Source organism: Terrapene carolina, unplaced genomic scaffold, assembly GCF_002925995.2.
Source record: "Terrapene carolina triunguis isolate 2854851 unplaced genomic scaffold, T_m_triunguis-2.0 Scaffold69, whole genome shotgun sequence".
Lineage (NCBI taxonomy): Eukaryota > Metazoa > Chordata > Testudines > Emydidae > Terrapene > Terrapene triunguis.
Window position 1 is genome coordinate 16,697,941 of NW_020664420.1, and position 72,089 is coordinate 16,770,029.

At 42.8% G+C, this 72,089-nt stretch overlaps 1 protein-coding gene across 1 annotated transcript; it reads left to right on the plus strand.

Moving 5' to 3' along the window:
- The first annotated feature begins 18,267 nt into the window (after positions 1-18,267).
- On the plus strand, positions 18,268-42,403 carry TARS (threonyl-tRNA synthetase). The gene is made up of 19 exons (XM_024203070.3): positions 18,268-18,427; positions 19,541-19,618; positions 21,526-21,716; positions 23,344-23,467; positions 26,071-26,192; positions 26,504-26,621; positions 28,886-28,950; positions 29,064-29,142; positions 29,859-30,005; positions 31,154-31,252; positions 31,958-32,124; positions 35,888-36,050; positions 36,134-36,271; positions 36,843-36,920; positions 39,656-39,756; positions 39,860-39,964; positions 40,092-40,164; positions 40,993-41,107; positions 41,877-42,403. Exons 1-19 carry the CDS (start codon positions 18,407-18,409, stop codon positions 42,023-42,025), a joined length of 2,133 nt encoding a protein of 710 aa, XP_024058838.1. The 5' UTR covers positions 18,268-18,406; the 3' UTR covers positions 42,026-42,403.
- Positions 42,404-72,089: the final 29,686 nt, after the last annotated feature.

Below are 72,089 nucleotides of genomic sequence, written 5' to 3' on the forward strand. Positions count from 1 at the left end.
TATGGAATCTCTAATGCGTATGCTAATGGAAAATTGTGCAGAACTAATAACCCCTTATAAAAATACAGGAATGGATAGGTAATGAACTCCTGTACATTTTGTTACTTTAAGGATACACAGATGTTTTCCAATAAACAAATTTTCTTCCAATTCTATTTTTTAATTTATTTTTTAACTTTAAGCATTTTGGAAAACATAAATGTTTTTGTTGGAACAAAAATATATTAAATGCGGTGGCAGGCAATATTTTAAGGTGGAAGGAAGTGGGGGTAAGAAATTATAGCTGGTATGTCTTGCAAGAGGGCTGTGGTCTTCTGCTAGTGGATTTGTCACCAGCTCTGATGTGGGTGAGACAGTCTGGATTTTCTTGTGGCTGTCCCACATCCCAAAGATATGTTTGCCCTGTTTTCCTCCCTCTGGATCAAGTGTGTCATACTTGAACAGAGAAGCCAACATTTGATGTGACCCAGTTGGCTAATCCCACATACAGAAGACAATTGTCTGATTATATCAAGGGATCTTCACAATGGCTTCTGAACAATGTGCTTGAGTGAGATTTCAAGCACTAGCCTTACCAAATGGGAGGAGACAGGTCTTTAGGAGGTGACCTCCTTTACAAAGAGAGGAGAGAGAGGCTTTAAGGCCGTGACTCCTAATTATTTATCATTTCTATAGCGCCAAAAAGTCAAACAGCAAGTTTATATATGGAGAATGCAAAAAATGTTATCCCTGCTTTGTGAGAGGGGGGCTATAGTACAGTGCAACATCAATAATGCCAAGTTAATCAGAGGTTGGTGTGATCAGTGTAGTTTGAAGGCTTCCCAGAATAGGTATGTTTGTAGGAATATCTTGAGGCAGGAGCCTTGTCCTGTAGTAATGGAAAACTATTCAAGACATATTGTAGTAAAATTGTAATGAGAAAGAAGTTACAAAGACATGAGAGAGGGAAAGAATAAATGGGAATGATCAGAGAGAGACTTGGGTGGGCCTAAGGACAAGAGAAGGGGTATAGGAGTAGACAGTATGATATGTAGGCAGGCACAAGTGCTCTGAAGGTTAAGATGTTTAAGCCGGTTTTTGAAGAATGGAAGCCAGTGCAGAGACTCAACAAGGGGCAAGACATACCATAGAATAACGGGAGAAGCTCGTGATCTTAGCAGCATTCTGAATGGCTTAGATCCTGGGGAAGCAGGACTCCAAAGAGCAGGAAGATGCAAAAGTCAAGTCAGGAGATAAGAGTTTGGGTTAAAATATTGGCAGGTAGCAATAGAAGAGAGGGAGATGGACAAGAGACACTGGGTGAAAAAATGCATTTGATTTCACATTGTAAAAGTGAGATGGGAATGAATACGCTTACCTTGAGAGACAGCATTGACGGAGAGAAGGGGGCTGAGGATTGCGCTGTCAAGAAAACCAACAGATGGATGGAGCAGGAACCAAAGGGAATCAAGACAGAAGTCGGGAGAGCAATGAATGAAAAGGGCGTGGTCAGCAATGGCCCAGACACCACAATGACCTAAAAAGATGAGGACAGAGAAGAGGCCATTAGATTTGACTAGGAGGAGGCCATTTGATACTTTAATAAAACCATTTTCTGTAGTGTGTGGTGGGCAAAAGGTCAAAAAGACAAAAGCGACAGAGGATCATAGAGCTGGAAGGCAGGACCTTGCAGGCACAGGAACAGAATACTTGCTTGAGCAGTTTAAAAGCCTAGGGGAAGAAGGGGAGAGGGTGGCCTCCTTTACACATCAAAGATAGAGAGGCCTTAGAGGGTGTGGCTTTATTTACATATCAAAGGAATAAAGGCCTTTAGCAGGGGATGTCTTATTTACATGCTGCTTACTCTGAACTTTCTAAAAGCACGCTTGACTTTTTATTCTTTCCTTTAGTAGTAAATTTCATTTCAGCTGATAGCAGGAGTAAATGCTTTTATGGCAAATAAAACTTATTGCTTTAAAAGGTTGTCAGTCTTCCTGTATGTGTGCTTACAGACCAAGGTTAAAAGGAGGGGAAAATTCTTGGTGTGTGGGGGGAGTTTTTGTTTGTTTGTTTGTTTTTTTAATTTAAATGTAAATTTCTGGTGCCAAAGCAGACAGAATAAATGTGCTACTGTAGCAAGGTAAAGGGGAGCTAAGGCTCTTTCTGAGGGAATAAGCATCTTGTTTCCTTCCTTTTCCTTTTTATAGTTATTGCTATTAAACTTTTCTGGCCTTTTTCAGGTAAAGGGGAAAAGGGCATCAAGATTATTGTGGGGGTTTTTTGGGGGCGGGGGGAGTCAAGCAGTTTTATTGCTCTGTCTTAAAACCAATTAAATCTGCTTCAGAGAGAGTTCAATTGCCTTTGCTTTGAAAGACCAGCAGGAGCTAGTCCACGTGCACACAAAAAAGCATCATAGCATTTCCCATAAGGAGCAGACTTCACCGCTGCTTCTTACCTTCATCCTCCTGCTGTTATTGGGAGAAGAACGAAGTACAAACCTGAGTCCAGCATTGGGCTGCTCAATCTTTTTCCAAGTAGGCTGCACTTAGTATAACTCCAGCAGTTCTGACAAAAACAAATAGGAAAGCACTGAAATATTCCCAAGCACCTCGCATGCACTGTCAATTATTCTAGATTACTTTTTAAGTGAACATAAGTATTCTGGGTACCTTGCAAAAACAATTAAACCCCCTTCTTCAAAGAGCATATATTTGCTGTTGAAGAACTTCCTTTGTATTCAGAACATAAGGTATTACAACCCCAATGTACATGAAACAGCTTAACTTAGTGGTCTGCTGAGCAGACCAGAAGGCAGAAACTTCTGAGTTTTAATCCCAGTTTGCTAATGCCTCACTAGATGGTCTTGAACAAGTCTTTTAATTTCTCTATGCCTCAGCCTCCCCTTCAGTACAAAGGGGAATAGTATTTCCTTAGTGCCCTAAGTGGAGGGTGGTATGATGATTGATTTGCAAAGGTTTGTTAAAATGCTTTGCAGATAATACTTATTGCTCACATAGAATTTACTATCAGACAGTGCCAGTTTGTGTAGCCTTCTGGAGTGTGGAGAAGCCATCCTGCAGTGAGAGAATGAAGACTTTGAACCTTGGACTCCTCTGAGACAACACTATTTGCATGATAGGCAGGAAGGAGGACTGTAGCGAGAATAAATACAGCCAGAAAGCAAAGCATTTTTTTTCCAAACTAGACTACAGCCTCTCTGTTGAGGTCATCTATGGTGAGCTATGGAAGTAGAATTAGAAAAGTAAACTAGAAGGCATCATTATCCCTCAAGGTCAAGCATCAAGATTAGACCGCCGTAGGAGGGAGCCCTAGGAGGTTAAATCCTTTGAGGAAAAGGATAACCTAAGGTGCAGTGGTGAAATTCCTAAAATGGGGACGGTGCCTGAGCATGGCTACCAGCCAGTATGAGGCTCATGGACAAAACCTCAAAATTACCCAAGTCCGCCCACAGTGTGGATAACTGGCCTCCCCCCTTAGCCCACATAAAGAATGCAGGGTCAGCATAATATGATTGTGGCAGAAGTGGAGCTGCTCTGTAGTAACACGGCTACCTCTCTGATACTCTGTAGTAATTTATTAATTCTGTATGTTGACCTGGTTATCAGGATGTCTACTGTATGACTACTGGGTTAAATCAATAGGACTGTCGGGAAGCAAACAAGAAGGCTAAACAAATGGCTCAAGATGTCCACACTGAAGCAACAATGCAAGAGCCTCTGTCCCTCTGCTGAGCTCCCTGGACTAGTTTGTCAAAGGAGGATCCAAGCTTGTGAACACCTGAGAACAAAGACCCTGTCTAGATTTAAAAGGTCACACTCCCTCAAACAGAAGGAGAGATAGGGGAAATAGACTGACAACCAGACCCCAGGGATGAGGGGTCGCTGGAAAAGTGAGGCCCGTGTAGGGTCTCTATCCAAGGATGGTAGGACTCGAGGTAAGCTAGAGACATGTGTAGACCACTTGCTGTATTAATATCCATTCTCTCTTTAAAAATCCTTATGCTTTTGTGATGTTATATGATTGTTGCTACCACTGTTATACGATTGCAACAAATCTTGTATGAAGTATGTCCTGTAAGGTGTCAATGGAAAAGTTATGGTTTGCTGAATATGATTATCCTATTTGCATACATTATTTTTGTATCAGGAGTTATGAATATTGACTATGTACCTTTATTTCAAATGTTTGCTCCTGGGTAACACCCAGAAGGTACCTACATCTAGTTTAGCCAGCACAGTGTGAAGGGACTATTCAAGTTGAATGGCCCATTGAAAAACACTTAACTCGCAGTGCACCATAGATCATAGAATGTCAGGGTTGGAAGGGACCTCAGGAGGTCCATAGAAGAGGCTTATCTCTACCTGATGGGCCTTCCTATGGATGTTCTAGCTAGAATATGGGTAACGGCCTCTGCTATGACTCATCGAAGCATGCAAGAGCATGTGACTAGACTGAACTCCATCTTGTGTGCCTGAAACTGAGATCTTTCCCTCCATGTGGCAGAAGCTATAAAAGGCCCTGGAAACATCTCCATTTTGCCTCTTTCCTGCTCTAACCTCTGGACTATGGACTTATACTAATGGAAGCATTCTAAGCAGGAGACTGAGGACCTTCCAATTATTTGGAAGCAACCAGAGACTTGACTTAAGCTAGCAGTTTATTCCATCACTGCTCCAAACCTGATGCAAGAACTCCGCAATTGTTGTATGTATTTGATTCCTTTAATCAATTTTAACTCTCAGCACTTTTTTTATTTTATATAAATAAACCTTTAGATATTAGATACTAAAGGATTGGCAACAGCAGGAATATAGGGTAAGCTCTGAGTTGTATATTGGGATCAATATTGTATATTGGGCTGTTCCTTTGGGATCAGAAGAATCCTTTGCTTGATTAAATTGATTTTAAATAACCACTCATCATTAAATCTTGGTGTTGAATCCAGAACTGGAATACCTAAGGAGGCTTCATTTCTGACCTCTTGTTAGCCAATGTGGTGAGACAGAAGTTTACTTTTGTTGTGGTTTGGTATATGTTATGGAAGAATAACCACCAGTTTTGGAGTGTGTCTATTTCTCAGCAGTTTGTCCTGAATTTGGTATTCTCAGTTGTGACCCACTGAGTCACGGTGACAGCTTTAGTCCTACTTTCAAGATTAGACTATACTTTGGTTTAAGAAGGCTGTCTGGAAACTCTGCTCACCACTGGTCACAGGCTACCAAGCATAATAATCACAGGTAGCGTATCCAGCCAGATCTGCTGGGTAACCATGGTCAACATACAAAGTACTGTTAGCCCAGGGCCTGGTCTAAGAGTGGGAGAATCGAGTGATCCCACCCCAGGAGAGGTAAAGGCATGGGGGCTGACATCCAAAGGGATGCACTCAGAGGGGGTAGACGTGCAGCTATCCCTGTAACTGTGACAGTGATCACTGTGGAATTTAAAAACAAAAAACAGGTGTGTGTGTGCATTCTCAGTTAGCTTTTCTGAAAGCCTTGCTAAGAAGGCATTAAAATAGTCAGGCCTTGTGGTCACAAGGACATGTGGGGGTCTTGTAGGCAGATTTAGTCCTTGGGATTTGTTAATAGTGAGGGTGCAAATTGCAGCCCCTTGTAGACCAGAGTTCTGAGGCTGGAAGTGGCAACAATAAAGTAAGTATTTCTTCCCCCCCACACACACCTTTTTCCCCTTTTCTAAACAGGAAGAAGATGGAAAGGGGGAGACCAGTGGGAGCTTCATACCGAGAAGTGTGTGTGTAAATGCAGAAGCCACTTGGCAGGGGAGGTGAGGAGAAATATTAAAGATGATGAACAAATTGCCCATATTATTGCAAACTGTGAAAGAGCTGGGGAAGGAGTGATTGTGCAGGAGAACAAATAAGTCGTGTTTTTATTTTCCCCATGAGAAAGTAGGAGTCCATCCATTTGCCCCTCGTTACAGGCTGTGAATCATGGTAATCCTTTTATTGACCTGGGAAAGTTGAACATAGCTCCCTCTGATATCCTCCTACCCTAGTCCATATACAGGAAAAGCTGTGTTATCTGGCACTCACAAACCAGAAAGCTCTATAAACTGGCATTTTGTGAGGGGGTGCAGGGCACGGGCTTTGGGAGGGAGTTTGGGGACAGGATGGGGTAGGGGGTTGGGGCACAGGAGGGGTTTCGTTGTGCCAGATCTGGGTGGTGCTCACCTCGGGCGGCTCCCCGCAAGCCGCGACATGTCCAGAGACGTGTGGCCAGGCTGCGCTGCCTCTGCCCGCAGGCGCCACCCCCACAGCTCCCATTGGCCATGGTCAATGCTCCTAGGCAGAGGAATGGCCACAGGGTCTCCATGTGCTGCCCCCGCCCTGAGCGCTGGCTCCGCAGCTCCCATTGGCTGGGGACCGCGGCCAATGGCAGTACGGGGGCGGCACCTGCGGGTGGGGGCGGCGCGCAAAGCCGCCTGGCCGCGCCTCTCTATACATGTCGCTGCTTGCAGGGAGCTGCCTGACGTGAGCACTGCCTGGATCTGGCACCCTGAAACCCCTCCTGCACCCAAACTCCCCCCCTCTTAGTTAACTGGAATTTTTGACTTACTGGCACCCCCCATTCTCTCAACATGCTGGATAACAAAGCTTTTACTGTAGTAGCTAATGGTAAAGTCACTCAAAATCCCATTTTAGGGCTTCCTAGAACTAGATATGGGCAAATTCCTTACATATGACCTATAGGATCTTGCAATAACTTTCAACTTCAGTATTTTTTTAAGTTTTAGTTCAAATATTTCCATATAAAGAGGACACAAATTAAAAAAAAACCTTTTTACATAACTGGCAGTGAGCATTTAGACAAAATTCACGGAGCAAACTGTTATATATTGCTCTGATGCTGTTTGCTCAGATGCAGCTTTCTCCCCCAAAAAACATTATTGGAATGCTTCCATCAAACATCATCATAAAGCCTGTTCATGAGATGATCACCAGAACATTTGAGTCATGGCTAAGAAATAATCCAAGAACATGCATTGCAAACAAAATATATTTAATTGGAAATGTCTGGAACAACAACAACATGAATACAATAAAAAAAAAAGGTTAAAAGACCCTAATTCCTAGAATACAATATCTTTCTTTGCTGTTTAAAGTGATGTTTTCCCTAAAAATACTAAGTGCGTATGCGCCTGAGAGAGAGAGGACTCTTTGTTCTCAGTGCCTGGAATTCATTTCTAACCCTAGTGAGCATAATAAAGAAAGAGAATTTTGGAAAAGTCGTGCCCATGGCAGGTGCCAAAGTGACAGCTCTGGAGGCTAAAGTCTGTATTTATCCACATAATGTGTTCAGTTTCCCTATATTACCATGCCACTGTGCCTCAACCCTGATCTGGATGGATTTCCTTGAAAGGAAGCCCTGTGCAAGGGAGGTTCGGTGGCCTGTGTTATACACAGGGCCGGCTCCAGGGTTTTTGCCGCCCCAAGCGGCGGAAAAAAAAAAGCCACAATCCGCAGCAGCTCCATCGTGCCGCTTTCTTCTTCGGCGGCAATTTGGCAGCAGGTCCTTCCCTCCAAGAGGGACCAAGGGACCCTCCGCCGAATTGCCACCGAAGAGCCCGACGTGCCGCCCCTTCCCCTTGGCCGCCCCAAGCACCTGCTTGCTCAGCTGGTGCCTGGAGCCGGCCCTGGTTATACAGAAGGTCAGATTAGATGATCACAATGGCCCCTTCTGGCTTTGGAATCTGTGACTCCATGCCATGTCAGTCACCTGTCTTTCTGTGAAGACTGGCAAAAAGGCTGTCAGCTAGTGCCTGTTATGATGGGGGTTTTATGATGTGAATGCTTGTCCACTTGGAACTGAATTGAGGTCACAAACTTGCTATCAGATAGGCCCCATATACTAGACTGTTTGAAACAAATGTTGAGAAGTGGAAATTGTGAATATTATCTTATTTTTCTACTGGTGTCTAAAGTTACATTTTTTGATTTTTCCACTGGTTATAACTCTTAGTCTACTTCACGATAGCCAGCTAACAAGATGTAGAATTGTAAGAGTGTGGGAGGCAGAAGTTCTATACATACAAGTTTCTCCTATTCTTTCCTCAATGTGTGAGCACAACTCCCATTAACCCATCTGACACCCCATGTATGTTCTACCTTTGACCATTCAAATGAGGTAATAGTCTATGGTGGTTTAGCATACATTGTCATGCAGCAAGGCCATACTTGAAAACCAAAGGATTAATAGGCCCCACTGAATGACAGTGCTTTCAGTACAGGACTGGTAATAAAGAATTAGATGTGGATTAAATGTGAACCCCTATTTCCTTGTGGAACAAGACTTTCCTTTTTATTGGTGTTGTTTAAACATTTCCACTGTGGTCCTTTTGTGGGGCTCAGAAAAGAGATCTGTTTACAGCCCATCCCAGAAAAAAAGAATATCTCTGGGGAGGGGGAGAAATGGTCATCAGAAATCAATAACGTTCCATTACTACAAAATCAGTAATAAAACCACACTTCTTAACTTTAAACACTGAGTTACACAGTATGAAGAAGCATAAAGAGCCAAATACTGTGGTCAGAAAAAAATCTCTCAGTTTGGGGATAAAAAAAAATTACTAAATGTAATTGGTTGCACCCCATTTATGTGCAGGGAAGCTTTGTTTTTGTAGAATGATTGGTGATGCTGAAAAGTGTACAGTTTGCACTAGAAGTTAGGCAGTTTTAAGTGAGGTAAGAAATACTAGGGTGTGCCACAGAGACAGAGAGGTCGGGAGTGGGAGGATGAGAAGAGAGAAAATTTAAATTACATGTTTGGAATTGTTTTGTTTTAATACTCTAACAGGATTAATAACATAGTTAAGGACCTTTATAAAAAAATATACCAACTTTTTAACCTGAGTGTCATTTTAAGTGATTTGCCTAGGTCACAGTGAGTCAGTAAAATATAGAGGAAATCCAGAAGTCCTAAATCTCACTCCCCATAGTCTAAACATAAGATTCAAAGTGCATAATGACAACACAATGAGAGCCACAAACAGGGGGTTTATTTCTGAGACCAATCTCCAAAAGTGATTTTTTTTTAATGAAAAACAGAAATAAAACCTCCATCTGGTGTTTCTGGGTGTAAATTTTAATAGAAAACTATAGTAATTTGTTTCAATACCTTTAGGACTGGATTCTATAATCATCCTGCCCACGAAGCTGCAATTGATGTAAAAACAAAACTGGATCCTTTACTAATATACAAGATTACCCATTTATCTAATGCCCCTAAGGGATCATTGCATTAATGATACAGAGGACTAAAAAAGGTGAATTAAGAATAAAAGATTAGACTTCATCTCTCAATATTCCTAATGTAAACCAGTTTAAACTAGACCCTTGGCGTTATTTTCACACAGGTGCTTAAAGGTCAGTTTCCTATGGTGTTTTTGTACTTCATGTATTGCTAAAGCTCCTTCTATGTTTATTCTTTCTCTTCTGCCTTACTGGCATCATTCAGAGAGGCCTTTCACCTTACCAAACCAGCCCAACCAAAGATAATTCACCAAAAACTGGAGAAAAGAAACAGTCCCTTTGGATTAGTTCACTCCTGCTTTGGACTCTGCTCTTTCATATGTGGGCATTTGTCAATTGTCTCTGGGGGAAAAGGGCACGTTATATATGCCACTTTACCGAACAGAGCAATAAAAATAAATAATAGTATAAGAGTTATATGAAGTAGATGGTTTAGGTGTCTATAGTTCCTGGCTATTTGCAGACTCCAGAGCACAACACTGCATCAGATTCCATTTAGAAGGTTCACAACCATAAAGGCAAGAAGCCATAATTAAAAACTCTATATTTTAAAGACGAAAACCTAGATTTTTGACACTAAATTCAATGGCAGGGTGGATTCTGCAGACAGTCCAGCAGTGAAGGGCTCATGGAAAAGACCAACTTCCTGCCTGAAGTTACGTACTGTTAACACTAGGTAGGGATGGATGAATTTCATGGAGTTCAGCTTTTTGCAAACTTTTCAAATATGTTTTTGTTTGCAAAACTAGTGAGAGTTTGTGGACCTTTTCTTCCTTGAATCCTTATTCCTCCTACAAGGGTACTTCAGTTTAAACCAAACATGAAAAAGTTAAAATATATTTTTCTACCTACAGGGAAGCTGTGCTACACAGATTAGGCTAAAAGGATCCCCCAAAAGAGGCTAGTACAAGTGGGTGGCCTGGGTATGTGGTATTTTTTTTTTATTAAAATGTTTACCTCTTCCCCATTTCATCACTCCCACTTCCCTTGCCCCAGTCTCTCTGTTTCATAGTCTCATTGCAATTTTTCTCCCTATTATTTCACTGGCCTTTTTTTGTTTCTTGGCTCCTTTTTTCAGTCTCTCCTAAGCAGAATGTGAACCCAATAACATTCTAATTCCAGTCAGTCTTTCCAACCACAACTTTCAAGTGAGTTTGACATTAGGCAAAACAGGCCAGACACTCAGCTGGTAATAATCATCATAACTCCATTGAAATCAATAGTTACAACTATTTACACCAACTGAGGTGCTGGCTCAATTAATTCTCCCATCGGTAATTAAACTGCCTGAGCGTGAGGTGAGAAACGTAATCATACAAGAGCTCAATAGTTTTTGTTTTTTTATCTCAGAAATAGCGTTCTCTGAATCCAATGTCATAAACAGGTCGCCCCCTTGCAACTAGTTTTATACACTGAAGAAACTTGCATCTTTGCTGCCATCTTCTGACAAAATAATAGTACATTTTTTGTTAAACATCTGCCAGTGTTAACATTTAATTATCTTTTATCCATTTTTTACTGACCATTCCACAGTTTTTCTTTTCCTTACTTGTCAACATAATTTTTTGGGGTATTACACTAATTTTTTTTTTATCTTTTAAACCAACTGTACTGATTAGTTTGATGGTGACCTTTCAGACTAAAAACAAACATCAGCATTTTAAAAACTTCATTTCTTTTCACCATTTATGCTCTATATCTAGCGTTTGGTCAGTGATAAAGTGAAGGGGTTGATTTTTTTTGGTTCACATGCTCTACTCAGTGAAACAATTTTGGGGTTGTAAACACTGAAGAGAATGTTTAAATCCAAGCCAACTTCTCCCCCCACCCCATTTTTAATTAAAAAAAAAAAAAGCAAAAATATTTGTATTTTTCTTAGGTTCCTACATTTATGGCTAAACTATTGGATAGTAGTCTTATTAATTGCCTTTTCTTTTTGTCTGTGTATAGATTAGTATAATTTTACTAATGTTAATCCTCTTGGCTTGTCTTTTAGCATTTCATTGGGTCTGTAATGTCCAGCATGGTCTACTGCCTAGCACAGTAAACTTTACTATCTGAATGAAACACCAAAAAATCTAGAACCCCAAATCACTGCTGCAAGGGGCCAGAAAGCAGCCAACACAATAAGGATTCTCTGTGCAATGTAGGACTTGCATAACAGCCCTATCCCTATCGTATGGTTCCAGGGTGAGCTGTATGTTTGAGACCTCAAGGCCTGGTCTACACACTACAAAGTTAGGCTGATGTACGTTATCTTGCATTGACCTTATTTGTGCATATGTCTACACTAAAGCCTGTCGTAAATGCCCCATTACAACAATGTAATAAAACCACTTCCCTGAAGGGGTTAGAGCCATAGTCAACCTACTAATACGGTGCAAGTGTATAGACTCCATGACCTGGTTCAACCCTAACAGTTTTCTAGCTGTTGTCCTACAACACCCTATTCCTTGTAATAGTGACTGCTCTGGTCACAATTGTAAACTCCACTGTCCAGGAGTCATAGAGATGAGAAGCCATGCCCCTTTAAAATTTCCCATGCATTTTTGAAATGTCTTTTCTTGATTGCCCATCTTGGCAAGTACACCTAGCAGTTCTCCCTTGTTGTGTGCAACTGCCCAGCCGACCATGCCAGCTCCACACACTAGCAGTGCTCCTGCCTGGAGAACACAGGCGATATATTGACCTGTGAGGAGAAGAGGCTGTGGAAGCACAGTTATGGACCAGCTGTAGAAAGGTGGACATCTAGGGAAAGATTGCACAGGGGATGTACATGAAGGGTGACAACAGGGATTATCAGCAGTGCCGCATGAAAGTGAAGGAATTGCAGCAGGCATTCCACAAGGCCAGGGAGGTCAACAATTGATCTGATGCTGAGCACAGATCTACTACCTTTACCACAAGCTGCATACTATTCTTGGCAGAGACCACACCAGCACCCCCCAAACTACTGTGGATACCCTGGCGGACCACAAGACAGAAACTCCTGCTAAACAGCAAGGAGGAGGAGGGGAGGTGGCAGACATGGGGACTCCAGCCATGCCATGAGCCAGGACCTGTTTGATAGCCCTCAACAGTCCAGCCAGCCAAACATGGATGAGACCAATGAAGGGGAAGGGACTTTTGGTAAGTGCGTACATACAATTTTCCTTAGCAAATTTAAATTTAAAGATGGTGCCTGGCCCACCCCCAAGTTCACAAGCAGTGGTATCAGCTTTTAATTGTTTTGCTCATACAAGAAGAGGTAGAATAGGTATCTACTTCCCTATTGGGTAAGGCAGGGGGAAGGGGAATAAGGAGCAGTTTGTTTATGTACATAGTGATGCCCCTTTTATCTTCCTGAGAGATCTCAGTGAAACTTTCATGGCGATACTCTGCAAATTCTCTTAAAGGTTTCTAGGCATGGTTGCCTTATTTCTTCCTCTGCCACAGGACACTTTACAATATCTTCAGCAGGCACCATTGCAGTAAACAAGCTAGTGGCACGTGGACACACGTGGCTTCGGGAGGCCAGTAGCAGCTATGCTCTCTGTTCCTCTAGTACCCTTGGGAGTAAGATATCATTAGTGATCCTAGTTTACAAGGATAAAAAAAAATCAAAATTCTAAAAAAACCACCCCAACCATAAAAATCCATGTTTTTCCATGATTAAAATGGAACGCTGAATTTTAGTTTCCCTAGCCACAATATATATAGGTATCAATTGAACACAATGCGTTATTGATATATTTACAATTTTTAAGCAAGTTCAAAGCCTACCAGTGCCATCAATTATTATAATCAAATTAATAGAATTGCAATTGTCTGCCTTCAAACATAATCTACAGCCTTGCTGCATACAGTACAGAACCTTGCCAAACTCAGTGACATGGTCTTTAGGGGTGATTTTAAGTTTTTGGCACCTTTTCATAACTTTAATAACATCTGGAGGCTGAAGTGAACTTTGAGATGCATTAAAATACAAAAACCCCTATACGCCGGAAGCAGTTTATTGGAATATGTTTAGCTATGTAAATTTAAAACATATTCAAAAATCAACCACAAAAGGAGGAGGTTGCACGCATTGCAATAAGTGACACTGGTACTTTCAGTAAAATTTAGTTAATATATGTTTATTTTTCAATAAATTTAGTAAAATTTAGTTAAAATATGTTTTTATTTTTCAAAAAATATAAAAACTAAAGATTCTCCATAAAAATGCAAATTCCACACTTTTCCGTGGCAAACAAATTTCTAGGATGCCTGGATATCAGTTAAAACCAGCGCTGACTGTGGAAAATAGTTTAAATATTCAGTGCCGTTGCCCTACACTTGCACCCGTGGAAAAGGGACTGCAATTTTATTGTTTCATGCAGCCAAAATTTCTTTCTGCCCCCTCAGGTGGGCACCATGGCTGGAACTAGAGAGCGATGCTGTGCTGAGGTGCTCCAAAGCTGAAGTGTCAACAAGCATGTCTTATTAGAAGTTGTTATGGGAATAAGGGAAGGGAGTTTTGAAACTTATCTTTCTCTTTCCATTGTGACTATAAATCCAATGATCCATCTGTCTATTTTTATCAGCAGCTGCTGCCTTTGCAGTCTTGAAGGGTGCCTCCTCCACATCTGTAGAATGCAAGACCCTGGTGAGGCAAAGAAAGAAGATGACAAAGGAGGGCATGTTCTGCGAGATCCTGCAAGCCAGTGCTGCATCAGACCTTGAATAAAGGACCTGGAGGACCAATATGACTGACAGCATTGAGAAAGGCTCAGGGGTTCCAGTAGGAAAAGGACAGGGAGATGTACCAGGACATAATGGGTCTTCTCAGGCACCAAGCCCAAATGCTGCAGACCCTGGTTGACCTATTGGTTTAAAAATCAGACTCTCCACCCTTTACAGTCCTCGGAGAACTCCATGGTAGCAGTTCATTACCCCTCCCAACATACCAGGTGACATCACAGTGCACATAAATATCCCTAACACTCCACACCAGGGGACAGCAAGGAAAACCATCACTTCATAAACACTGACCTGTGAGAACCATGGCAGGTGTATGTGTAGCTACAAGGGACTACATTTGTGGACTGATATGGACAGAAATGTTTGCTGCCTTTCCAATTTTTAAGTTCTGTAACTCTGTTAAAAGTTTGTGTTGCATTGCCTTTTGCACGTTGTTCTTTTGCCCTGGTTTTGCCACTTGATAAATTTCTATTGTTAAAAAATAAAATTATTTTTATTAGTTTGCAACACAGTCGAATGCATAGCGGTACTCAAAGCACACAATGCTTGTGCAGAAATAAAAAGGTCAGGAAAACACCCAGTCATATTTATAAATGTACAGAAAGCACCACATAATTCATAGCTTCACTAAAACACACAGTAATAGTTATAACTGTAAGCACCCGAAGTTCTGGTGCTCTTTTAAAGCTTCCCTCAAACGCATAGCTCCAGAGCCCTTGTGTTTTGTTGTTCAATGTCAGCAGACAGACTCTCCACCATCATCCATCCTGGTGGCAGCTTTCCCCCCTTTGCCTCACACATATTATGCAGCACAACACAGGCAGCTATAACCATTAGCATATTTTTCTCACTGAAATCCTATCTAGTGATAAAGAGTTAGTGTCCCTTCAACCTACCAAAAGCACATTAAACTGTCATTCTGTACCTGCAGAGCCAGTACTCAAACCAGTGTATGGTTTCATGAATGAGGGACACAAGGGGTAGGCTGGGTCCCCCAGGACTATTGGCTTTTCAATTTCAAGTGGTAAATGATCAGAAAAGATGTCCCTTGCTTGCAGCTTTCTGAACAGTCTGGTGATCTTAAAGCTGTGACTGTCCTATACTTTCCCTGACCAGCCCATATTAATATTAGTGAAGTGTCCCCAGTGATCCACCAGTGTTTGCATAGCGATAGAAAAGTAGCCCTTTCAGTTGAGGTACTCGGTGGTAAGGTGGGCTGGTGCCCAAATAGGGAGGTGCCTGCTCTCTATCGCCACATGCAGTTCAGGAACTCCATTGCTGCAAATCCATCCACTATGTCCTGCACATGGTTGAGAGTCACACTCCTGCAGAAGATGATTGCCTTGCAAATTTGCATGAGAATGGCCACCAGTGTGGATTTTCCAACGTCAAAATAATTTCCCACACTTTCAGCGTGTGATCACCGCTTGCTTCTTCACTGTCAATGCAGCTCTCATTACATTTTCCCCGCGCTGGAGGGTTGGGGCAAGCTTGGCACAAAGATCCAGAAATGTGGCGTTTCACAACTGAAAGTTCTGCAGCCAGTACTTATCGTCCCAAACCTGTATTACAATGCAATCCCCCTGTTAGTGCTTGTTTCGCAGGCCCAGAAGCAGCACTCTACTGTCTGCAGCTGCTCTGTGAATGCCACTAACAAGCTTGAATTTTTTGCTATGTCCCTCAGCAAACTGTTCTTGAAGAAATTGTCATGTCCCCTATTCTTATGTTATTACTAGTGGAATCGTGCGTCTTGTATTTGCAATGTTCATGTCATGATAATAGTGTAGTATATACTCTAGGCTCCATGATTCTGTCAGGGATGGCATCCAGCAAAAAGTGCCACCTAGATTTGTGGGATTTTTTTAAAAAAAGGTACATAAATTATGGGATATGGATGGCATTATGAGATGGAGAAAGTTGCATGCTGGGAAATTGATTCCTAGGTTCCACAGATGCCTGAGCAAGTCCATTTCTATCCCACATTGCACTGCAAAAAGTTCCCACAAGGCACTGCACCAGATGATGGCACATTGCACACTGGGATACCTACTCATTGTATACTGCACTTTGCATCAACCCAAGCATTCCAGGTGAGTACACGTAATACCAATGCAAGCAGCCATGTATGTACACGCCTGAACGATACACATACTTTGGCTGCTGTATGCTGACGTAACTTACATCGACCAAAATTTTAGTGTATCTCCATGAGCACTCCTCCCGAGTGACAAGCCCATGCCTGTACTTCTCAGGGTAGAATCCTGCAAGTCACCCCCACTCTTAGACCAGTTCACCAGGTATCAGGTTACAGTACCCCCATTTACAAACCATGTCCTCAGCATGTCCAACTCAGTTTGCCCCCTGCTATAGACTTCCCTCCATGAGCCTATGACCTATACAAAAATTCAGTGACCAAGATTTATTTAGACATAGGAACTAGGGGTGACCAGACAGCAAGTGTGAAAAATCGGGACAGGGGGTGGGAGGTAATAGGAGCCTATATAAGAAAAAGACCCAAAAATGGGAACTGTCCCTATAAAATCAGGACATCTGGTCACCCTAATAGGAACATAGTCAACAGAGAACAAAAGCATTAAAACAAGTAAGGGTCAACACACATAGTATTTTACCTAAAACCATTCCTTGCAAGTATACACAGATACCCCTTTGTCAGTCATCCCCCAGCGTCGTGAAGGAGTGCAATCTTCCATGCTCAGCCGCTCAGTCTCCCCCCTGAATTCAAAGGCAGTCTTTTATCCATTCTAAAGTTTTGCATGTCCTGGGACACTAGAACCTAGTTAATCTGGTTTATGCATCTCCCCAGGTGGGATAGAAGCAAACTCCAGAAGTGGATTCAGTGAAGTCTCCATCTGAGCCACAGCAATTAAATTAGTCATTGCCTGGTTCCTGCGGTACATATGGAGAATACCAGTGGGAATTAACCCTTACTGTTTCATAGAGCCAGCCACACCACAGTGCTCAAGCAAACAGAGATACACAAAAATATTTATAAAATATAATGCAGAATTCTCCCATGTGCTTCACAGCCTTCTTTCCTCAGAGTCTCCAGCCCCAGGGTGTGCCCAGGGCTAGCAAGGCATATTGGTGGAGGGCTGTGGTGGGTTGGAGTGCTCTAGCTATGCTGCTGGATGGTTCTGTGTGGACTTTTGCAGCTCAGGTGTACATTAGAACAGCCCCTCGGGCGACTCTAGTTTATGCCACTGGCCATACTGGCAGACCCAGTATCGTAGTGGTGTAAACCACCTTTGTCCCCCATCCTCTGGGCTCGGAATCAGGGCCCATGATCATGGTAGTTCAAAATGGAACAGTCCTAGTACAATAGAGTAGTTGTAGCTATGTCAGTCTCAGGATATTATAAAGACAAAGTGGCGGAGGTAATATCTTTTATTGGACCAACTTCTGCTGGTGAGAGAAACAAGCTTTCAGGAGCTCTTCTTCAGGTCTTCAGCACAGAGCCAGGTTCCAGGGCAAGGTCACACACAGGTGTAGCCAGCTCAGGCAACTGATGCAACAGAGGCACGACTGCTCCCATCCCCAGGAGGTGGGCCGGGTGGGCTGTGGCTAGACACGAAGAGCTCTGTGTGGCTCAGAAGCTTGTCTCTCTCACCAACCGAAGTTGGGCCAATAAAACTATTACCTCACCCACCCTATCTCTGAGTACAATAGAGTCCATCCCCCCTGCCAAAATGGGTCCAAAAGAGGCCATGCCAAGACAGATCTTTTAGTAACCCGAGTTTGGTTTGGAGATCAGCTCTGGAATCCCACAATAGCAAGATTGGGTGGGAACAAGGGAGAGGAAGGGGACTCTTGGCAAGAGCTCGGCAAGGATCTCTGGATAGCCGAGTGATTATGGAGCCTGCTATGGCCTAGTCAATCCTCTGCTCCCACAGCCGCCCGGCTGCCTCGTTTATCATCTCCTAGCCCAGAGGGTGGGGTCTTTACGCCGATGGCTGCCGAGGCCTACACACCGCAGGGCAGCCGAGAGAGGCTGTGGCCGGTAGGGTAGGAAACACAGGGCCGGGCGCTAGGCCGGCGAGGGGCTTGCCCTGCACAGATCTCCGGGCTGGCCGCCCCGCAGAGCCCCGGGGCCGAGCAGTTCTCACGTGAGGCCAGGCGGAGCGATGGCGCCGGGCCAGGCCCGGCCCTTTGCCAGGCCAGACGCGGCCGGGGGGTGCCGGGCAGCGCCGGCCCGTGCTGTCCCCTAGCGCTGGCCTAGGTTGCCCGGCGGCAGCCGCTACAGCGCCCCGGCGCAGGCTCGGGCTCCGGCCCCAACCCGCTTCCTGCTGCCGGGGGCGGGACCAGCCGCGCCTCCAGTTGCATCAGCTGCCAGAGCCGGCTGGGCCTGCGCGTGGCCTCGCTCCGACCGGCATCCGGGCCCGGCTGCGTGCGGAGAGCGGCATGGCGGGGGCAGGGAGCCAGGTGAGTGCCGCGCCCGTTTCAGGGGCCGCTGAGTGGGTCCCTCCCCGCAGCGCTCTGGACTCGCGGACCCTCTGGCCCCGGGCCGGGCTGGGTTTGAACCGGGGTTCACCCCGGCCCCTGAGCCGGCTCGTCCCTGGGGGCCGGCTCACCTCAGGCAGCCCCGGCCCTGTGGCGGGCTCCCCTCTCGCCCGACCCGGCTGTCCTAGCCCGGCCCGGCGGCGGGCTCCCCTCTCGCCCGAGCCGGCTGTCCTAGCCCGGCCCGGCCCTGTGGGCGGTTGTGGTCTGGCAGGTCCCGCCCGCCCGTCCGCAGCACGGTGCTGTTCCTGCCCCGCAGAGCGCGCAGGATAAGGGGCTCCCCTGGTCCTGCCATCGGGACCCCTGCGCCACCGTGGATCCCTGGTAAAATCAGCGGGGCTCTGTGCGGGCACAAGGGCTGCGCAGGATCCGGCCCTAGGAAGCCAATTGAAACCCTGCAAAACAACACGTATAGGGAATGGCCAGCGCATAGCGAAACCTCCAAAAACAGCGAGGAGTCCTTGTGGCACCTTAGAGATTAGTGCTGATACAAATATTTCCCATTCCACTTTAAATTGTCATCTCTTAACCAGTGATTTAAAAGTGATGTGATCTTGGGACTCTTCAGATTGGACTTTAAGCTCTAGAGGGCACTCTTTTAAAAATGCAGAGAACCATACCCGTGCAAGGTGTTTTTACAGGTGGATAGAAAAAGGAAGTCCCTGCCCTGTGCAGCTTGCTGCCAATTATAGTGTCACGTTGCATATTTAGTAAAAGATAAAGCAAAACACAGAAAAGTATATAGAGCAGAAAGTGTGTTCCTTAGAAATGGGGAGTTACTGACTGTTCTTCACAACAAGTTGGTAAGTCTTATGTGCCCAGTTAGAACTGGGGAAGCTGAGGTAGTGACTTGTCTAAGGATATGAAGAATCCTTGTCAGAGCTGGTGTTAGGATTCAAGACTTCCTGAAGCCCTGTGCTGTGCTGTGCTTAAACCAATGGGCACCTTCTCCATCACCTATAGAGTTAGATACAGTTATAAACTAACTTGACATTGAGAAAGGAGAGAATCTAATCTTACTTTAATTTCTCTTTTTAGATAGCTGCTGGGGAAGAAAAGAAGGAATGGGGAAAGAAGAAAACGAAAGAAGGATCTGGTGATGGGGGTTGCACAGAGGTAAATTTCCAGTTCATGTATATGCTTTTAAACAATGTAATTTTATTGCTGAATATCGTACCAAGGACATCAATGCATTACACCCGGGGTTGTCAAACTTCATTGCACTACAACCCCCTTCTGACAACAAAAATTATTACACGACCCCAGGATGAGGGGACCGAAGCCTGAGCCCAGATGCCCCAGATGGCAGAGCCAAAGCCCGAGCCCCACCATCCTGGGCAGGGTGGCCAAAACCGAAGCCCAAGGGCTTCAGCACCAGGCAGGGGGCCTGTAACTTGAGTCCCACTGCCCAGGGCTGAAGCCGTTGGGCTTTGGCTTTGGTCCTGGGCAGTGGGGCTCAGGCTTTGGCCCCCGTCCCAAAAAATCTGAGCCAGCCCTGGTGATCCCATTAAAATGGGGTTGCGACTCACTTTGGGGTCCCAACCCACAGTTTGAGAACCGCTTCATTACAGGTACTATTGTGGGTGCTCTTATGCTCCAGCTGATTTATAGTAATGACATGCAGCAGTGAAATAGTTACAAAATAGTTTTTGTAATAATCTGGGCTTGAATAGGGACTGGGAGTGGCTGGCTCATTACAGAAGCAGTTTTTCCTCTCCTGGAATTGACACCTCCTCATCTATTATTGGGAGTGGACTACATCCATCCTGATTGAATTGGCCCTGTCAACACTGGTTCTCCACTTGCAAAGTAACTCCCTGCTCTCCATGTGTCAGTATATAATGCCTGCATCTGTAACTTTCACTCTATGCATCCGAAGAAGTGAGGTTTTTACTCACGAAAGCTTATGCCCAAATAAATCTGTTAGTCTTTAAGGTGCCACCAGACTCCTTGTTGTTTTTGTAGATACAGACTAACATGGCTACCCCCTGATACTTGAAAATAGTTTTTGTTTCTTTGATGCTATTACAACAGGTTACATTGGATTTGTAGAGCGGTCTGTAGTCATTCCCTTTTTACTATTAGTCCTCTGCTTTGCACCAGGATGAGGGATGCATTTGTAATGATGATGTAACCTTTGTCTTTCTAGTGGCTAAGTTTTCTAATTTTGAGCAAATGAGAATACATAGTAGTATAGACATGAAAAGCATATTTTTTTCTTAACTATGTACTTTCTGACATTTTTATTATTTGGCATATTAGAATTTTAAGCAATTTACTATAAACCAGGTACAAGCCAATGTTTGTTTAATTAAAATCATCTTAATCTTAATTTAGCTAAAGTTTTTTTGTCTTTAAATTAGAAATTAATTATGATTACTTAGTGTTTAAACTGCTTTAGCAACACTTCTGGATGCAGACTATTAAAGGAGTAAATGGGAAGAGTGGAAGAGTAGCAGGTTAAAGTGGGAATGGAAGAAGGAAGTGGAGATGGATAGGGAAGGTAGAGCATCAATACAGGTTAGCTGGGATGTTAGTAGGATTTGATTCATTAGAATAAGGTTGAGTCAGAGTTTGTATACCTCTAGGAGGTGGAAGTAGGAGATCTTGAGATGCATAAGATCTAAAAAATTTTTTGCTTGTAATTGAAACAATGTGCTGTTAGATTTTTCTTTTTTCCCCCACTCCCATTTATTATTGTGATGATAACGTCAGCAGCTTGCTTTTTCCAGTGTGTATTAAGCTACAGTAGAATTTGTGCTTCTCAAATTCTTGTTGCATCGCATTAGCTGCTTGTTTTGCTAAGAAACTAGCCTGGCCCCTCTCTATCTTTTGAAAAAGGATACTGACTAAAACTTTCATAAGGACCCAAATAACTTGAAGATCAATGAGATTCAGATTGCTAAGTCTCTTAGACACTTCAGAAGAATTTACCTTCTTTGCTTAATTTTTAAAGTTATTTGTCATTAGAACTGGAAGTCTTTGCTAAATACTTCTCCTTTCCTCCATTCTTTTATATGTAGCTGAATCCCTGGCCTGAATATATCAATGAGCGTCTAGAGAGGTATCATAAACTTAAAGCAGAACATGATGCGCTTCTAGCAGAAAGAGCTGCAAAAGACAGCAAACCCATTAAAGTCACATTACCTGATGGCAAGCAGGTTGATGCTGAATCCTGGAAGACCACTCCTTATCAAGTTGCTTGTGGAATTAGGTATGACTGACTTCTGTGACCTATGCTATCAGTTTCAGACACAACTACTGCAAATTGCATCTGTGATCTTTTATAGTCCTTAGCATGATGGGTTATTTATTTCTTAGCATAACTTAATTTTCTTCAAGGCATTATTTTTAGCAATCTTGCTTTTGCTATAAATTCAAACTAAACAGCTTTCTCGTTTCAAAACATAATTCTTTGCCTTATGAAGATGCTGTTTCTAAAATTAAATCATTATTTATGGGCTGGATCCTGTAAATACATAAACATGTGAGTAACTTTTACTAAATAACTACTCCTGTTGAGTTGGGAACTAATCAACCATGCAAATAATGTTACAAACATGCTTGAAGTGTTTGCAGGATTGGGTGCTATTGCATCACATAACTTAATCTGTTCTGCATTGACATGTGGAAGACTGGTGGGTGACATGTGAGAGTCACCCATAAAAATATCTTAATTAAACCATTTTCCTACATATGTGTGGTACACGTCAAAAAGAGCACTACCCTAACTTTGGATGTATATCAAATGGTTAAACTTTTATTGTAGTTTTGGGCAATGTAGTAAGCATCTTGGAAAACTTCATGGTCATGTTTTATGATGCTCAAAATTAAAATGAGAAGACCTTAAACTTCAAAATGGAAACACTAACCCTATTGTGGCTAGGTTATTCATTGTACTTAAAAGCTTGTCTCTTTACTTTCTTGGTACATATGTTTAAGGCTGGCAGTTCATGCACATGCTGTTTGCATGTTCATTCATCTGTCAAAACAGTCTCTGAAAATTTGGCCTCAAACTTTAATTTAGTGTCCTTTATCATAAAAATAAAGATTGAACCTATGTTCATTTAGTGTTTCCGTTAAGGTCAGGGTGAGTTCAGTATCAGTGGATGTTTCTGAACAATATTGGTACGGTTCTTAGACATCAAATAATCTCCAGTAGAATTGATTTCTTCTAGGTTGAGGTGAAATAAACTTAGAAGGAAAGACTAGGTCTTTCTTGGAGACTTGTTCAGCTCTAAATTAAGTACTTTAGAAACACTCATGGTGTACTTCTCTCTTGCGGTCAATCCATCTGAACTACTGATCTGCTCAAACATTTAATAATTTCAGTTTAAAGTTCAAATGACTGCCAAACTTATCATCTTTAAGAATTGTTGGGTTTTTTTGTTAGTGAAGACAAATGTAAAAGTAATAGTATCTACTTGAAGTTTTCAAAAAGAAAAATCTGATCTCATTCAGGTACTTGCTTAAAAGAGGCTGCATCTTCTATTGCAGAAGGGTCATATTAGCAGCAAGTACTGCCCTAAATAAGTCAAATATGTTAGTAAGAGTGCGCCACAGTGGGAAATTTGCTAAATAAACTACCTTTAGTTTCTTCCTGTTCTTCATCCAAAAAAAAAAAAAATTGTGTGTGGGATTTTCTTAAGTGCTTAGTGTTGGTCTAACTTTGCTTCCATTGCCATCCGTGGGTGTTCTACCACTGACTTCAGTGGAAGCAGACTTAAGTCAACACTAAGCACTCTTGAAAATCCCATCCTGACTGTGCAGGGGAAAGGTTATGGGGGAGTGTCTCCATTTGTTGATTCCAATAGCTGACATACAAATTATTTATTGTATAGTCAAGGTTTAGCTGACAACACCGTTATTGCTAAAGTGAACAAAGTGGTTTGGGATCTAGACCGTCCCTTGGAGGAAGACTGTACCCTGGAACTGCTCAAGTTTGAAGATGAAGATGCTCAAGCAGTAAGTATCTTCCACTAAACTGGTTCTCCCCTCCCTTGGATGAGAAACTTCAAAACCTGAACTTAGTCCTCAGTGAGCATAACTACCTTTAACATTTGTGGAATAAAGAATGAAAATTGCTGTGCAATGCATACCTTATTTTCTACTAACTACTTCTTAAGAAAGATGTGTGCTACTGCAGATATATGTATGCTGGCATGTATTAACAGCAATTGCTTTGCTAGCAGTTGTGGTAATTAAGCCTATGTTAGGACTCTTGTGGTGAGAATAAGCCTCTAAATCTGCAATCTTAATCTTAATATTACGTTAATGTGGGTTTTTTGTATTAGTGTCTTTTTGTACGCCATAAACATGTAGCTCTTTATTTTAATGGTTGCTTATTCAGATTAATGTAAATATGGAAAGTAGTATTAAGTACACTTTAAAAATGATATTCAGTGCAAGCAGCACTCAACTGTATAGCTGAGATCTTAAATTCATACTTATTGTTCCCATATCAACTAACTCTGCCATGTTGCACATATGATATAGTTTAAGGCATACAAAATAATTCTATTTATGTGCAACGTGGACAAGTTACAGTTATGGTAAGATGCATAATTTTGCATTTTCAGATATGTACATTTAAAAACATGCTGCAGTCATATAGATTTGGTTTTAATTTATCAACAAAACTAAAAATAGTAGTTTTGTAAAATTAATGTTCAAGTGTAATTTTTGTCTTCATTTGATTTTTAATTGAAAACACAAACTAATAAAAAAATCCTATCATGTGGAAAGACAGACTATTTGCTATGTATCCCATGTTGTATGTGTAAGACTTATTAACAACTTAGGCCCTGATGTTGCAAACTCCTGCACAGGTGCAGGATCAAGACCTTATGTTCCAATTGTATCTTTCAGACTAAGTATTGTGTGGGTTCAATACACAAAGTAATGTAGGTGCCTAAACTCCAATTTAAGCACTTAAGTCCCTGTGCGCAGCACCACTGTGATCCATGAAACTCCCACTTGCCTGCTGCCTAACCCACTAGGCACCTAAACTCACTCAGCGTTTAACTTTCAACTGTAGAAGTTCCCTAAGTTTTAGATCCTGTGGCATGAGCACTGCTGCCCCACTCTAAGCCCTGGCTGGGATGATTTAGTTGGGGATTGGTCCTGCTTTGAGCAGGGGGTTGGACTAGATGACCTCCTGAGGTCCCTTCCAACCCTCATATTCTATGATTCTATGATAAGGGTCCAGACAACTGTCTCCTGCCTTAGCCCCAGAGCAATTCATGAACCTGGGAGGCGTGGGGGGAAGCTTAGTTTTTGGCTTCCTAAGTCATATGCGGGGCCCAATCCATTAGGTGCCCCTTGAGCATGCTTACTGGATTGGGTCCTATTTGAAATCTGGGATGGAGTGGGAGGGGGGAGAAAGAGAGAGAAATAATGAAAGAGGGATTGGAACGGAGAGACTAGACTCAGGGTCTCCCATTTCCCAGGTGGGTGCCCTAACCACCGGACTACAGAGAGTGTGTGTCTCTCACCCACCTAGTCACACTTTCAGTATTTATCCTCAGCGGAATAGCTTCAACGGGCGAGACGGAAGGTGCCCCACATCAGAATCTCCCATTGCTCAGTGGTCACAGCACATTCCTGAGAGGTGTGGGAGACCCCTGTTCAAATCCTTTCTCCCCTTCAGGCAGAGAGGGGGGAACTGAACCTGGGTCTCCCATATCCCAGGTGAGTGCTCTAATCACTGGGCTAAAAGGTATATCACAGATGGTGGCTCTTCCTCCTCCGTCCATTTTGTGTACAGGGAGGCAGGCACTTAACTCATTTCTACAAGATGCAGCATAGGTGTCTAAACCACCTGATTCTCTAGGCGGCAGGTTCCCGTTTGTGGATGGCAAACAAAGATAGGTGCCTCCCTGCCGCAGGGACTTTGGTGCCTATCTCTGAGAGAGGGGCGGGACTTGGCACACTCCCTGTCATTGGCATCTCCTGTTAGCTGGCTTGGGTGGCTCAGTGCCAAGTGTGCTGAATTTTTGTGGATCACATTCTAAGGTGCCTGTCTCTCCCCACTCATCGTATAGGAGCCTAGACACCTAACTGGGCTATGTGGATCGCAGTGTAGTTCTCTGATTCTCTAGGCCCCTAAAAGTTAGGTGCTGCAATGCTGTATCACAGCACGTAAGTCCCTTCATGGATCCCAGCCTGTATTACTGCTCCATTGCTGCTATTTTAAAGTAGATAGATGATATATGACTATAGTAAATGAGGCTAGTCAATTAACATTTGTGCAACTTACTAAGTGAATTTTTTCTCCTTCCCCAATCATTTGAGAGAACGTTTATGAAATAATTTTTTCCAATACTTTAACGGATGTAAAGATGAGCAAGTACAATTTGTCAGCTAATTACTCATGATTTTTGGGGGGTAAATTGGCAAATTGATAAGCGAATCATTTCCCACAGTGCAACAGGCTCTAATATTAGATCTCTTCCTTCAAGTATCTGTAAAAACAAATCATCAAAAGACTTCTGTATGGATTTCAGAGGATCTTGAAATGCTTTGTACATAAATACTCAAGCTGATCCCCTTTTTATCCCTCTCATTAGGTATACTGGCACTCAAGTGCTCACATAATGGGTGAAGCTATGGAGCGAATCTATGGTGGATGTTTATGCTATGGCCCACCAATAGAAAATGGATTTTATTATGACATGTACCTCGAGGATGGGTAGGTTCTTTCATTTCACTTCCAGAAGGTTGGATTGTAACCCTACATTCCAGACCAAGAAAAAGGCAGAATGCGTAGCTGTGCTACCCAAGGAGCAGGAGTGGAGTCACAATCTGGGGAGTCTGAGTCACAGTCTAGTTCCTGCTTCCCCTTGCTCCTGAGGCAAAGTACTTTGACCAGCCCTTTTTCTGATAAAAAATTATTTCCCTCATTGCAATGACTCTAGTGCATGAGCTGATACGTTGTGGGGGCAGAACTACGGCAGAGATTACTAGTAAGAGATAATGCAAATTTATTTTTGTCTGTTGTAGAGGTGTGTCCAGTAATGATTTCTCTGCTTTGGAGACCTTATGCAAGAAGATCATGAAGGAAAAACAACCATTTGAAAGACTGGAAATTAAGAAGGAAACTCTACTTGAAATGTTTAAGGTAGGTTGTTCTAGACTGTTTCATATTTACTGTACCTGCACAATAATGTTAGGTGTGGAACGTTAGTGGTGCATCTCCTATTAGTATTAGTGGAAAATGCACCGTTGATGATGTGTGCAGCAAATTGACAATATATTTCCAAAGGTATAGGTTTTTATATGGGTTTACTTGGAATATTTAATATTTAAAGGTGAGCACATATACCAATTCTTAGTTTTTTAAATGGAGGGAATGAGGGTGAATCATGGGACTGTGTTCCCGAAACACCAGATTTCTAATCTGATTCTTCCACTGACTCACATCATGGCACTGGGCAAGTTGTCTTGCTGTTACTTCGTTTCCTTGTCTGCAAAATTGGAATAATAGCTTACATGGATGTTGTGAACATGAATGGGATGGGATTATAACTCTGAGAATGTAAAACACTAGTGATAGTAAGTGCTGGCTTTGCAGATGTCTGAAGCTGTATTCAGCGAGCTCTTAAAATCAATTTTTAGATGACAGCACTAAGTCTGAGTATGAAATAATTTCTGTACTACTTTAAGCAACAAGGACTCTTTTGTTATCCTGTAATGTCCACTAGATGAACATACATTAAATCACCATGATGGCTACTAGTGCTGAAGTAGACACGAGCATTTTCCAGTATTGTAGCATTTTTGCTTGAACTCCATTTGCTCAGTATTAACAGAGTGAACAGACCTTAGAAGAAATGAAAATCATAGAATTGTAGGACTGTAAGAGACCTTGAGAGGTCATCTAGTCCAGTCCCGTGCACTCAGGACTAAGTATTGTCCAGACAGTGGTTCTCAACTAGGGGGTTGGGGCCCCTTGGGGGGCTGCGAGCAGGCTTCAGGGGGTTCACTAAGCAGGGCTGGCATTAAACTTGCTGGGTCCCAGGGTAGAAAGCTGAAGCCCTGCTGCATGGGGCTCAAGCTGAAGCCTGAGCAATTTAGCTTCACTGGGCCCCCTGTGGCATGGGGCCTCATGCAATTGCCCTGCTTGCTACCCCGTAATGCTGGCCCTAGCTTTAATATGCAAAAAAAAAAAAAAATAGTGGGTGGGGCACGCATGGACCATGGAGTTTTTATGGCATGTTGGGGGGGGGGGGCGCAGAGAAAGAAAAAAGGTTGAGAACCCCTGATCACATCCCTGGCAGGTGTTTGTCTAACATGCGCTTAAAAATCTCCAGTGATTGAGATTCCACAACCTCCCTAGTCAATTTATTTCAGTGCTTAACTACCCTGACAGGAAGTTTTTCCTAATGTCTAACCTAAACCACTCTTGCTGCAATTTATGCCCATTGCTTCTTGTCCTATCCTCAGAGGTTAAGAAGAACAATTTTTCTCCCTCCTCCTTATAACAACCTTTTATGTACTTGAAAACAGTTATCATGTCCCCTCTCAGTCTTTTCTTCTCCAGACTGAAAAAATTGGGGTTGTTTAATCTTTCCTCATAGGTCCATGTTTTCTAGACTTCTGTTGGCTCTTAAGTTAATTGCTTGTCAGCCGAATTACTTTTCTTTCAGAGATCAGCAGCAGTAATACTGGTGTTTACACAAGGATTACGGGGGGGGGGAGGAGCAATTTTATAAGCTTCGAAGGAAACAACATAAATATAGTTGGTTGCCCTATTTTTAAAAGAAACACTGCAATCCCCCTTGTGAATAGAGCTCTGAGTGTTTTGTCTAAATCCTCATATATACTGTACAAGTTATTAAATTCCAAATGATTTGAATGAACTTTGCCACTCCTCAGAAGTGTGTCCATGCAAAACTGATGCTGATAAAAGCTTCATACCACACTGTCATATATTCCTTGCTGATGAGTGAAAGAATAATATGGGAGTTGCATGTGTTCAAGACCTCTCAGAATTTAGCATCAGAAAGGCTTTTTCAGAAGAGTGCCCTCAGCTGTGGAACCCAATGGCCAGAGATCAAGATGAACCTACGTTGTTCCGTATAGACCAAAATGGATTTCTTTGTGAAGGTCTACCCTGAATAGGAGGCCACACAAATGCTACAAAAAGCTGTTCCCCATCCTTTAATCTCTATATCTAGCCCATTCCGTAGGATACTCTCCCATCTGTGGGATTGGAGGAGAGGAATTAGTTTGTTCATGAACACACATTGAAGGGTTCTTTTAAATTAGTAGAATAGATTCTTTCATTCAGTGGCAATAGCACATAACAAATACTTGAGATTTGAATTGCAGTTTCGAGTCGTGAAGAATTAACATGGACTCTACCATTCTATTCCCTCCCAGTATAATAAGTTCAAGTGTCGGATCTTGAATGAAAAAGTCAACACTCCAACTACTACAGTGTACAGGTAAAAAAAAAATATATATATATATACACACACACACTGTAATGCCAGTGTCTGTAGTATTTACTAACATAATGTGGGCTAACTGAGCATTGTCTTTGTTTGCATTTTCACAGGTGTGGTCCCTTGATAGATCTGTGCAGGGGCCCTCATGTCAGACATACCGGCAAAATAAAGGCATTAAAAATCCATAAGGTAAGAATTGAGATTCTATGCCTAATTTTAAACAAAGATATTTATCTATTGACATCATGGGCCAAATCTCTGGGAGAATGGGGGGGTCTGGCCCTTTGTGCCACACTGCTAGTATAATCTGATCATAAACTTAGTTTAGCCCAGCTGAGGGAGGAGCGTCCTGATGTCAGTGACCTTCCAGTGGTGCAGTCAGATTATGGGGGCCTAGGCCTACGCTCATTGCTGATAGCATAGCAAGAGAGGGGACATGGCTCAAGAAAAGGGGTGTAGCTAGGTACACCGTATGCTATGCCGATCCTGGCTTGTAATTTTTGCCCCTTGTAGCTGCTCCTTGTAGTTTATTGTAAATTGGAGCAGCCAGAGGGGACTGACCATGCACAGAGCAGCACCAGGAGTAGAGGGCAGTGAAGGAAATCTTTAAACCACCTTTTCACACAGCCAGCCGACTTGTGTTTGTGCATCTTTGCTACAGTCCGGGATCTTTATTTTGTAATGTGTAGATTTAGCTTTCATCATGATTAAAAATCTAAGAGCTCTGTTTTCATGCTTGTGTTCTTTTTACATGGTGCCTTTATCAGTTTCATTTTTTAACTATGGCTGTTCAGTTTTTAATTATTGCATGCCTTTAAAGAACATATCACAGAGCTTGTACAGTGGCAGTCAGAATGGCGGGTGCTGTTGTCCTTGTTATACTACACCGTTTTGTCTGTCTTCAGAATTCCTCAACATACTGGGAAGGCAAGTCTGATATGGAAACCCTCCAAAGGCTTTATGGAATTTCATTCCCAGATGTAAAAATGTTAAAGGAATGGGAGAAGTTCCAGGAGGAGGCTAAAAATCGAGATCACAGAAAGATTGGACGGGTAAGACAAACTTTTTAGTGTATTTTTAAAATTCTGACCAGAGACTACTCAGTGATTTAAAAGGGCATGTGAAAGACAGCACCTATCTGCTAATGCTTCAGAATTCAGATGTGATGTGATTCACAGAAAATACCTAACAAGTTGCATAATTAAGTGATTGTCCTCTTCAGAGTGGAGCCCCAAAACCACTACAATGGACTGTAGACAAATAAGCATCTTTCTAGAGAGTTTTTGGTTATTTTACACGAATAATCAAAAACCTAAACAGGATGGTAACTGTCCTACACAGAGTAACTGTGCACAAAACATGAAAACTCCAATCTTGGGTAAAGCAGGAGATCTATAGCCTGCAACGGGGTTTATTTTAGTGCTATGTTGAAGCCCAAGAGGAAGCTTGTTCCTAGAGGGGGCTCCTATAGCTTGTCATTGCTTAGAATTTTTTCTTTGTACATCTCTAGAATCCATTCTATACTCTTACTTTTTTCTTTTTGATTATTGCTGACATGTATTTCTAGTGTTCACAGTTACGCTACATTTTTTTTATTCTTTGTCCTCCAATAAAATAAAATCATCTTAATGAAAATGCATTGTTTTAGACAAGGTGATTAATAGTTAGAGTCCTGAATAAACTGTTAGAGTCTGCTGTTTCTATTTCAAGAAAGGAGACAGCAATGCGCTAAAATATCTCCTGCCCTAAAGCAGGAACACAATCTAGCGAAGTATCCGCTTACTGATTAATTATTTGAACTGCGCTTTGGAGATGTAAAATGTCACAGCAGGACTAGTTATTGTTAGCAGTAATAGCAGATAAGATGAACCTTGAGGGGTGTAGTTAAGAAGACATTGCACACAGATACGTGAAATGACAGATATATGTAAGAACATCAATATTAAAATAGGAAACCTTAACCTTAAGCTATTGCTCATGACGGGGGATATTTACACAGGGAAGCATATCAGATCTACTGCACCTTGCTACTTTACAGTATGTTAAGTTTAAAAAACTAAACAATACTGTAGTCTGGATAGTGATGTGTAGTAAGAACATTGCAGGCCTGACTTTAGCTGTAACATTGGGAGAGGAAAAGCGTATGATCAGAATCTAAACATATCAGATAAAACTAAGATGTACCAATGTTTTCCTACAGGACCAAGAACTATATTTCTTCCATGAGCTCAGTCCTGGCAGTTGTTTTTTCTTGCCAAAGGGAGCTTACATCTATAACACATTAATTGAATTCATTAGGGTAAGTAATATCTTTGGATTTTTTATCTCCTGTGTTTTATAATAAGATTTCTAGACAAAGAGCTAAAAAGGTGTTAGAAGACCATATAGCAATACAATTGGGATTAATTTTAAATGTTTATGGGATCTGGTTTAAAAAAAGTATATAGTAGTATACAGTACGCGGGTGGTTTAATGCATGTTTGTTTAATAAGTTATTGAATTTAGCCTGGCAGAGTTGGAGAGCTACTTTTTGGAGAATGGCATGTAAGAAAACAAAAGAGATGGGGAAAACATGCTGACATTCTGCTGTGATACTGTATTTATATCATCACTGCACCATGTTATGCATTTGTGCTACAATACAGTGCAAACATTGCAATGCAATATCACGAGGCGCATTCAATTATTTTGTGACTAACAAATGGAGACTGATTCTCAATTGCTTCTATGGTTGCTGGGATGGAGAAATATGTTTCTTCTCTTATTCCCGACCCCTTCACCTTCTCTGGCTGCTGCAAAGAATGGGAAGGAATCTTGGCAGTCCCTGCCTGTTTAGCTCATTATTGCCTTGCATGTTTCAGGGGAGCAACTTTGCTCGTTTTTATTGAGTCATACACTGCAAACGCTGTCTTAAAGAGACAAATGTGGCTTTAAGCCACAGGTTGAGCATTGCTATTCTAGCCTGCCTTATTAATTCTTCTATTTCTTGGGTCTATTCTTTCAGAGCGAGTATCGGAAGCGAGGATTCCAGGAGGTTGTCACTCCAAACATCTACAACAGCAAAGTCTGGATTACATCAGGGCACTGGCAGCATTACAGTGAAAACATGTTTTCATTTGAGGTGGAGAAGGAAATCTTTGCTCTGAAGCCCATGAACTGCCCAGGACACTGGTATTTATATAGCACCTGTTTCATCAAATATTGCCAATTTATTTGGACTAGCTCTAGCTTTCATATTTTCCACCCGATTTGTGAAAAAATCCAAGCCAGGTGCACTCTGGTATTTTTTTAAATAATTTATTTTAATACTATTGCTTAATTTGATGCAAGATCACCTATGAATTTCTAGCTGTTCCAGTGCACAGACACATTCTTAATTGATATCTTCAGTTCAGCTCTGTAGCTTTCTCTTTCTCATGTTTTCTCAGGTTGATTTTAGTTGATGCCAAGATGTATACATTTCTGCTTTAGTGGTGGTTTTGAGTAGTCTGCACCTCTGACATACAGACCTGTTGCTTAGGCATCCACATTTGAAACACTATCAAGGGTGTTATAATCTGATAATTAAGGACCATATAGTCTACAGTGCCTAAGTTCAGTGAGATACAGTTATGAATGCTATTAATCAATCATTGCAAGGGCTAGATTTTCAAAACTGGCTGCCTCCTTTGATCCCCAAAACATTGTATGCCTGATATAGGTATTTGTGCATAGGTGCAGTGCCAGTTTTTAGTGTATGCAATGGGTGAACTTTATGGGAAGAATATGACTGGCATTGGTTAGAACCGTAAGGAAGCCCATGTCCTGAGAAGTCCTATGCTGAAGACCAGATCAATGATGAAAATTGGATTTTGGAGTATGAGAACAGTGTAAGAAGCTACTAAAGCTGCTCAAGTAATTAAGGAAATGGATAGGTACCATCTTGATGTCAGTGAGTGTAGATGGACAGGTTTGAACAAACTACACTTTTAGAGAAACAAATATGGCCATCATCTACTGCAGGAATGTGGATGGTAGACATGAAGCTGACATAGCAATCCTAATGTCAAACGAAGTAGAGTAGGCACTGACTGAGCGGGAATCAGTCAATGAAAGAATTATCCCCGTTCGCTTTCAGACTAAATTCGTTGTCATACAATGCTATGAGCCAACTGATGAAATGCCAGATGAGGGAAAAGATGCTTTTTATGATTTGTTACAGAATGTGTTAACCAAGGTCCCAGAACATAACATGACATAGTGACTATGGGCGATTTTTAACACAAAGGTTGGAAGTAGCAATGATGGATTGGATACAATTATGGGCAGCAGGGGTTTGAACATGAACCAGAATGGTGAACAATTGGTAGAAATTTTCAGCATGAACAAGGTAGTGATAGGTAGAACAAAATGTTCTCATAAAGAAATCCATAAAGTGACATGGAACTCTCCAGATGGTATTAAAAAGAACCAAATAAATCACTTCTGCATTTCAGGAATGTTTTGCAGCTTGCTGGAAGAGATATGTACAGGGGAGCAGATGTGGGCAGTGACCATAACTTTTGTATCACTACATTGAAGATCAAGTTAAAGAGGATGAAGAAGGTTAAAGAAGACCGCACATCAATAGCGCACAATTAAAAGTCCCAAGCACAAAAAGTGCTTTTCAGTTTGAACTAAATAACCGGTTCAGTGTTCTAATGGAGTTAAATGAAGAAGACCAAGACATTGATACTCTGAGGGAAAACTTCAGAGTGGTTTCTACAAAGTGCAAAGAGTTCTAATAAGAATGAAATCTAAAAGGGAAGAATGAATTAGCGATGCTACTTGGGCAGCAGTAGAAAAGAGAATAAGTGTAAAGCAAAAGCTCATGTGAAGAGACAAGCAAATGGCAAGAAGAATACAGAGCTCTAGACAAAGGTAAAAAGGAGTGATAGAAGAGATAAAAGGGCGTATATTAATGTGAAGAGACTGAATATGGTAGCCAAAGAGGTGACCTTAGAACCTTGTATAAGACAATCAAACAGCAAACAGGAAACTTTAGCAGTCCTGGAGGGCCTATTAAAGGTGCAAATGGAAAGATTCTTATTACAGAAAAAGAGGAAAGGAAAAGATGGGGAGAACATTTTCAGGCTGTTTTAAATAGACTAAGCCCAAGTGAACTACTAAAAATACATGATGAAGACCTACCACTAGAGCTTGATATTGATTTAGGAGCATTACAGTGGAAGAAGTTAGAAAAGCCATCAGTAAACTCAAAAATGAGAGAGCAGCTGGAAGGGATAACATTACTGGAGAGATGCCTAAAGGAAGTGACAAAATAACTGTCCAGACTTTCCTTCTATTTTTGGGTAGAATATGGAATGAAGAAAAGAACCCAACCCAGTTGAAGAGAGGCCTTATAGTAATATTGCCAAAGAAGGGTGACCTTACCGACTACAATAACCAGAGAGAAATCACATGACTCTCAGTACCTGGCAAAATCATGTGCAACATCATCCTGGACCTTCAATTTAGAGAGGGAACAAGTGGGTTTTAGACTGTTGAGATCATGTTCAGACCATACTGTTGTTCTCAGACATATTATAGAACAAAGTGTGGTGTGGCAAGTACCTTTTGTGATAACTTTTATAAGTTTCCAGAAGGCTTTTGACAATGTACCCAGAGACAGTCTCTGGAGAATTATGGCATATTATGGAATACCAGCAAAAATAATTACAGTAATCACAGATTTATATGATAATGCTGAATGTGCAGTCAGAGATGGCGACAACATCAGCCAATGGTTTGCAGTGACAACTGGAGTAAGGCACAGAGTGTATTATGTTCCTAGTATTGTTTGTCCTGGTCACTGACTATGTCATGAGGAAAGTAACTGCAGAAGGCAACTGAGGAATTTTATGGACAAATGATAAAGCACAATTGGGTGACCTTGTTTTTGCTGATGACATTGCCTTAATGGAAGAGAAGACATAGCTTTTGGCAGATACAGCAAAACAAGTTGGTTTGTTCATCAACAAGGGGAGGACAAAGTATGTGAGCCTTAGCCCCGCTGCGCACCTCTGCTACCCCAGAGCCGCTCGAGGTAGGCGGTGCCAGGCTGGAGCCCGCACCCTGAACCCCTCCTGCACCCCACACCCTAACCCCCTGCCTTGAGCCCCCTGCCACACCCCTCCTGCACCCCAACCCCCTGCCCTGAATCCCTTGCCACAACCCGCACACCTCTTGCACTCCAGCCCCTTGCCCTGAGCCTTTTCCTGAACACCGCACCCCTTCCCACACCCTACACTCCTTCCCGCACCCCAACTCCCTGCCCCAGCCCTACATTCATGGCCCTGCATGCAATTTCCCCACCCAGATGTGGCCCTCAGGCCAAAAAGTTTGCCCAACCCTGTTCTAAGTAGAGCAAACCAATCTAAAGAACCAAATATGGTAAGATGATGATGATGAACATATTGAAGAGACACCTTAAAGATGCCACCAACACTACTTCCATGAAAAGTGACCATATGGACACCATCTGGAGAGAGAAAAAGGGCAACCTAGAGAAACATTATACAGAACAATAGAGAAAAGCCAGATCCATCAACGTGATCCTCAGAAGTCTGAACGGACCAGCACAAGACCAAAATAAATGGCAGAAACTGTTGAATGCGAGTGGGGGGGGGGGGGAGGGGGAAGGATATATATCACCATTTCACAGGTGAAGTTTAGGAAGCCAGCTTTTAATATTTGACTCAGATGCTGTATGGCTCTTTGGAAGAATGATAAAGAAGGTTTTCCTAACAGCCCTGAATTTTTTCCCCCCTGAAAGTTTTCTCTGGGTTTGACTCTGCTGTATTACAACTTGTAGGTATTACTGAAATTGCTAGCATCTGGCTTATCAGAATGTACACTGAGGATCTTTAATAGTTTAATCCTGAATGAATTTCAAATAATGAACCTTTTCCTTCAGCCTTATGTTTGACCATCGACCAAGATCGTGGCGTGAGTTGCCGCTGCGTATGGCAGATTTTGGAGTTCTCCATCGTAATGAGCTGTCAGGAGCCCTTACAGGACTTACTAGAGTACGGAGGTTCCAGCAGGATGATGCTCACATATTCTGTGCCATGGAGCAGGTAAAGCATATTGTTAAATAAGATGATACGTGTTAAAATGCAAACAACACAAAGCCTTACATATGATTTGTCTTCATGTAAAGATTGAAGGGGAGATAAAGAGCTGTCTGGAGTTCTTGCAAGCTGTGTATGGTGTGTTTGGATTTTCCTTCAAACTGGAGCTCTCCACTCGTCCTGAAAAGTTCCTTGGAGATATTGAAGTGTGGAATCAAGCTGAAAAGGTAATAGGTAACTTCAATGGCCTGGTGTAGAGGTTTTAGCTGTATATTCAAGTAGTGGGAAAGTGGAATGTCTGAGGGGGGAAAAAATGGGCCTCCAGATGGACTGGTGACAGCTGTGGCTGTAAGCAGTTCAGCTCGTACAGCCATTTTTAATTCTTTTTGCCACGGGCTAATAATAGCTCTCAGTGTATGGAGATCATGGTGGATGATGATATGAGAACTTGAATTCATTTTAAAGAAAGGGCCAGAAGATGTGACTGCTTAAAATGGAGAAGAAATCAAGATAGGTTTTTCTCAAGTATGTGTGTGATCAGAATTTTGAGCCACCATCCAAGAGCCGAGCTGCACCTTAATCATGACCGTAGTACTGCTAAATTCAACTGCACAAATAAGGGAAGCAAGATTGGGTCCCCAGTTATAATTGAGCATTGTTGACAATTAGGTAGTGAATGACCTAGTATTCACTAACTCTCTGTGTGTGGATCTGACACTGTACTACGTGGAAGAAAAAATAAGGCACATGAAATAAATACAAAGTGAAACACTAAAATCACACGTATCCTTTCTCCAGCAACTTGAAAACAGCCTCAATGAATTTGGTGAGAAGTGGGATTTGAACCCTGGGGATGGAGCTTTCTATGGACCTAAGGTTAGTAAATTAAAATATTATGTTAGCATCTTTCCTAAGTAAGTGTCTCAGCACTATTGAGGGGATAATAACACGCCCATCACCATAGTACTTGAACATTATTTTTGGTGGATAGACAGCGGAATAGCACTAGAAACAATCCTTAGAGAACTTCAAAGAAATATAGTACGCCAAATCCCATAGTTTCTGGGGTTCCCAAAACGATAGTAGATATTATGGTATTTTTAATCACACGAGAGGCTTGTGATTCATCCATCCCCTGACCCCAGTTCTGAGTGTCATCCTACAAACTCCCTCATGATCTAGCTTTGTAGACTCAGCCAGGTGCATTGAGTAGTTTTAATTTTTCATTAAAGCATCCTGCACTGTTCCGGAGGGAGGATCTAAAATAAAATGTATTCCTGAGGGAATTGCGAAGTCATGTATATCAAAGCCTATCCCTAGAGAGCAAACATTTTGAAATAAATTCCTCTGTCCTTTATGCTGTCTCAAGATACTCAGTCTGGAGTTGTATGCTTTCCCGGGATGTAATTTTTTCCCTCCCGTATGTAGCTTGATGGCTAACTCTAAAGTAGTGAGGCAAAGTTCTTAGTTGTTTTCATGTTAGATGCTACAACTTCCAAGAACTTGTTTTGTGCTTAACATTTTTCTATTTCATCAAATCAACCCAATTTACACAAACAAAACAATCAGGATTAATGTTATTGTAATGAGCAAGTAGATAACTCATTAGGAAGCATGAACAGAAGGTGGCACTATTAGGCCTGGTATGAAAGAGTTTTAGGTATATTGGGAATATTCTGTTTAGAGATCAGTAACTTCTCACAGGTTTTGTTTGTTTGTTTTGTTTTGTTTTTTAAAGCGGCAGTTTAGTTTGGTTTCTCATATTCAAGTTTTAATTATACACTAGCCATGAACAATTTTACCTGAAGTAAAATATTGCTTCTGGTATTTGCAATTTTGTAACTACTATAGTGTGCTTCTATTCTTCTTGTATGAATAATTTCACATGAGTATTGCATTCAAAAACTATCTGGAGTGGAGTTAGAATTGTATTGACACCTTTTTCAAGGAAAAATAAGCCCCTTACAGGCATCTGAGTAAAACTTGTCAAATTACTTGTTTTGAATAAGCTATTCAATAAACATAGCCTACTTTTCTATTCACAGATCAGTAGCAAACTGAACTGATTTCTACGAATGTATGTTAGTTGTTCACAAAATGATTTGAACAAATTTCACCTTGTGGACTGTTAGCAAACTATTGGTGGTTACAAATGTTCATTGTTCACCTTAGATCTTGTCTATACACAAGCTTGCACCCACATAATTAAATCAGTTAGACTGGTGCATACATCTGTGTGAATACATTTCAGATTAGCTTAAACCTGTTCCTAATAGAGTAAAGCTAAATTGAAATAATTACCCACGTAGCCTTTTGCACTGGTTTAACTAAAACAGTTTAAAATTGCACCTTAAGTTAAGTTGGTGCAGCTCTGCATGTAGTCAAGCCCTAAACTAAGTGGGATTTTTTTTTTTTTACTTCATGATTGGATGACTAATGAGAATACCAAGCAGCACACTTCTGTTAAGAATTTTGATGAATAACTATAAAACTTGATAAACTATCTGTTAGTGTTCAAAAATCCAGAAAACTGACTTCCATCAAAATACTTGGACAACAAATGGCACCATGTTTATTTGCCCCCGTCCCAAAAAAATAAAAATTAAATCACTTTTTGTTTTGACCAGCTGATTCTGAAGGTCACTGGGGAGTTTGTTCAGTAAAACAGCTTAACCTGATTTATTAGTTTGGCTTTGTATGTAAATAAAATAAATAACAGAGTCTCTTTCTCCCCCCCCCCTCCCCCCCCCCCCCCCCCCCATGGTAGAGTAGTGGAATAATAGGGACAATTTGCTAAATGATTAAGGCCCAGATCCTGCAAATACTTGCTTACATGTTTAACTTTCAGCCAAGAGTTTTTCAGGATTGCAGCCTGAATTTAAAAGAAAAGCATAATATGCATGCATTCAGATCTGGGAGCCAAGTTGCTTTGATGAAACTGAGCAATCCGAAATAAAGGAGTATGATCTTCATTACTCAGTGGTCTCCTCCTCAATTGATAGCCCTCACTGGTGGAGGTATGCCCTTTAGCATGTAATGTAGGCTATGAAGCTGACACCTTTGATTATCTAATATTTTAAGTTAAATAGGCCTGGGATTTGTTCACCTACAGGTTGCAGAAGTCTTGGTTTTGGCGATAATTGTTCAGTTTGACTTTTTAAAGTTATTCCCATGTACAATTGAATAGATTCAAATGAGAACTCCATGGAAAGTGAGTTCAGTGCACTGAACCAATGTGCAAATTTCATTTGAATTAGTGAACCTCCTGCCGTATTCATTTCTGTCAGGGGGCTCAACACCAGGCCCTAAAAGCCATTTATGTCTTACCTTGAGCTGAAGAGAGGCATAGATGATGTATTCACATGGTTCCTTAGAATAGATTTCACTTAGTGTGAAGTATCAGAGGGGTAGCCGTGTTAGTCTGGATCTGTAAAAAGCAACAAGGAGTCCTGTGGCATTTTATAGACTAACACACGTATTGGAGCATAAGCTTTCGTGGGTGAATACCCACTTCGTCAGACTCAGTGTGACATGTTTGAAAATCTCTTTGCTATAAGAGGGCATTGCTTTAACTTATAGACTCTCTATTAAAAGTTTGATTTGTTTCTTAGATTGACATTAAGATTAAAGATGCCATTGGCCGATACCACCAGTGTGCTACAATCCAGCTAGATTTCCAGCTCCCAGTCAGATTTAACCTTACCTTTGTGAGGTGAGTACAACTAAAAATGTTAGTGTATAGTAGTTACACAGTCTAGTTTTCCTGTCACTTATAGGCATATTAAATCAGTTTACAATATTTCTTTTATTTACAGCCATGATGGTGATGACAAGAAAAGGCCAGTTATTATTCACCGGGCCATCTTAGGATCTGTGGAAAGAATGATTGCTATCCTAACCGAAAACTATGCAGGCAAATGGTAATGTTGAAAAATAAACTTATTGTCCAACCAGGGAGTGAACACTCTGGATGGTGTAAGAGGGGATTAAGCATGTCTAAAAGAGTTAAAGAACACTAAATACTACATAATTGTTTTTTTTCTGAAGGCCTCTCTGGCTGTCTCCTCAGCAAGTGATGGTGGTGCCGGTGGGACCAACATGTGATGAATATGCACAAAAGGTGACTTCATTTGTTCCAAGATAAATTTGTGATTTAGTTGAGTTACTTAATTGTCATTAAGTTCTGTTTTTAATTAACGAATTTATATAAATTCCTATTGTGAGTAAATTATATTGTATTCAGATGATAAATTAAGCTGCCTAAATTCTAAATGGACCTTAATCATCAGAAGCATGAAGTCTGGATTCTTGATATCCAAACAACAAATGTTGATGCTGGAGAGAATGTTTCTGGTTGTGGAGGCAAAGGAAATTGCTCACCTCTTCAGCTAGAGGGAAAACCCATGGAGAAAGTATCTTTACATTTATATCCTAATCCTGCAACTGACTCCACTCAGGTGGACCCTCAATGCCCACATGCATTTTGAGTAATGATGATGGGGGAGGAAGAGACAGGGGTCTTTGTTTGCAGTATTAAACAAAATACAATCCACACAAATAGTGCTGTGTATATCTCTTTCAAACTCATCAGGCCTAAACTTTAAAGGATCTTCTGATCACAAAGACCTATAGCTCTCCTGGCTTCAACATTGCTAAATTCTCGTAGAGTATCCACCCTAATGGATCTGGGTACTAGATTGCTTAGTGATTTAGTGTGTGCGAGGATCTCCTGCCATGTCCAAGCCATTCTTCCATATTTCAGTGCCCTATACACTTTTTTGGCACTACCAAAGGGTAGTATCAAAATGTGTCTGCCTCTGAATGAAAGCAAAACAGACATCTAATTTTAATTTTTGGGTGTCAAACCTCAAATGATCCCTTTCACTCAAATCTACATATTCTCTCATGGTTGAGGGTTTAAATAAGATTTTGTCATTTTATTACTTAGGTCAGACAGCAGTTCCATGATGCTGGATTAATGTCTGATGTAGATGTGGATCCTGGATGTACACTGAACAAGAAGATCAGAAATGCTCAGCTTGCACAGTATAATTTTATCCTAGGTAAAGAAATAGCGTGTGGTGGTCATGTAATACAGTGGTTGACTTGTTTTTCTTGTACGCAACTGAAATTTGGTCTAACTCATTTTCCCAGTGAGTGAGTGAGGCAGAAGCAGCAGCTATACCTGTAAATTCCTTTTTAAGTTTCTTTCACAGCCAGCATCCTTCCAGCTGTGCATGACTGGGCAGTACACACTATGGAGCCAATCTCTGCTGCTTTGTTAGCTGAAGAGATTGCTGTTTAGTGACTCGATACATTGACACTGCATCAGGAAAAAATATTTTGGTGCCTTTCAGTCAACAGGGCAAGAGACTGGCTCAGTCAAAGATCGCATTAAATGATTTGCAATAACTTGATTGTTCCCATGTCAAGTGTATGCTAAAGGAGGAATGCCACATTCTAATCTCTGATCAGGCTGCATTCCTAGATATCTCAGTGCATTAATGAGTCTATGCTGGGTCTTGATGTTTTGCAGCAAAGATGAGAATCTGGACCTAGAAGTATAACACAGTATTGTTAACAGAAGTACCGTCAGTCATAGGGTTTGCATTATTCAGTGTGGCTGCTGGAATTACTAAAGGTAGCTTTAAGTGTAGGGATTGGGCAAAGGAGGATGCAGTGTAGGATTCAATTGTCTTGTCAAGCATTAGTATGTTCTTATTCATAATTCTTATTTAAAGAAAAGTTATTTTTATTTATTTATTTATTTATTTATTTTAATCAAGCCTTGAGCAAAAATTATATTAATCTGTGGATTTTGGCTTTGTTTAGTTGTTGGTGAAAAGGAGAAGGCGAGTGGAACAGTTAATATCCGTACTCGAGATAACAAGGTGCACGGTGAACGAACAGTTGCTGATACTGTGGAGAGGCTGCTACAGTTGAAACGCTGTCGATGCAAACATGCTGAAGAAGAATTCTAACAGATTTTATTTCCCAACCTGGTTTAGTGTAAAAAGGATGATCGGTTTTATAAAGCACTTAAATCATATTGTAACATCTTATTTGCGATAGGTTAATTTTGAAATAGATCTTCAAATGAGCCAACAAAAATCAACCATGAAACATCTTTCTATATTATTCAGACATTACATGTGTCTATGGAAAGACCATTTTACACAAATGATGCAGCAAAGCTTCTTGGTATCGGATCACAAAAAATTAAGCCAGGTGACTAAGGCTTGATATGAATTAAGGGAAAATGGAATTGTTAATGAAGGATTAAAATATTGTACTAGTTCTTTAATATTGTTCTAAGACTACCAAGAAAAATAAAATTTTGGTAACCGTGTCTTTCATAAGGTTCAGCGTGGGCGTGTGATGGATTGTAGAGTACAGCAGAGTGAACACATTGGTAGTGTTCATTTTACATCTCAATACAACAGAACCTGAAGACTTGGAACCTAAAAATGAGCCCCCTTTTAAAAGAGGCTGGTCGTGAGGCTGCAAAGGCAAAACTAAAGATAGAGGTAGGTTGGGGATAGATTTTAAAGGGCCTGGAAAGTGAAGAGGGGAGAGGAGCATAAAGAGAATCAACAACCCTGTCAATAGAAGGAGCAGGGAGGAGAGTCAGAGCAGTCAAGAAGCCTGCAATACTTGATGGACGCTGTAAGACTGAGTAACTATCACCCCCATCCCTAGTGCTATTGGAGGGGAAGCTCAGCAGAGAGAGCAGTGGTTGATAAAGACCAAGTCAAGTAAGCGGCCCTTTTGGGGAGCAGGGGAGTTGATCTAGGGCTGCAGGTTGAATAATGAGGTAGGGGTGAGGAAATGTGCAGCTAAGAGGTTGGATGAGTTGTCAACATGGAAGTTGAAGTCGGGGGGTTAGGGGGGGATTGTGGGAAGAGGAGGAGTGAGCAAGCCAGGAGTTGAAACCAGAAAAAGGCTGATTGTGAGGAGCTGGGTAGATGACCTCAACGTGGAGGGGGAGAGGATGACCCAGACTGGCGGTGTGGTAAATACTGATGAGGACAGAGCACTCACAGAGCAATCTGGATTGCTTGGTATGCTGAGCCTATTCAAACAAAATGCATTTTAATACAGTCAAAGGCACAGTTGTGCATCTACAACAAGGAATGTAGGCCACACCTTTAGAGTGGGGGACTGTACCCTGGAAAGCAGACACTCTGAAAAGGACTTAGGGACTGGCATAGTGGACAGGCCACCGAACATGAGCGCCCCGTGTGATGCTGTGGCAAACCATGCTAATGCAATCGTTGGCTGAATAGGGAGGTGAGAGTTGAGACTGATGTTGGAATACTGCAACTAATTCTGATGTCCTACATTTTAAAAAGGATGTTGGAAAAAATGGAAAGGGTGCAGAAAGAAGTCACAAAAATTATTCAAGGGCTGGAGAAAATGCCTCACAGTGAGAGCTCAATTTGTTTAATTTATCAAAAAGGGGACTTGATTACAGTATGTTAGTTCCTTAATGGGGAGAAAATACTGGGTACTTAGAGGCTCTTTAGCAGAGAAAGGCATAGCAAGAATCAGTAGCTGGAAGCTGATGCCAGACACATTCAAACTGGAAATAAGGCAAGGGTGATTAACCACTGGAACAAACTGGCAGGGGAAGTGGTGGCCTCTCATTCTCATGATGTTTGCAAATCAAGACTGGATGCCTTTCTGGAAGATCTGCTTTAGTCAGACACAACTTGTGAGGCTCAATGCTGTGGTAACAGTGAAATTTAACTGGCTTGTGATTTACAGGAGATCAGACTAGATTATTAGCTAATCTTCCCTTCTGGCCTTAAATTCTATGAAGCAGTCTGTGAAAGGGGAACAAAGTCTCTCAGATTTCGTAAATGTAATTTAATTGAGTATAAAATGTTTAACTACATTACATGAATAGACAACACCATGGGGCTGCCACTACAACCTGTTGGAAAAATAGGAATTGATTTTTCTAAGGGAGTTCTACTACAGCTAAGAATGTTTTCTACGAGGCTAGTCCAGTCTGTTCACCTACATGTTTACTGGATGTATTGTAAATACTTTCAGTCCATGTGAGAAGTTTGTCAGACTAAAAACCAGTGGGGAGACAGAGTGAGAGTTGACCAACAGAGCATATGGGACTAGATGGGCAAAAAAGATTGAGAAGAGGAGCTGCGGGGAGAGGAGTGAAGATTGGGACTTGGATGGGGATCCCCAAGAATGGCCTGGCTGGGCAAGAAGACTGGGACCAGGATGAGGTGCCAGAGAAGTTTCACTGTGCAACCTTAATTTGCCTCCCTTGTACATATGCATTATAACACTCTTTAATCAGTACTATATTTTCCACAGGGCCTTGCCTCACTTAATAGGCAGGCTGGACCTGTTCATGGGATGAATCAGGGTGGTGTAGTGAATGAGGCTATTTTCTGTAGGGCCTCTGCCTCGTTTGATGCAAAAGTTTAAGAGTGCCTAGTGAATGAAGCAGGGCACTGTGGGAAGAGAAAGGATGTCCTCTTGGCTACCCTGGAGAACTGGATTCTATCCCTGCCTCTGCCATAAAGTTCCTGTGTGGTACTGGGCAAGTCACTTACATCAAACTTTTCACAAGAGGTCACTCATTTTCTGTATGCTCAGCTTGAGACCCTGGGGTCTGGTTTGCAGAAGTGCTGAGCACTCACAGCTGCAGCTGGAATTTCTGACAGCTGTGCTTTGAACATATGAAGTGCTAAATACTGCTAAGTATGCAAAAAAAAAAAAAAAAAAAATCCTAGGTATCTTAAATTTGGCACCCAAAAGTGGTGGCTACTTTTGCCCTTAATCTGTCTCAGTTCCCCATTTTACAAATAGCTCCTTACCTCACAGAGGTATTGTGAAAATTCATTTGTGAAGCACTCAGCTGTTGTATTGATGAGCACCACCAAAATCCCATGAGGAAATTAACACTTCCATCTTCATAGGAAGGGTTGAATAGTGTGCAGTAAATAGGGCCTGGGCCACTCCTTGAACAATGAGAATAAAACAAAATATTTTGTAGTTCCTCATTCAGTGAGCGCCATCTGGCCTGGGTGCTGACAGAGGCAGAGGTCCTGTGAGCATATAATAAAAAGACAGTTATAATGGATATACACAGAGGGCCATATTAAGATTGCACAGGCAAATGTAATTCTGGCTTTTGAGTGCTTGACTTTGCAACTATAGGCTCTGTGCACCTGTTAGCTCAGTGTATTAAAATGACATTAAGAGCAGTGCTACTGTTTAAGTATCAGTGTGCATTGTGCTGTATAAGAGACGGTTCCTACCCCACCAACCTTATATAACAGACAAACAAGAACACAGAGAGATGGGGAATGATACTAACTTTGGGAAGTAGTAACTTTGGGAACTTTGGGAAGGGCTGTTCTTTGTGGAATTGTAACAGGTTTGATGTATGCCGACATTGTGGCCTTGAAGTAGTAAGGGTTAAAGAGGTAGTTAAATGTATCGAGGCAGGAAGATGTATTCCTATATCATACTTAGTCTCGTATGTAAGCCAGTGTTGTCAGTTATCACAAAAAAGTGAAATGAAGCATTTACAAGGGGAAACACTAAAACACATGACAAGTTTTCTGCCAGTTTCCCCACGCTGTGCATGCACACGGGAGAGCTATGCAGATACGATTAGGGAGGCAGTCTCACTGGGGTGATAATGAGAACACCAGAGATAAGCAGATAGGGGCCTTGCTTACAGCCAACTGGTCTGCTCTTGGGCTCTTGCTCAAGGGACTGGTAGAGCATCAAGGAGAGAAGGGAAAAGAAACCAGCAGCCAATCCTCAGTGGGTATAAGTTGTCAGAGCGCCAATGTAATTTACACCATCTAAGAATCTGTCCACCACAGAAGTTAGGAGAAAGGAGACTCAACTATTATTTTCTTTGGGAGGGCTTGTTACCCAGGGTTTTCAGAACCCAAAGCAGTGGTAAGTTATCTTCCTCTCCAGTGTCAGGAATAAATCAATGGGAACACAGTGCATCTGATAAATGATTGATACAAGGAAGCATGCTCTTATATAAAATTACTATTCATTAGCTATTAAGCACACACACACAATAGGTTTAGGACATCCCAGATATAGTTACCCAGAGTCTGAGATGGTTTTGAGTGATCACCACCCAGGAGTCTAGTGGTCCTCTTTCTGTTCAGCTGATGGGGAGTTTAGCTGTCAGCTCCTTGCCCGAACAAAAGCTCCCTCGGCCTGGCTCTAGGTATTTACTTTTACCTAATCTTTTATAGCTAACTCTAACAAAACATATAGCCTATAGTGGGTCAGCATTATAACCTCCACTGGGTCACCAATTCTAATGTCAACAAACTACTCATCTCAAAACATTTCTAGTATTTCTAGCCAAATCAACAACTCAGGGGCACCTAAAACCAAGGTCGCTATTCACTCACTCTCCTTCATAACTTCCAGTCCCATCTTCCCATTCTAATTAACAAACTGCGAGCATGCAGCTGTCTGATCGCGTCTCACAAAGGCCTAAGATTTTCCTAGCTATGTAATGTTTGCTTTTCAGTCCAGTGGTTGACCATACAAAATGGCTGACTTCAGTACTGACTGTCAAGTTGTGGGATACATGCAGGAATGTCAAATTCCGGTGTAACAGGCTGGATCCCCTGAATTCTTGTGCTCTTTTCCCACAGTCCCCTGCTGCTCTGAGTGATCTAACCTGCAGGGTAGGTGGCTGGTAGTGACAGGCGATGATTAAACTGTTTGACAGGGAAATTAGAGAATTCGGGAGTCCCCAAGGAATAGCTAGGCTCTTCCTGCTCTCCTCAGTAAGTCCTAGAGAGTGAGTAGCAACAAGTGTTGAGTTACTCAGGTTAATGTTTCTTTATTATTCTGAGACAACAAATACAGTTTTCCAATTAAGAACAGTACAATCTACTTCACTGGGATGTCCCAGTGCTTGGCCTTTCATCCCGCATAAGTGAAGTTTCCAATTAACAGAGCATTCCGCTCTGTTCTTGAAGTGGTTCATAAATTGCCTTGCTCATATCAAGCCTGCTGGTTCACTACAGAGGTAAATATAACAGGTATAAACAGCTTAGTGATTTTTACCCCAGTGGATTGGAAGTGTAGTTGAAGTAGATAAATACTGTGTCAACAAGCTGCTGAGAAGGCTGTCCACCTTGCCACTCTGAAAAGAGAGTTAGCTTTAGAGAAGGGTCAAAAGGGACCCTATTAGTTGAACACCCCGAAGAACTGTGATGTTTTTCTTACAATGGAACATAGATCTGAACTACCCCAGGCTTTAGGAAACCCCAAACCACCCCCGTTTTCCCATATCAGAGCTATATTGAAGCAGGAATATCTGACTTAACCCCTCCAAGACCCACCCCAGCCTTCCTAAGTGTGAGGAGAAAAATGGAACCTGGATCTGAACCCTCCCCAATTTAAATTTTGCCAAACCAATATCCAATCAAGAAGTTTTAACAAAATCAAAACCCAGCCTCCTTGGTCCATCACTGTCTTAATTCTCCTTCCTAGCATTGTTTAAAGACCATGGACCCATTCTCCACTGCCTTGAAGACGTTTGCACCTGTGCAGCTATAAAATGACTACAGGAGGTATAAGGTAGGTGCTGAAGCAGGAGTCCCATGTAGGCAGCAGTCCTAAGAATCATTAGGCTCAATTTAGTTCCCTGGGAAATATCCCCTGACTAGTGTGCCATAGTGGGTTTCCCACTGCACCCTGCTTTTGGTCTCATAACTGAATGATATTACAATGACCCCTATTCATATTTAAGTGTCAGGAGAATAAAGTTGCCATATTCTCCCCCAAAAGGTACTTTGAAATGCAGTGAAAGAAGATGTTGTACCAAGTCGTACCAGAGCTATAAAATGCTAGATGTTATTTCATTTTCTAACAGTAGATGTCAGTCTTGCATAAGTCCGCCCTATGGAAATCTCAATTAAATGCTATGCCTTTAAATGTATATAATTTAACCAGCCAAAAGAAGGAAACTTCAAAGTTAGAAATCATTGGGAAAAAAATCTCTTAGTAAAATACCAGCCCTGAATGTCAATCACCTGGCATTAAAAAAAAAAGATGTAAAGAGGCTGGATATGTTAGGATATAAGAAAAAGAAGCCGGCTCAGTGGGGCTGCTCAGATTTTTTTCTACTTACAATAAACTAACAACGAGAGGACAATTACCAATATTTTTTCTCAAAAGAAAAAAGTGATTTCGGTTAATTTAATTTCTCAAATCACGCTAATGCCATTTCAGCTGGAGGATGAAAACAGAGATCACAGTGATGAACATAACTGCTAGATCATCTCCTTATGCAGCGGAGACCGTAAAACAGGATCAAGTGGAAAGCTCTGTGTTTGGCCATGCAGCTAAGTCACTCTGCTGGTTGCTCAACCTCTCTGGAGCCCCTCACATGTGTAATGTTAAAAGGGCTCCTCCAGTTTTTGTTAGCCAATTCTAGTAAGTAAAGAGAATCCCACGTAGTCCCTGAAATTGCAGTAGCCAAGGATAATTCCATTATAACTGTCAGTGGAGCAGTTCATGCTCTTGGGAAATACATATCTTGCAGCACATTAATTTTTTTTCAATACTACTACTTTATCAGACTTGCAGCTGGTATAAATTAATGCAGTTTCACATACTCCCGTGGAGCTCTGCTGCTTACCACAGCTGAGGAGCTGGCTGCAAATATATATTTTTAGTGTTTTCTATCTGAGTCTCATAAGCACTTACCAAACAAAACAAGCACTGCAACACCAGCATTTTCTCCTTCTCCTTCCTCCCCTGCATTTTCCAGGCTGCTAAACAAATGAATGTTTAGTACAATGATGCTATTCCCACTTTACAGATGGGAACAGTGAGGAGAGTGGCTTGCCCAAAGTCACCAAGGATGTTTATGTTAGCGCTAAGCTTTGAACCCAGATTTTATGTGCCCAGTACTACGTGTTAACCACAAGACCATCTTTCTATCACAATGAAACAGTTACATAGGAAAGGTGCTACAGATGCACACACCATATTATAACTTGAACAGTACAATTAAAGAGCTCCCAGTAACTCACTTGCTACTCTGCTAGTCATGATGCAGAACCGTATAGTCAAGGAGATCACCATCTTCTCGCCCGGTAATATTTCTGAAAGTGCTTGACCTATATTCACACTAGTATTTTCCGTCTGCTCTGGACAATAATAATCCTTTGCTCTTCTACAAAGCGTTGCTTGATGTCTTGTTATCCAGTATGAAAGCACCTTCAGGAGCAATATATGTTGTATTTATATTTTCTGTCAGTGTGAATTTTCCAGACTGTTTTCAGGCAGAATAGGAGAGTCTGGGGGGTGAAGTAGCAGAAACTGCTCCATGGAGGTTGAGTGTCAGCCTCACAAAGGAAGTTAGGGACCTATCCAAGCCTATAAGCTGTGTTAAAGTTAAATCTTTGGCGTACATAATTAGCATGAATGCATGCGATTTCTGTATCCAGCTTGAAAGACTCAGCCCTTTGATAGGTCTGACGGGCTCTTGTGAAACAACTGAGGGATCGTTGAAATGTGCAAATGTGCATCCATGAAAACTAAAAAAGGAGCAATTAAGAGGTTGAGTGTCTGGTGAAAAGAAATAATGCCAATCAAATATGCAAGAGCTGTCACAGGCAATTGGGCTTGTGTATGGCTGGCTGCATGAAAGGATGAGGTAATATACAACATGCTCATGACGATCCAACAGCCACATCCACAAAGGCACATAGGACTACGTCCTTGGAGCCTCTGGACTCAGGGGCGCTGGAACAATTTGTACAGTGGGGGGTGCTCAGAGCCATGGAACCAATCTGTAAATCCTGTGTATAATGGAAAGCACTTCAAGCCAGCAGGTGTGGCAGCAGCTCCAGTTCCAGCACCGGTGTCTGGAATCACCTCTGTCTGTGCTCTCCCCTAAGACTCTCAAAGAACACAGACCCTGCAGCTGACAAAGCCTTGGGCCAAGAGTGGAAGGCCATTGACTATTGCATGCCCTGCTACCAGAGCCAGTGCAAGGCTTGCCATGTTCAGAGCACAATGTGAGACTGATCCCTTTGCACACGTTTCCTCAATCAACTTCAATAACGCTCTACTAATGCTTCTATTTGGTGTCCAGTTATCAGTGTGTTGGGAACATTGACTACGGCTATATAGACAGAGTTTAAAAACAAAATCACAGGTAAAAATGGACACTTCTGGCCTGATTCTGCTCTCACACTGGTGTAAAGTCAGCATGAGTAGGCCTTTTGGCTCTTCTGGTTTTTAGCCACATAGTGCAAGTGTGTTTTAAAGGGAAGACAAGAAAGAAATGGGACAAGGTCTCCACAGACAATGCAATAAGCAAATAGGGGCAATGGTAATCAGACAAGTCTAGCTCTGCAAAATGTGGAATGGAAAGAAAGTGCTTTCTGTGCCCAAATACAGAGGGGAAAAGAAGCTAGCTTCTTCCTGCTTCAAGCATCTTGTCTTCTGCCATTCTTCTCACCAGATTCCCTTAGCTTCCAAGCTGTCAAAGAGACCATGTTCATTACGTGCCAGTTTTGAGCTGATATTTAAAACTTCTTTTGCCTTAAAGACGAATAGATCACAGTAAATAGCAGGCAAATAAAACAGCATATTGGTTTATTACACCCAATATGTATCATCATTCAAGGAACCCTCACAACTGACCCCTGCATGTCAATTTAACTAGATTGCAAGTACTGTGACTAAATAGTTTAATATTCAACAAGAGGCGTACGTGTACAATTAAACTGCAATTTGTAATTAATAGTTTAATATGTGATGTGTCCATCGTACATTGCAGGACTAGCACTGCCTAGCCTGCATTGTTAGTAGAGCTAGATTTAGTCTTTGTTGTGGTCTAGGGGATAAATGCACAGAAGGGAATGAAATCACCCACAGGTGAGCATCTGCAGGGAGTTCAGGCTGCACATTGGACCAGCTTCGCATAAAGAAATGAAGGAATTTAAGACAGTTTTAATACTGGTGGGAAAGGCTCCCTTTTACTTCCCTTGAATCATCTAACTAACGAGGAGTTCAGTGGCTGCTCAAAGCATTTGCCCAAAGCTGTGATAGCACCTATGGCTGCTTGTTCCCTGCTCCACTTCACTCCAAGTAACTTAATTTTGTCCCTTGGCTCCAATTCCTGGCCTCTGACTCTGGTTCTGAGCTAAGTGCTGGAACTAGAGGTACGGGGGGGTGCTGCTGCACCCCCAGCTCAAAGTGGTTCCCATCACATGCAGGGTTTACAATTTGGTTTAATGGTACTCAGCACCCCCACTATACAAATTGATCCAGCACCCTTGGTTCTGACCCTAGGCTCTGACTTCAGCTCTGACCACTGGTCCTTCCTGCCCACGTCCTGGTCATGTGATGCCTGGTTTATACCTAGATGGACAGTATCTGCAGAGGGATCAGCTGCAGTCCTGGCTATTAGGCAGCTGAAGGTGGGTTGAGGCAGGGACAGGAGCCAGTCAAAGGGGTTTTACATGGGCATGTTTTAGAATCACTGCAGCTGGAGCTTCAAGTAGGGCTTGGTGCCAACCCCCTTCTGAACAACAAGAGCTTTTTAATGTGTTCAATCTCAGTTTCACTCTCTGTAGTGCAGTATGGGGAAAGGTCAGCTGGTACTACAATTCCATAGGACTCATGGGCAGCGATGCTGCAGTCCCTGGCTGCTTCTGTATCCAGTGCTAAGGCACAGGCTTGAAGGAAGCACTTTACTCTTGGGATTCTGTCGGTGTTTGGCTTTTGCATTTGTGTTAAACTCTCACAGTCTTTACTTCTGCTTTGACTGCATTTATTTTACCTTAGGGGACAGTCAGAGACACACACATATTTCTGTGTGCTAAAACACACACAAGGTATTTTGAGCTATTTTAAAAAACAAACCCACTGATATATTATATTCTGCACTTCTGCCATAAGCTTAGCATTATTCTAAGCCCTAAAATTTTCTTCTGCATCTTCTGTGTCTGAAAATATGCCATCCTCACAGCAACACTTATATAGGAAATGCCCTTAAGCTCCCACCTGCTGAAATCCCCCTCTCCGCCTTCATTTCCCCTTTCTCTGACTATACACAGCTCAAGCAGTCTTCCTATGACCCGCCTCTGCAAATTCCAGCATGTGCAGAAACCTTCTACTCACTTTCTCATACTAAGGGATTGGAGAGCGGGGTAGGATTTCATTTCCTCCTGGTTTTGAAGATCTCTCTAAAGTCCTCACAGAGCCTCTCTCATTTCAAGTCATTGAGCACCTGCCTCAGATCTGAACCCTCTGTCTCAAAGGCATTATAAAAATAGGGTGAGCTGTGGGTGAAAAATGGTTGTGTTTGAGGACCCATGGCCCAACTTCAGTCCTCAGCAAAAATATGTCTGTAACTCTTCTGCCAAGTTTTGTCGCCTGCAACAAGGGCCAGGCTCAAATATTTAGGGGGGGAACTCTTAAAATTAACAAACACACTGACTCAAGTCCCAACCCAGAAACCTAGGAGAAACGAAATACCTCCTCGCGGCCCCCTTACCAGGCAATGCTTCCCCTCGCAAACACTGACTCTGTGTAGAGAACAAGGAAAACTACATTGAGAGGAAAAGGAGCATGGCATTAATTTGGGGAAACAACAATAAATCACCTGTATGTCCATATGTCACAGTCCATGGCAGAGCTGGCTCATCGGGCAGATGCAGACTAAATCATGTCAGTTTCCATAGCCAATGGTACACAAAGGAGTGATGTGGCTAGCATTGTGTCTGACTACTTTTGACTGTCCTCACCCATCAGGTACCATTTTGCAGCTGAGTGAACTGGAGGCAACTCTACCATGCCCAGGAGTCCCAAGACAACGGAGAATAAGGCCAGACTTAATCAAGTTTATTTAGGCCTGTATTTATCTGAGGTGATATGAGTAATGGCATGAAGGTACAGGTGTCTGCATGTGCCTCCAAATGTGTTGGGTGGACATTTTGCTATTCCAGTTTATTTTAACCTGGACTACACTGCAACATTAAATGTAGGCACTAAAACTTCAATTTGCCATCCCACAAAAAGCTGATAGGCATTATTTTGGCGAAAGGTGTTTTTTTCCCTCTTTTCCACTTTCCTTTCCTTGGGGCAGTTAGTCAGCCGGCCCATTTCTCAGAAACAACCTGTTACAAAAATGTTTGATTATGACTGATCATTTATCATGTAGCTTATTTTGTGTTCCTTTTAGCTGAAGCTGCAATGTTACCAGTGTCACATTCAGACTCAAACTGAATAATAATAATGCAAAGGTCTAAAAAGAGCTTTACAAATCTTAATTTATGTTATGCCTGACAGCACTCCATGACATCCATTTGAAAGTTGAGCAAATTCAGTTGAGTGATTTGCCCAGTCTGTGGCCCAGAACCCATGACTCTTTACTCCTAGTACTATGCATTAATCACAAGTTCATCCTTCCTAAACCTGTCTTAGGGATGTGTCAACAAATCATGTAAGATTATTATTTGTATTAACACAGCACCCAGCAGCCTCAAATAAGCTCAAGAACCCATTGTTCTGGGCCTATATTCTGATTAGACAAGGGATCAATGGTGAAGAAAGGTGAGGTAACTTACCAAGGTCATACAGCTGGTCTGTGGAAGAACTTGGAACAGAACCCAAGTTGCCTGACTCACAAGTCTGTGCTCCAGTCAGTAATCCACACTTCCTTGTCAATAATGATTTTTCTGCCTATTGACTTTAAAGAACATTTTTCATTAGGGGTACATGTAGGGGTGTGTGTGTGTGTGTGTTTACTGTTCCCGCTGCATCTCTTGCACATGCTTTAAAAAATAAGTGTGACATGACAGGGAATAATGTGCACTTCGTTGCACTGATAAATTGATTCTGCCTGGCTGCTGGTGCTGAATGACCAAAAAAAGTCACAAGCCAACACAATAAGATAATTTCTGCACTTTGCTAACAATCATAGAAGAGGAAAAAATGTTGGCAACCTTCAATTTTTCTATGTTGAGAAAAGATTGTACTTTCTAGCTGTTTAAATTACAGCTGCCAAATGCCATGCATCAAATCTTTCCAGCCACTGCCCTGGGTTAACATTTCCCTATGGTGTGATCGCAGATTGAGATTGAGGGTTAGAAGCCAAATGGAACTAGTTGTTTTATGGTAGGGAACACACATCTATAATTCACAGGAAGACCTTCCCAACCTTATCACTGGTCTGTGGCTTGCTGCTCACATCAGATCTATTCAGGCTGGCCAGGCCACTTTGTTCTTGCCGTTTAGTCATAACATCATGGGCGTTATCCCTTTTGTGGCCCAGTCATGCAAGGTGATGAGCACATCCAGGGAAGTGCTGGAGTACTCTCCACTCCCATTGACTGCAGGATCAGCTCCTTAAGCCCGTCCACCGCAAGGATCTCACTTGCTGAATGGGACATAACACGAGCACTCCAGTAGGAATGACGGTGTCTGCACCTGCCTGTATTAGGGCTCTAAACAGCAGCTTCCTTCTCCTAGTCAAAGACAGAAGTCAGGACCCAGTAGGACTCTTTTGCAGCTGCTCAGTCAGATTGGCTACTCCACTTTGTATTTGCCCAAATCTTGCAACTTGCAGGAAAAAGAACAATCTGCCAGACAGTGGTAATAAATAACTGAAGGCAGAAAGAACAGAATCCCCAAAGCTTCAAAAGCTGCTTGGGAAAAAAGTGATCAATCTTTCTTTTAGGTCAATTTTGGGAGGCTCACACGAGTAACTTTCCGCGTTTGAGACACTATTGATTTAGCACTCACGAAAATATCACAAAATCCTTTGAAGCTATTAATACGTGCAAATACCTGTTGCGGTTCTTCACAGGACAATGTTGACAGTGATGATTTAGAAAGAAACAATGTTTAAAAAAAGACAAAGAGGAAAATCTCATCCGTTGCACCTAACTATAGCACCATCACTTTTCATAAAGGGCTTTCAAATCTACTCACACTAGTCATCATTCATTTTTCATCATATAGCCATGACCAGGCTTACGTCTAGTGAGAGATGAATGTATAGCAAGGCTCTACAGCTCGTCCTTTTGCCTGGAGTAATTACAGTGCATGATTATATGCAGTAGTTAGAGTATTGTACGGTGCTGGGGCCAATAAGAGTATCTTGCTGAGCTGTTGTTGATTGGTCCCTCTCACCAGCGACATTAGCCTAGTAAGAACACTGACCTTTTTCAAATCCATTGTAATCCATGAGAACAATTCAAGATGTTTGATGAACACATAACAAGGATTTTACAGGATAGCTGCAGCATGTGAAACACATCAGGGGAGGTGTGTGTGTGTGGGGAAATCAAACAGAACATTTATATGATTCACTTGAAAAGGCAGACACATCAAGAACATGACAGTTTGCAATTTTCTCCCCTCCAAAGACGAGATGGGGGCCTCAGACAGTTTTGTCTGCACAAGGAAGGTTTACAGCTTTGCTCTGTCATTTTGCTGCAGTCTAGCAGCATAATAAAAGTGGTTCTTTTGCATTTGGTAAGACACTTTTCAGCTCAGGAGGGGGAAAGCATGAGTGGATGGTAAACAGGCTGAATAAGCAACTAAGAGAATATAAGTGAAAGCACAACACTGCACCCTCCCCCCCCCCAGAGGAGGGACACTACAAGTATAATTAAGTTTTGTATAGAGATAGCCCGACTGGTGTGAGGGCTTCGGAATATACAGCACTTGCTTGTTTAGCCCCAATAATCTCACCAAATTGTGTGCAGACTGGACTCTGGACTGTTATTTTCTAGCGAACTGTGGCTGGGAACTGAGAGGGAGGAGGGAGCTGGATCCCCCACCAACAGTAATATAACTGAGAACAGAATCCACTGCAGTGGGTGTGTCCCTTGCCAAGCCTGTTGGATAAATGACTAATAACGGAACTAGTGTGGTGAGCAGCTTTCTGAACAAGAATGGAAACCAAACAGAGCTCAACTGAGTAGGAAGTTTTGATACAAATCTGAGTCTTTGGTCAAATTCACCAAACACTTTGCTGAAGTTTGCAAACTTTTGTTTGTGAACATGGACTGAGTTTCAAGAAGAGCTGGTCAAAAAAACCTTCAAATTTCAAACTTTTCTGATAAAAAAAGGGGGGGAAATTGTGGAAATGTTTGTGAAAAGTTCTCTTACTGACAACCAGTTCTAGTTTAAAAATATTCTAATTTACAGTCCAAGGTAGAAACTGTGTTCAACTCATTAGTTTCTGCCTGAAACCAATCAAAAGTTTGAGGCATTGCATTGCATTTATTTAAACTCTAATCTCAGTGAATAAAATCAAAACACACACAGAGGAATAACTTCCTCTTCTAATGTGGACGGAAGGTGGTGGCTGTTTAACTGTGCACCACAATACTGAACAATAGCATAGTACAGAACGCAGGGAAGAGTACTAGAAAGAAATTTAGGTGGAAAGAATGTAGTTACTCAGCCTGGAAATTAGACAGGTTACTGGAGTTAACATCTTTACTTCTGGGATATGTTAAATGGCATCTCTGAGCCATGACTAGATATTGGCTCTAATAGAAACCCAGAAGCCAACATCCCTAAATAAAGCTGGTTAAAATTATTCACACGAAAAATGTAAGTTTCCTGAGCAGTTCTACCCCAAAACTTTCAAGGGATTCAAAATCCAGGTTTGTATTTTGTGGCTGGACCCCATCTATAGCTGGGAAGGTTTTTTACATCTCACACAAAAAATGACAACTGGCAATGGTTAGGCAAATAGTGATGTTCATTTTGCTGTTACCTCATCCTTCCACTTCCCCACCCCATATTTGAATCTTATCTCTTGTCTTCATTAGGATTTTACCTTGAGTTAGGGTACGTCCAAACTACCCCCCGAATGTGCTCCCGTCGATTCCGGAACTCCACCAGGGCGAGCGGCAGTAGGGGAGCCGCAGCCGTCGATCCCGCGCCGTGAGGACCCGAGGTAAGTCGAAATAAGGTACGTCGACTTCAGCTACCCTATTCCTGTAGCTGAAGTTGTGTATCTTACATCGACACCCCCCCCCCAGTGTAGACCAGCCCTTAGATTACTCAAATTAAGAACACGCCTTTTTCCCAGTGAAGACAAAGAATAGAAGGTCTTTAGTCAACAACCTCATTTTAAAAATAGTTCAGAGAATGGAAAGGAATTCAACATGTACAGCAAGAGAAGAAAGCGAAATAGTGGCTCCTGTAGCTATGGTATATAAGAGATTTTCCCCCAGTATAATGCACCTTTAAATGTCATAGAAGATAATTGCCATTCTGCAAGGCAGACGTGATACAGCATGTTATAGGATACACAGTGTTCTCTCTCTCTCTCTCTCATATGGGCACCTACTTAATTTAAAAGAAAAGTTATTCAGACTGAAAACATATGGTTGCATTTTGTGTATGGAAAAATATCAGAGCCAGGCAGAAATTCTCTATAAAAGTGTGGGAACTGTCTATAAAGTGGATATAATTATTGACTGTTTACACTGGACAAGATATATCACAAACCTGCTACGGCAGTGAGCTAACAGAATGTACCTTTTGTACTGAAAACAGCTTTTGACTGTACCACAACAGATGGCCCCTGTAAAATCAGCAAAACTAATTTGCTAGCCATAAAAATAAAAGCAATCGCTTCCTCCATGCTTAACACAAATTTAATAACATAGCATGTCTCCTTCCACTCTCTAAATGGTGAGCTCCTTAGAGCTTAGGGCATGGGTGAAATCGTGGCCTGACTGCAGTCAATGGCGAGACTCCAATCGACTTCAGCGAGGCCAGGATTTCACCTCATGTCTTTATTCTCTTTCTAAAGCCCCCCACACTGCTGCAGTACTGTATATCAATGTTAAATCCTACTCCTCTCAAAACGGCAGGGCAGAGGCTACAATTTCCCAAATGCAAAAGCTTTCTTCGCCTCAGCTGATACTTTCAGTAAAAGTCACTTCATGCAGGTAGCATACAGCATCTATTGTTGCACCCTGACGCTCTGAAACTTTGAGACTTGTGTTTTGACGGTCAGGCTTATAGGTAAATATAAGCATCATACTCCAGACACAAGCCAATTAATTCCCTTTCCCCTTCCTGAAACTGTCACTCTGGCAGAGGGTGAAAGTGGTGCTTCTCATTCAGAAGGTGACACACTAGACAAAAGCAGATTGTGGCTGGCCTTGCGTGAGCTCTAAAGAGGAGGAGGATGAATGCACAGAGAGCCTCTCCGAGCTTGTGTCCCTGTGCAGAGCTCCATCCTGATGCAACCTACTTCACTTCACTGGCAGTGCTAGGCTCCCCACAGAGAGGCCAATGGAGAAGGCCGAGCGCCAGGGAAGCACTCCCCACAGCCTTTGATAGGGCGATGGCACTGCCACTGCAAAGTGCATGCCCGGTATTATTATTTGTGTGTGCCATGATGCCCTGTGGAGCGCAGCTCATCCACTCCTTCTCCAGAGCAGCCTGTGGCTCAACGATACAAGCTAGCCCACACTGAACAGCACTGGTATTTCATTTTGGCATCTTCAGGCAAGAGTGAGCTAATGGAAGTCGCAAACACGTTGTTTGCCAAAGCCCAATGCTGCTCCCAGTGGATCAACACAGGCATGGGTGTGTCCCCAGGGCAACATCCATGTGTGTACTTGCCCAAACACACACCAGTGGACCAGGCACCGTGGAAATGTGGCCTCCATAGTAGCATTGAGTTGTCAACTAATATCTTGTTTAGGTTTTTATACCGCATCCATCACAATAGCTTTCAAGGGACCGTGCACGGAGCACCAATTTGATAACTAGGGGGCTGCCATGGATAATGCATGTGACTGAACCCTGCTCTAATCACGCTTGCATTTGAACATTTTGGTCCAATAATTCCTCTCTGAAGTATGCAACGCCTGGGTGGCATTGATCACAGCTTCCTGTCTGTTCACAACCCAGCACTAGGCACTTCTATTTTTAAAACAATTGTATGCCTCCAAGGATCCACTTGCTGCAGTGCTCAGAAGTTAAAACCACAGCCCAAGGAAGGTCAGACCCCCCAATCAGTTGCTTATTAAGAAAGATGCCTTTTGGCTTGGATTTGTTGTTTCCCTGAGTATAGCCAGCCTGCAGCTGCTAGAGGCAGCATGAACTCCCTGGGTCTTCAGTGGTGTAGTCACTCCAGCCTGGTTTGAATGGCAGGTCTGGTTCTGTCTCCAGTGAAATGCAAGCAGGTGGGAGGAAAAATTGTGATGGATTGCAGACTTTCCCCACAAAGATGAATGCTCTTGTCTTAGTATTTATTCTGACTCCTTTTTGCTATTCATTGAGCATTCAGATAGTGTCAACAGCAGCAAATGTCAGTAAGATTATGAACAATTATTGTTTTACTATGAGTCTGATTCAGGCTGCCATGTATTATAAAATGACAAAGTATTTTTACATCCACAGCCAAGAAATCAAATAACACATTTCTAGAGTGAACATAGCGGATAAGAGATAATTTAATCTCATGCTTCATTAGTTTATCCATTGTATGAAACAGATAGCATATGCACGAGAAAACACAAAACATGATCTTTTGTATCTGGCCATTTGTTTAAATAAATCTGTGTGTGGGGTGGGGAGCTGTAACTTTACTACACAATTAAGTCAACAGAAATTCATTATTTTATTATTATAAAGAATTGCTGCCTTGCTAGCTGAGCAGTGTAATCAGTTCCCATCATCACGAAGTCTTCTTTATGGTATTCTCCCTCGCAGGGCCGGCTCCAGGGTTTTGGCCGCCCCAAGCAGCCAAACAAAAACAAAACAAACAAACAAAAAGCTGCGATCGCGATCTGCGGTGGTAATTCGGCGGGAGGTCCTTCGCTCCGAGCGGGAGTGAGGGACCGTCCGCCGAATTGCCGCCGAACAGCTGGACGTGCCGCCCCTCTCCGAAGTGGCCGCCCAAGCACCTGCTTGGTAAGCTGGTGCCAGCCCTGCTCCCTCGAATGGCACAATTTCACATTGCTTTCCTATGCAGGGCTGGCTCCAGGCACCAGCTTGCCAAGCAAGCCACTCCGGAGAGGGGCGGCACGTCCAGCAATTCGGTGGCAATTCGGCAGACGGTCCCTCACTCCCGCTGGGAACGAAAGACCTCCGGCTGAGTTGCCGCCGCAGATTGCGATCGCGGCTTTTTTTTTTTGTGCCGCTTGGGGTGGCCAAAACCCTGGAGCTGGCCCTGTTCCTATGCAGGGCAATGCCAGATTGGCTGGGCCATACAGTAGTGCTGAAGTTCCATTCTTCCCAATGGAATATTCCACTGAAATAGCTAGAGCAGGTAGTTCCATAATTTGCCACCACCACTCAGTGTGGAAATCAGGCGTTGACACAAATGGCACTATATTTCAGATTGCGGAAGGGAGCTAAGGATTTAATAAAGCAGCTCAGTGTTTCAGTTCATACCACAGGCTTTACCATTTACACGAAGTCACACTGGAGTTTTCACCATCTGCACTAAATAATATTTCAGACACACTAGAGACTCTGTATACCTTGGAACTGCACCAGTGATGAACTGTCAGTTCCGTTCCCCGCACTCCTACCCCCGTCATCCACTTTCCCATCTAATCATGCCCCAAGGCAGTTGCAGCCTGTTCTTTTTTCAGCTCACTTTCCCTTTTCTGGTCTGTCATTTCTCTCTCTCTTGTTTTCTGCAAAAACCTATGGATAGGAGTTGGAAGACGGGTTCTATTTCTGGATCTGCCAAGGATTCATTGTGCCACCTTGATCAAGTCACCTGGGCCAAAATCTTCAAGTTTGGATGCTCAAAATTAGGCACCTAAATAAAAACCAACATTTTCAGGTTTGACCTTAAGTTCTTGGTATCTCAGTTTCCTTGTGGAACATGGCGATGATACTGTAAAACTGAGGATAAAACTCTATGGATAAAACTACCATTAGTGCTAAGTATTAATTATTACTATTACCCTATTCTCCTTTCTCTTTCCCACACTGTTCCCCTGAGTGTTCTGTCTGCCATCTTTCTGGCAGACAGAAGCAAGCAGCAGTAGCACGGCTCTGCTAAGGGAGGTGATCTGCCCTTTCTTTCAAGCACTTGCTGTACTACCCTAAATTAAATGACCAGTTTGTTAGACCCTGTGTTACCTGGGGGATTTCATTCACTGTTTCACTGCTATGGCTCCAAAACATCCACGCAGCTCCAGGAGGTGGCGGTGATGGAATTCAAATTAAATAAGCAGCTGCCAAAATCCTGGAGACAATCTCTTGAGTTCTGCTGCTAGTGCCTTAGGGGAGGAGCTGACTCACCGGAGCTCTCCTGCTGCAGGGTGTCAGAGCCCACTAAGGGCGTATTGCAGCCCACTTCTGTGTGTGATGTCAGTTTGCCCCGAGACGTTTCCTTGCACATACAATTAAGGCACCTGAAGAGAAAACTCTCTCTCTATGTGCCTCATAGCCTTTGATATATTTATCCTCACAACACTCCTGCAAGGTAGGAAAATGCTCTTATCTCCATTTTACAGATGGGAAACTGACGCAGAGAGAGAGAGAGAGAGAGTAATGGCCAGATTTGTAAAGGTAATTAGGTGCCCAAAGATGCAGCTAGCCCCCAAAGGGATTTTCAAAAGCACCTAGATGACAAATTCCCACTGGGGCCTGTCTGCATATCTAGGTACTTTAATACTTTTAAAAATCTGGTCCTAAATGATCTACCCAAGAACTCTGAGGTGAAGCAAGGACTTGAACCCTGGTCCCAGGCTAGTAGCCTATCTACTGGACCATCCACTTCGTTTTCTAAACTAGAGGACAAGATTTTTTGAAAATCTAAGAGCAAGAATAAAATATAAAATTAAAATGTTTCTGGAGATAGCAAATGCAGTTGAAATTACCAGGCAATTTCCAGCTGCTGTGTAGTTGACGCTGGCAAACCAAACCAAACCAAACTAAAAAACCTCCTGGTACTTGGTATTTAAAAAGAAGTATCTGCTATAGAAGAGCACATGGGAGGCCAGAGGTGACATGTACCTGATAGTGGGGGGTGAGGGAGGGACAATGTAAAGGGTCTGGGGAGCATATGACAGTCCCATGTGTCACCTCTGGGTGCAGGAAACTTCCAACCCCACCTCCCTGGACCAGGGCAGCCAATCCTAACAGCTGCTGGCGGACGGGGGCCACAGGAATGGGGAGCACATGCCACCAGGCAAGCCCCGGCTCCAGGCGGGGAACTCACAGCAATAAAGTTTCTCCCCGGAGCTCCCATGCCCTTGCGGACACCTCAGTGGGGGGAGGGGCGTAGGCAATGCCCCTAACGCTGGCTGAGCACAGGGAACTGGCTCCTGGCGCTTTCCACAGAGATTCCCCCGCCCTGAGCCTGGCGCAGGGCCGCTGCCCTCTCCCCGCCCTGCCAGGGTTACCTGATGCGTGGGCCGCCACCGCTGCCGCTCCAGCGGAGCTCCCGCAGGCACCCTCACCCGGCTGGAGAAGTGACTCCTTCCCGCCCGGGCCCGGCTGCCGGGGAGAAGAAGGGCTGAGCAAGCCGGAAACATGCTGTGGGGGTGGGGGTAGGGTAGGGGCGCAGCACAAGAAGGACAGAGTCTTTTGGCAGGCTGAGTGGGAGTGGGAGCGGCCCACTGACCTGCAGCGAAGGGCTGGGAGCTGGAGGGGGAGCAGCACTGGGTGCATTAGGCCTGTGGGGCGTCATGCAGCACCCAGCCATTTCGGCCTTGAGCTCTTTGTGGGGCCGTGGGGTCGGTTTGCTCTGAGCCTTGCAAGGGCAGCTCAGCACTTGCAGAAATCTGGGGGGGCATGTGACCCCCCCCCACCGCAAGCTCGCCCTTCCCCCGCATGTAACCTCTATGGGAGGCAGCCTTTGTTTGGCCAGGCTTTGGTTTTTAAGTGTAATGGCTCTTTATAAGTGCTAACAAAGTGGTTCCTGGTAAATTCCCAATTGCCACTCCAAGATCAAACCCACTGGCATCCAGGGCCGGTGCTACCATTTAGGCAAACTAGGCGGTTGCCTAGGGCGCCAAGATTTGGGAGCGCCAAAAAGCGTTGCCCCCAATTTTTTTTACATCGTTCCTATGCCCCCTCCCCGAGCGCGCAGTTGCCGCTCCACTTCTCCCGCCTCCCAGGCTTGCAGCGCCAATCAGCTGATTGACATCACAAGCCTGGGAGGGGAGGAGAATTAGAGCGGGGGCGGCGTGCTCGGGGAGGAGGCGGAGCAGAGGTGAGCTGGGGTGGGGGGCTGCCGCACGACTCCCCGGGCCGGGAGCTGCCGCAGGGGTGCCGGGGGGGAAGCTGCCGCAGGGCTCCCCACCCCAGCTCACCTCTGCTACGCCCCCTCCCCGAGCATGCCATCGCTGCTCCACTTCTCCCGCCTCCCAGGCTTGCGGCGCCAATCAGCTGGGGTGGGGAGCTGCCGCACGGCTCGCGGGGGGGGAGCGGGCGGGGGGGGGGGGGGGCAGGGCCGGGGGGGCTGGGGGCGGGGGGGGGAGGCGCGCAAGGTGGAAGTTTTGCCTAGGGCGCGAAACTTCCTTGTACCGGCCCTGCTGGCATCCCCTCAAAATGGTACGAAGAACTCCGCCTGTATTTTTGGCGTGAAAGCTCAGATATTATCACACCTGTCAACACTAATACACTGTTTAACAACAAACATTAAAGAGGGAAAAGAACCTGATCTTTTATCTGAAGCAGTGTGCACAAGTTTTTGAATAAAGTGCCTCTGACCCGAAGACGATGACAAAGACTTTATTTTCTTCATTCTGAACTCTCTCAAATCACTGCTTATGCAGCTGTCTTCTTTTCCAGCAAAGCTCTGTGTGATTTTCAAATGGATTAAATACCTTTGCTCTGCCTCTCATAAAGCCAAAAGATTTTTTTTCATTCCAAGTTAAACCCTTGCAGATTTGGATATAACTTCCATTGAGGATATTATAACTTTTTGCATAATAGGTTAATCTGTTTCAGTATAGATAGCTTTTCTGTTAGCATTAAATGATTTGTTTTTAGATATGTTCTCCCCCTGTTTAGGCTTTTTCTGTTTGAAGTTGTAAAATAATTCAATTTTGCAGACTAACCTTATTTGACTTTTATGATTGCTCTAATGTCAATAATAGCTGTGTAGTTAAACTCTGGTAATTACTGCTTGAATCTCTTTCTTTCCTACTCCAGCTGAGGGTTTGCTTAGGTTGTCCAGCATCTTTTTCTTTGCTTAGTATTCTCCCTTCCTTTCTAAAGAATATTGTGCTAGGCAGGAAAGAATCTGAAGCCCAGTGATAGAACAAGGGATAGAAGAATTTACTTAAGGGAGAGAGAATTTCATTTTCTAATGCTATCTTTCCAAACCAGCCTCACATTCCCACTGTAAGTAGGTTGCTTATCAGTAACTGAAGTTCTCTGAATAGATTGTCTACACGATCTCCTTCTTTGTAGATGGCTTTCCAGAAAGCCAGACAGGAAGGGCAGAGCTCCTCTTTATAACCTGAGGCCCCAGTTCTCCACTGTAGTCACTAACACCTTTGCTATGTGGGTGTAAAAATCTGCCATTCTGTCTGGGTAAGGCAGGGGTGAATCAAGCCCTCACAACAAAATTAGGTCAATGTAAGTTGTCTTGTGTTGACTTACAATTTTGCAAGTAGAGACGTTCACAAGTATCTGGCAGACATAAGATCCTCATTATAGTGATGCAATAAAACCACCTCCCCAAATGGTGTAAAGCCAAGGTCGACCTACTGAAGTCAATACAATGCAAATGTAGATGCTGCTTGACGTGTGTCGACCTTAACAGTTCTCCATCAGCTGTCCCACAATGTCCCATTTCCTGTGACAGTGACTGATCTGGTCTCAATTACACTCCACTGCCCAAGGGTTACAGATTGCAGAAGCCAACCCCCACCCTAAAAAATCCCCATGTGTTTGTGAAATGCATTCTCCTGATTGCACACCTAGCAGTACTCTCTTGTTGTGTGCAACCACCCAGCTGATCGTGCCAGCCCTACACTGTAGATGCGCTCCCTACCTGGAGTAGCTAGGAAGTACTAGATCTCCTGGAATGGTGTAAAGAAGAGGTTGTGCCAGCACAGCTACAGACCAGCAGTAGAAACGTGGACATCTACACGTAGATTGACCAAGGAATGTAAGCAAAGGGGCACAATGTGGATTAGCAGCAATGCCACATGAAAGTGAAGGAACTTCACCAGGGATACCACAAGGCCAGGAAGTGCAATAATTGATCTGGTGCTGCGCCACAGACATGCCACTTCTACAACAAGATGCATGCCATACTTGGTGAAAACCCCACTAGCATCCTGCAGACCACTGTTGTACAGGGAGACTTTGGCAAAGTGCTTGAAATCACTATGGTTTATTGTTAAAGGTGGCCTAGTCAGCAAGCTGTAAATTGGCCATTCAGGAATCTCAGCGTGACCAAGGCAGGAGGGGAGGGGAGTTTTGGGGTGCCACAGAAAGGGCAGCTTGACCCCGCGTCCTTCCTGATAAGAATTGTGTTGAAGTTGCTGATACATGCATTTTAAAAGAGCAGGATGTACCCTTAGGAATGTCTATTGAGGTCTCAAGGCTGCAGACGCTGGAAAAACCCACACCTGGTTAATTAATAATTGAAAGGAGCCTCTTGCTTGATCATTGAAATTGCTTACTTAACAAGGTTTCTTTAAGGGACATGTCATTCTATTACTAATGTATAAATAAAGGGAAAAAGCTTGAGATAGTGGGACTCATTTGGGAACTCTTAGGGACTGGTCTCTCCCTCTGAATGCATCCTGTGTTCCCCACCGGCAGATGGGCTGACACTGTGCCACTCAAGAGCCACACTCAGCTTTGGTAATTATCAAGGGTTGGGGGTGTTCTACTAATCTTGTTGCGGACGTGTGTAAGTGCTTGAGACTAAGTAAAGATTTAGCTTTAAGTGAAAGCACTCTCGTGTTGTCCTGTTTGTGCCAGCCAGCTATCGGTTGGACGGCCGTGTCTCCCCTGATTTATTTCCTGACACGTCCTCGCACAGCGTAAAAGTTACCAAGAGCTTTGGGTTGCAAGAACCCTGGGTAACACTGTGGGTACCTTGAAGGAGCCCAAGACAGAGACCCCTGCTGTGAACAGTGAGAAGGAGGAAAAAGGGGGAAAGGTAGTGGGGAGGGGATCCAGTCAAGCAGCAAGCCAAGACCTGTTTGAGATTCTGCCACAGTCTAGCCAATCCTGTAAGGTGAACATGGATGAACCCGATTAAGGGGAAGGGACGTTGGGTAAGTGTATGTGTGCATTTTTCCTTACAATGTTTAAATATAAAGATGGTTCTTGGCCCATGCTCAAGTTAAGCAGACACAGGTGTGGACTATTCATTGTTATACTGTATTTGTACAAGAAGAGATGAAGGTACAACAAACAGAGGTAGAGTTGGCATCTGCTTTTCATTCCCCTGTTGGGTTAGGCAGGGGGAAGAAGCATATGGAGCAGAGTATTTATGTATGCGGTGATGTCCCTTTTATCTTTCTGAGAGATCTCGATTAAACTTTCATGGAGATACTCTGTAGTCCTTTCCTGAAGGTTTTGAGGGATGGTAACCTTATGTCTTCCTCCCTGGTAGGACACTTTCCTATGCCACTCTGTGGTAAGTTTGGCTGTCACCTAGGGTGACCAGACAGCAAGTGTGAAAAATTGGGACGGGGGTGGGGGGGTTAATAGACGCCTATATAAGACAAAGCCCCAAATATCGGGACTGTCCCTATAAAATTGGGACATCTGGTCACCCTACTGTCACCACTGCAATAAACAGGCAGCAACATATGGGTCCAGGCAGCTTCCAAGCACCAGTAGCAGCTGTGCTCTCTGTACCTTTGTGACTCTCAGGAGTGAGATATCATCTAAAATCACCACCGCTTGTGGAAAATAGTTCCAATATTCAGTGCCATTGCCCTATGCTCATAGCTTTGAAATAGGGACCAAAATTGTATAGGTTCATGCAACAGAACATCCTCCACGCGGCCCCTTGCAGGCCTTACTCACCACAGCTGCGGCTGGAGCACAGTGCTGTGCCAAGGCTCTCCATAGCTGATGTGTCAGTAAGCATTTCTTATTAAAAAGCGTTTATGGGAATAAGGGAAGGGTGTTTTGAAGATTATATTTCCCTTTCTGTTGTGACCGTAAATCCAGTGGTACATCTTTCTGTCTTTATCAGCAGCTTCTGCTATGGTGGCCTTGAAGGGTGCCCCCTCCACACCTGCAGCACGACTGACCCTGACGAGGAAGAGAAAGAAGAGGACTAAGGAAGACATGTTCTGCAAGATTCTGCAAGCCAGTACTGCATTTCACTCTGAACAAAGGACTTGGAAGGCCAGTATGACAGATGGCATGGAGAAAGACAGATGACAGAAAAAAGGTCCAGGAGCCCCAGCAAGACAAGGAGAGGGAGATGCACCAGGATATAATCTGTCGTCTTAGGCAGCAAACCCAAATGCTGCAGACCCTGGTTGACCTACAGATCCAAAAATCCCAAACTCTCTACCCTTTTCAGTCCTAGGAAAACTCCACGGTTGCTGCTTCCTATGTGCCATAACATATCACATGGTATCACTGAATCATATCAGCACCCCTACCACTCCACTCTGGGGGACAGCAAGAAACCCCCCGGCTTCACATACACTGGCCTGTGAGAACCATGGTTGGTGTATGTGTAGTCACAAAAGACTATTTGTGCATTCAGATTATTACCAGAGTAACTAAGACAACTGCAAATGGTAATTAGGGTGGATGTGAGGAAAGGACAGAGGAGAGTCCATATACCCCAGAACGGATTAGAGCATTGGGTAAATCTATGGGTGTTTTAAATAAGGATACAGTAATTGAGTGGTTAGCTAAAGTATCAGCATGCTAGGACTAATAATGGTGGATGTCTCAGAAATGAAAAAAGAATGCATAAACTCAGATGATTTTGCTGGACTCCCTTATGAAATTCTGGTTGGGGGAGAAGAAGATAGCAATATCATAGAAAGGAAGGTGTTAAAGTTTTTTTCCTAATGAGGATCCTGTTTTATGGGCCCATAGGGAAAAATAACAACCAGGGGAGAGACCAGAGCCATACACATCTAGGAAAAAGTTAGTATACAAACATTCTGGGTTAACTCAAGCACATGCAGCAATATATAATGTGCCCCAGTTTAAAAGTGCATTATTGCTAGGATTTAACCCAGTAATGAGAATGGCTATGGTTGCTGATGATCCTGGTCAGACTACTTTACGTGAAATAGAGGAGAAAGCAAAAAAAAAAAAAAAAAATTATGTGAAATAAAAAGGGGAAACACTTCCACCCCCCTAAGAGAAAGTCTGACAAAGAATTAGTAGTAACTTTCTCTCATAATGGTCCCCAGGAAAAAAAGGATCAGCAAGGTAGACAGAATAGGAACAGAGAAAATAAGAAAGAAGGTAAAGGCAAAAATTTTGTCCACTATCAAAATAAACAAAGAAAAGCTGCAGTGAGAGTCTAGATTAATGGGTTGCCTACTGAAGAATTGCTCCGAAGGTTGGTGAGTCATATGGAGACTGTACCTACGGCTCCCCCACCATCAAAAATTCAGAATAGGGAGACAGAGCGCTCCACATTTCCCCAGTGTCAGCACAGAATCATGCTGGCTTAGTGGCACATTTCGATCAAGATACTTGGGGATGACCCACAGTTTATGTGGAGTTTAATAAAGGAGCGTTCGGACAACAGATGTTGGTGGATACAGGTGCCACTTATTCTCTAATTCATATTAGGAACAAAAATGTATTTGGATTCCTTACAGCAGTAAAAATATTACAAGGATTTAATGAAACAGAAAGCAAAGTCCCATTCAGCCCTCCAATCCAATTTTGGGTATGAACAAAGCAGGGAACAGGGCAAGTTGGTCTAATAGATTTAAATGATAATGGTATCATATAAATGGGAGATCTCTTAGCACATCAAGTAATAGTTGATTTAGTAAATAAGCTATTACAGAAAATGCCCCCAGATCAAGTATACCCTGTAGCGAAACCGATTATTATTGAAGCTGGATGTAGGTTAGCTGCCCTTAAAGCTGCTGAGGATATAAAATGGCTTGAATGGCTCAAAGAAATATTAGAAATAGCTCAAAGGCATAAGAAAGTTTGGGCTACCAGTAAAATTGAGTGTGAAAAAAATTGAGGCAGAAGTTCTTATTACTGGACCAGATCCTCCACCTCAGAAACAGTATAAGTATCCTAAAGAAGCAGAAGCTAGTTTAACTGAAACTATAAAGGGACTCTTAGATCAGGGAGTCATAGTAGAACACCAGAGTACAAATAATGCAGCTATTTGGCCTGTTTTAAAAGCAGATGGAAAAACGTGGAGATTAACAGTTGATTTTAGACCACTTAATAAAGTAACTCCCATGACAGCCCCAGTAGTAGTGAAATACCCAGAGGTAATAGCATCCAAGCAGAAGAAGCTACGTGGTTTATAGTTCTGAATTTGTCAAATGCTTTTTTTTTGCCATTCCTTTTCATAAGGACTCCTGGTATAAGTTTGCATTCACATTCCAAGGATGAGTTTGTATTCACTAGAACTCCACAAGGTTTCCATAATTCCCCAGCTATTTGTCATATGCATGAAAATAAAATGTGGGATAGGATGCCTAACAGGGACAGCATTATTTCCTGTATGGATGATATCCTTATAAGTACTAAAACTAAGGAGAAAAATATGGAAATATTAGATCAAGTTTTGCAGAAAATAGAAGCAACGGGATACAAGATCAGTCCAGGGAAAGCCCACATTTGTCAACAGCAGGTAAATTATTTAGGAATTACATTGGGACAGGAAGGGAGGTCACTGGATAAACAGAGGGTAGAATTATTACAAAAATTACCAGCTCCCACAGATGTTTCTACCTTAAGATCCTTTTTGAGTATGACTAACTTTTCTAGGGATTGTATTGAAAAGTATGCAGAAAAGGCTGTTCCATTGTACAAGTTGCTTAAGAAAAACAGTGAATGGAAATGGAGACCAGAGCAGTGGGAGACTTTCACACAATTAAAGCGAGCCTTAATGCAAACCCCAGTATTAGCCTATTCGAAGGTAGGACAGCCTTTTGTGCTGGGGCGTATCTAGTAGGATTGTCCCTGGTACTCCTTAAAACATCCCATTCTCCAGTAAAATATTTATTGACAGGAAAAATTAACGAGGGTCATGTTTCTAGCCCCTGGTTAGCTAAATGGACATTGACATTGTTAAACAAAATGTAAATATGGAAAAGGTGCCAGTTTTATCCCCAGTCCCATACAGGCTCAGGATTGAAGGGGAACAGCATGAGAGTCCCCTGCCCGAAATTGCTCCAGAGGAACCGTTATTGTTTCAAGGTGGAGCAGTATAGGGGGATATAAAGGAAAAGGTAAGTGGAATTTGGTTTGTGAAGGGGTACTACTATAGTGAGGAAAAGCCCTGCACCGGATATGCCACAGTGAGAATTTCTGATGGAAGTGTTTTCAAGGGACAATGCATACCTCATTCAGCACAAGCAGCTGAAATCTTGGCAATAGCAGTAGCATTGGAAAACACATGGGTAGATAAGGAAGTAGCTATTTTTATGGATTCAGAGTGGGTACTAAGAGCTGTGGTAGATTGGATGTCCCAGTGGAAGAAAAGATGGATGAGATCAGCAGACAATCAGCCTATTGCACATGCTGAAAAATTGTCTTATTTTTGGAGTCTAGCACAGCAAAGAGAACAGCTGGTGCAAACGGGAAAAGTTAAAACTCACCAGAAGCACACCGAGAAATCTCAGTGGAGTGCTAGAGAAGATGGGGAAGCTAAAATAGGAGCAAAAGAGGGGATATTGTGACAGCCAAAATTCCAAATAGCTCCAATAGTGAAACTAGAAGGAGATAAAATAGAACAGGTAGATCTAATATCCCTACAGAACACAGATCCAGAAATAAAAAGGGTGGAAAATTTGGGAGCATGACACACGATTAATTTTAGCCACTAAAATGGCAGAAATAAAGTCAGAAATGATAGCACTAGCCCAAAATAATGGACATTTAGGTGTAGAGAAAACTCTCAGTAGTCTGCAAGTGATAGGATGGTGGCCGAGTATGATAACTGATACAGAGCAGTATGTAAATAATTGTTTGTCTTGTGCTGCCAATAATGCGGATTCTAACGTGGTAAAAGGACCCTTGGGTCATGAAAGAATAGCGGGTCCCTAGGCTAGAATACAAATTGGTTATATTGGTCCTCTAGGTAAAACTGCAAAAAGAAATCAGTATTGTTTGGTAATAGTGGATGCTTTCACAAAATGGGTAGAGGCAAGAAACAATACCACGCTAACTATGGCCCGTGTCTTAGCTGAGCAGGTGATAACATGATGGGGTATTCCCCAAGAAATTTATTCTGATGAGGGACCACATTTTGTGGGAGAAATCACAAAGGGACTTTGGTATTAAGCAAAGATTGCATATAACAGGGCATCCCCAAAGCTCAGAACAGGTGGAAAGAATGAATAGAACCATAAAGACAGCCCTAAGGAAAGTGGTACATCTTCAGGGAAAGGATTGGAATCAGAAACTCCCACTGATTTTAATGGCCATTATGGGAACTGTAGCATCACATGGAGCAGTGGTGGGCAACCTGCGGGCCGCACGTGGCCCGTCAGGGTAATCCGCTGGCGGGCCATGAGACAGTTTGTTTACATTGACTGTCCGCAGGCACGGCCATTCACAGCTCCCACGTCCCTGCAGCCCGCACCACTTCCTGCAGCTCCCATTGGCCGGGAATGGCGAACTGCAGCCACTGGGAGCTGCGGGCAGCCATGCCTGCAGACAGTCTGTAAGAGGTCTGGACTCATCCCTGCGGCGCCTCCTGCTGGTCATCCAGGGAATTAGCTCACCAGCCTCTGGAGCGCCCTCTGCAGGCCGGTGATCCACCTTGTCCTCTGCACTGGCCCCCATGTCCCTCCCAGGACCCCGGTGCCCCTTGCTCGGGGTGCTGCGCCCTGGCAGTACCCACACGCTAGGTCTCCCCTCCCAGGGGAACCCCCACCCACTAACCCC

Bases quoted from the DNA above. Each gene is read 5' to 3' on its own strand.
- TARS (XM_024203070.3), top strand. From the start codon at position 18,407: ATGGCGGGGGCAGGGAGCCAG. The intron at 29,143-29,858 runs GTAAGAATTGAG...GTCTGTCTTCAG, and splicing joins AGGCATTAAAAATCCATAAG to AATTCCTCAACATACTGGGA. The intron at 41,108-41,876 runs GTAAAGAAATAG...GGCTTTGTTTAG, and splicing joins ACAGTATAATTTTATCCTAG to TTGTTGGTGAAAAGGAGAAG.